The sequence below is a fragment of the Crocuta crocuta genome, unplaced genomic scaffold (assembly GCF_008692635.1).
Source record: "Crocuta crocuta isolate KB4526 unplaced genomic scaffold, BGI_CrCroc_1.0 scaffold586, whole genome shotgun sequence".
Taxonomy (NCBI): Eukaryota; Metazoa; Chordata; class Mammalia; order Carnivora; family Hyaenidae; genus Crocuta; species Crocuta crocuta.
Genome location: NW_027532407.1, coordinates 3392465 through 3453412, shown reverse-complemented (window position 1 = coordinate 3453412; position 60948 = coordinate 3392465). Strand labels below are relative to the sequence as shown.

The 60948-nt window shown below is 40.1% G+C and overlaps 2 protein-coding genes across 2 annotated transcripts in view; one reads left to right on the top strand and one right to left on the bottom strand.

Annotated features, from left to right (window-relative positions):
• Positions 1 to 7463: 7463 nt before the first annotated feature.
• Positions 7464 to 34782, top strand: ESD (esterase D). Its single transcript, XM_077778775.1, has 10 exons — positions 7464 to 7577; positions 11338 to 11384; positions 13822 to 13896; positions 14479 to 14567; positions 18760 to 18858; positions 21061 to 21185; positions 22243 to 22362; positions 24610 to 24708; positions 26606 to 26773; positions 33888 to 34782. Exons 3-10 carry the CDS (start codon positions 13829 to 13831, stop codon positions 33966 to 33968), a joined length of 849 nt encoding a protein of 282 aa, XP_077634901.1. The 5' UTR covers positions 7464 to 7577; positions 11338 to 11384; positions 13822 to 13828; the 3' UTR covers positions 33969 to 34782.
• A 9500-nt stretch (positions 34783 to 44282) lies between these two features.
• Positions 44283 to 60948, bottom strand: part of LRCH1 (leucine rich repeats and calponin homology domain containing 1) — a 199891-nt gene continuing 183225 nt past the window's right edge. Inside the window, exon 19 of the mRNA XM_077778806.1 lies at positions 44283 to 46819. Coding sequence (XP_077634932.1) covers positions 46709 to 46819 — 111 coding nt within the window. The 3' untranslated portion in view covers positions 44283 to 46708. The remainder of the gene's footprint in view (positions 46820 to 60948) is intronic.

Here is a 60948-nt window from a genome sequence, read left to right as displayed (position 1 = left end):
AATAGGTGTGGTGGTTTTATCCATCAAGAGATGGGGTCCTTGTCTCCTCTCCTGAAATCTGGGTAGGCATGTGACTACCATAACCAACTGAGTGCAACAAAAGTGACAGTAGGCCAAAAAAGGCCATGCAGCTTCTGCCTGGTTCACTGGGGGCATTCACCTTTAGGACTCTCAGCCACCATGACAAAAGTCTAACTGCACTCAAGTGGCCATACTGTGAGGAATCTCAGACCACATGGAGAGGTAAGTGCTCTGGACAAGAGCCAGCAACAACCACCAGGCATGTAAGTGAAAATACCTACCAGTGATCCCATTCCCCAGTTATTGAGTCTGGCTGGCTGTTGGGTGACCCCAGCTGAGGCCACAGACATCATGTATCAGAGATAAGTCATCTCCACTGTACTCTGTCTGAACTCTTAATCCACAGAATGAGAACAACAAAATGGTATTTCACATGACTAGGTCGTAGAGTAGTTTTTATGCAGCATTGCTTACCAGAATGATAAGGCATTGGTTAAGTAAAATAGGATACATCCACTGAAGGAAACACTAGATAGCTATTATAAAGTAAAAGATGGCATAGATTTAGAAACAATACATAATATGACCCTAGTTGGTTTTGTGTTCTTTGTGAGGCGACCTGATCAGGGAGAGGCGGACAGCATGGGTGGTAACAGAATCCACCTAAGGCAGAACAAAGGAGACAGTAATTTATTTGAATTTACTGCAAGGGAGTAGCTGGCAGGACCTCAAAGGACAGACTGTCTGCCACAAGGCATTAGTGGGGGGCAAGAGTGAACGAGGAAGGTGTAGAATTTTCCCTCTTTTGGTATCTATGTGCGTAAGTAACATATTAGTCAGCTAGGGCTTATGGGTATTTTGAAGTGGGTCCTAATGGGCCTGTTTGTATTCAGTCAGGGGGGTCACTTTGGTCTCTTCCATCTCACTCAGGTTTCCAGTGCTGAAGTTGGTTGCCTAAGAGTGGCCTCTACATCTTAAAATTTTGTTCTAACTTTACTGAGGTATAATTGACAATTATGACCCCGTTCATGAAACACAGAAATAAAGACAAACACTGCGTATGAATCTTATGAACTATCTAGAAAGCAATTTGGGAGTACATTTATTTCAAGAGCAGTAAAAACGTCCAAAACCATGGACCCAGTAATTTTTCTGTGGGAATGTATCTTTACTTTGCATTTTAAAACCTCAAATATAAATCTAAGAATTGTTCCTTTAAAAAGCCAACTAATAAAAAATTCCCATCTGAATGAAAGAATCAAGCAAAAAAAGAAAGAACACAAACATTCAATACTAACAAGGGAAAAACGTGTGATAAACACATGAATGGAGATTTGAATTTTTAATGCCAAAAAACATAAAATTGGATAAAATAGATTGCCTTTTTTGAAAATACAAATTATCAAAATTATCCTTCTTAAAAAAAAGACATTTAAAATTCTAAGTAATCATGTCAGAAGGTAAAAAAGACTTCACTGCTGCTTCCAAAATATTGTCTGGCACAAAAAATTTTGCATGCAAGTGTTTTCAAAACTTAAATGAATGGAAGACCTATCAGAGAAATGAAATCAAATTCTCTCTTAACCAGTAGGATTATTAGTGAATTAATTTTCTTTTTCCACTATTCTATATTTTCTAAGTGTTCTACTTCTCAAATAAATTTTTATATTATAATTTAATATTATATGTAAATATTACAGCTAAGACGTATTAAACATTTGGATGAATCTGATCCAAATCATGTAAGTGGCAATATGTAATTTTTTATGAAGCTTTGAAATCAATGAAAGGTAAGGTGAAGGTGGTACTAATTTGGTTGCGGATGTTGAGATCTTAGAGATGAGAAGAGAAATGTAGCCTGCTCTTCAGGCCAAAGCTCCAGAAAAAAGCAAATAGGCCTCTTCCTCAGAAAAACAGGGGCGTGTTGCAGTCTGCTATTAGGGCAGTGCTGTAGGGGTGCAAGTCTGGTGCTCTTGCCCCCAGAGCCAGACCATCAAGCAGCTTCCCCTGGACTCTCACTGCAAGCCTGGGGCACCAGACTGTGTAGATCCTGAGGCGGTGGGGCGCCCCAGAGGCGAAGGCGCCCACTAAGGACAGAAATGTCTAGAGGAAATAAAAAGAAAATGGCGCCTGCCAGCAGCGCTATCGCTAGCTCTGAGTATCCCAACAGGTCTCTGCTCCTCCGGGGATGCTTTAAAATGCATTAATGCTTTTTAAAGCTTTACAATCTCTTTCACATATACTCTGGGCATTTTTCAAAGAGCTACTTCCGCTCTGGCCCCTGGGGCGGCGGAGTCTGCGGGAGCCCTTTTAAGGGCCGCTCCTCCTCCTCTGTTCCCTTCTGGTCTCATGGACTTGAGCTCTGTTAGTTTTCAAAGCCAGATGGTTTGTGGGTTCGTTTCTCGGATGCAGGTCTTAAAAGCTGGGGATGGCTGATGTGCGGTACAAACTCATTATTCCTCACACAGAAACTTTAAGTTTGTGGGACTCCTTCTAATTGCGAGTCACCCTGGGAGGGAAGTTAAAGGTGAGAATTTGTCTCAGCCTTTCCTATGTGCTTCACTGTCTCCATTTGTCCAAGTGAAAGAGTTGCTCAGCTTGTTTTCAGATCTTTTTCTGAAGAAATTGTTCCATATGTAATTGCAGATTCCCTGTGTCGGTGGGAGGAGAGAAGTTCAGGGTCTCCCTAGGCGCCATCTTGAACGGCCTCCAGGTACTTAACTATGGAACAGGAAGTTGTAGGGTTTAATCCACTTGACTTTTTGCCCATTTGCCAACCCCCAATTGCCTAATTCTGGCAACTACCAATCTGTTCTCTATATCTATGAGTTTGGAGTTATTATTATTGTTATGCCCTAATCGTGAGTCCCCAGAGGCACCGATGCAAGAACAAAAGGGTCTTTATTACAAGCTCGAGCAGGGGCCCACCTGTCTACCCGCACAGCAGCAGGGAAGTGAAGCCCCGAACGGTGGGGAGCAGGGTTCTTATGGGGGAAGGGTGGGGGTGTTACCGTGCACACATTGTACATTTTGCATCATTACACAAGCACCAATCATAATTGTACAATGCCCATAGTAACAGCATAGTAACAGTTTTGACCATTCAGTATCTGCGAGGCGTCCATTACTTTTGATGGGACCCAATCATGACCTTTGAGAGTCTTTTAAATTGACCAGTTATGAGGTAGGCTCGGAGAATCTACGTGGGGCTTCTGTAAGCGGTGATTGGCAAATTTGTACAAAGTAACTATCTGCAGTTCCCAGCCCTGACTCCTCTCTAAGACTGTGGGAACCCGACAGTGACCACAAGAAAGCGTGGTTAGGGACGCGGCGATGTGCCTGCACACGGGGCTCCCTGCCTGGGCAAAGCATGCCTGCAAACGGGGTGCTCTGCCAGGAGGCTTGCACACAATATCCAAGTTTAATGGTCTGCTCGCAAACGAGGGAACATGCCCTCCTTAGAAGTAAGGAGAAGGCTGGAGTTGTGGGCAGGCCTCTTAGTAAACATGTTGTGGTCGCTTCCTCCCTTTGCTCCCCCCTGTCCTTGAAATGTGTTTGGCTACTTGCCCTTAATTGGTAAAGGAATGCATCTTGTAGATTTCAGTTTGTATCCAGTTACCGGAGTATAAAATAAATCGCAAGAGGGGCTTGCGTGGAATTGTTCCTCCGGCCGGAGTTGTGTCTCTGTCTGTCTTTTGTGTGTGTCTTGTCCTTTGTGTCATTTCGTCCGCAACAAAGACTACAGGAATGTTATGCATTTCTTTTGATTGGCAGATCTGAGGGCGGCTTCAGCTGAGGCTTTTCCTGGAACTGGGACTACGTGCAGCCTGAGGTTGTTTCTAATGGAGGACTTAATTTCAGGCTCCTCAATTATTAATTTTTAAGATTCTACATTTAAGAGAGATCACATTCATGTAGGTGAGACCGTTTTTGCCTTTCTCTGACCTACTTCACTTATAATACCCTCAAGTTCCATCTATTTTGTCACAAATAGCAAGATTTCCTCTTTTTTATGGCTGATTAATATTCCATTGTATATATATACACCACATTTTATTTACCCATTCTTCCATCTGTAGATACTTGGGTTGTTTACATGTCTTAGATATTATAAGTAACATTGTAATGAACATTAGAGGGTGCAGATATCTTTTCAAGTTAGTGTTTTTCCTTTGGAAAATACCCAGAAATGTAATTGCAGGATCATATGGTAGTTTTATTTTTAAAAATGAAAACCCCTATTGTTTTCTGTAGTGACTGCCCCATATACATTCCAACCAACAGTGCACGAGGGTTCCCTTTTCTCCACCTTCTAACACTTTCTTTTGTTTTTGATTCTAGCCATTCTAACAGGTTTGAAGTGGTATCTAATGGATTTGATTTGCATTTCCCTGATGATTAGTGATGTTGAGCACCTTTTCATGTATCTGCTCACCATCTGTATGCCACTCTTGATCTTTTTGAGACAAGTAAGGAGTAACAGACTATGAATGTGTGGTGGGAAAGAAATACAGGCTTTAGGATTTAAGAAATTAAAAAAAAAACGATATTGAAAAATAAAATGGAAAACGGTCTGTGAGATTTGGACATTTGTCAATATGAGTGTGGGAGTTAGATAATCTTTCCCAAGGTACATCTGTACTCATCCTACTGAACTCTTGGGTTAGAATTAAGGTAACAATGTTGAGATGGAACACTGGCATAGGGCTACACTTTGCAGTACTGGATTGAGGTCTCATCGTTCAAAATCTGGTCTTCAGTGGTATGTATTTAGAAACTCAATTTTATAAGGTGAGTAGCACATTCAGAGGTGAACAGTCTCTTAGAGAATGAATCACCCCAACTAGATTCTCCAGAGACTAATGCATTATTAACCCAAATTCTGATTTATTAAATAATAATGAGGGCTATTCTTTTCTAAAATATCACTAGATGAGAACAGACAGAATCAGAATAAAAGGGGTTTTGAAAAATGTTTACCTAGGCCAGGGTTTCTCAAATGGCAAATTTCCCACCCTCCCCCCACCAACTAGTGGACACTTGGCAAAATCTAGGGACATGGTGGGCATCACAGCTTGGAGGTTAGGGGAGGTCAGGGAGTCCTATTGTCATTTAGGGGCCAAAGGGCTGGGTGCTGCTAAGCATCCCACAATGCCCAGGACAGTTTCCTACAGCAAAGAATTATCTGGTCCTAAATGTCAATGGTGCCAAGGTTGAGAAGAACTAATCAAGTCTGTGGAAAAGCCATAAGAACACTTCTCAAGTAGCACAGTGTTGATGTCAAATAGATTATATCATTCTTCATGTGTATATGGTGCCTTTTCCATTTCTTTTCCCAAAGACCTTAAACAGAGTAGAGTTTTTCTCTCATTATATCTCTTTGTTGCTTCCCTAAGATTATATCCTATTTATTTTAGTTTAGACAGAGTCCCGATATCAGGTAATTTTTGGTCTATTTCTTTAAGTAGTGAATATTCAGCCATATTTATTACTAGTTTCATCATTAGAAACATCAACCTCAATGTATTATTTCAGCTTACTTTGCTTCCATGCATATATATATACAAATATATAATATTTTAAAGAAGAAACAGAAATTTACTGGATTGCTTATTATGTGGAGTAAAAGAAATTTTAGTTCTGATAATTATCACATTGTATTAACACAGAACCCTATCATAAAAACTTTATGGTCACAGCTGTTAGGTTAGTTTGCACCCCACAGCAATTAATTTATTAAATAAACACCCTTTAATTTTCTTCACGTTTCCTATCACTTCTAAATAACTTGCAAACCTAGGTGTTTTGATTTGTTGTGAAACTCAGTTTAAAGAAAATTCCCTTTCAGTGACTTATATTTAAAAACAATAGAGGGGCCATTGCATGGCTCAGTCAGTTAAGCATCCAACTTTGGCCCAGGTCATGATCTCACAGTCCATGATGGGCTCTGTGTTGATAGTTTGGAATTTCTCTCTCTCTCTCTCTCTGCCCTTCCCCCATTCATGGTTTCTGTCCCTCTATCTTTCTCAAATAAGTAAATAAACTTAAATAAAAACAATAGAAAGTAAAAATAAATTTCACATCACTTCAGTTTCATTTTCTCAGAATAAAAATCTTTATTTTCATTAGATAAACATTAATTTAGGACTGAGTCCCAGTTGATCCGCAGGTCCAAGTTTCAGTCCACAGGTCATTATTTACAAAATGGGCTTGGGCCACAGGACAGATTCTGGCATCCATGTTTATAATGTCAGCTCCCACAGAGATCTTTTCAGCAGGATTAGCCACCTAATTTGCAGGGCCCCATGCCATATGAAAATATGGGAACCCCTCTTTACAAAAGTTATAACAACGTGGCACAGAAAATAATTACACCAAGCAGAGACTTGTACCAAGTGCAGGAGCCTTCTGAGATAGGGACCCTGTTCTGCTATATGGTTTGCACACCCATGAAATTAGTCCTGCCTTTCAGATTCTATCATTTACACTGTCAGTCTAGCTGTTGGTTTAAAAAAAAAAAAAAGCTTTCTGCGATCAGATTTAATTTTCTCAAAAGGCAACAAACTACACTAATTAGTTCAATTAAATCATATCAAAAAAACCAAAGGAAGATTTGCTGTAAAATATCAACAGCAACTACTAATTTAAGCAAGTTATATTCATAAGGGAGAAAAGAGAACATTGATAGAGGGCCTTCTCTGTGTCCGGCACTGGAGATTTAAAAATGATGCTTGATGTGGGTTAGAGGGATAGGCCAAATACGTGAAGGGATGAGGTATGCTTACCCAGGGGTACCTTGGTGGTTGAGTGAGTTAAGCGTCTGACTTTGGCTCAGATCATGATCTCAGGGTTTTTGGGGTCCCGCTCCATGCGGTGCAGAGCCTGCTTGGGATTCTCTCCGTCTCTCCGTCTCTCTCAAAATAAATAAATTTTAGAAAATTAAAAAAAAAAAGAGTATGCTTATCTTGATGAGCACTGAGTAATATAAGAAACTGTTGAACCATATTATATACCTAAAATTAACATAACATTATGTTAACTACACTGAAAATAAAAATAAATAAATAATAAAAAAGGACACTTGTTTAAAACTCCAGCTATCCGATACCTGAACTGGAAAGATTTGGGGAACTGGGACCTCCCAGACTCCCTAATATAATCTGGTTTTTAAATAACTTCAAAGACTACGTGTAAATCCTTTCCACCAGTACGTGGGGTCAGACCTCAGGTCTCCGGGGACAACCTGGGTCGGCAGGCTAGCGGGTCCGAGGGACTTAGGCCAGGGGCAGCAGGAGGAGGAGCCGGCGACGACAGGGCGGCGGCGAAGCGGGTGGTGACAGAGAGCGGAGACCACGCAGGCAGAGCCTACGGGGCGTGGCTGTGGCTTGACCCGGAGCAGGAGAGGGGACACAGGAGGAACGGCCCGAAAGTGGGCGGGCCCGACGGGGGCGTGGTGAAAGACGGGCTGCGCCAAACGTTGGCCCCGGCGGCCATGATGAGGCCCCGCCCTGGCGCCCCAGCTGCGGCCCCCGTCTTTGCCGCTGTGAATCCCGGAGGTAAGACTGGGTCAGGGCTGAGGTCTGGNGATCCCGCGCGCGGCGGAGCCGAGGTTGCAGGCCGAGCGCTGGGGCACCGAGGCCAGGACCGAGGCTGCAGACGCAAGCCTCGTGCCGAATCCCTTTCTTTTACCAAACTTCCTACAATGGGGTGCTCGGGCCTGCGGCCTCCCCTGCGTTTATTTAGCGCTTTCCATTATGCATAGATTTTCCCCGCCCTTTGACCAGATCTTCACTGCACGAGGTAGATGTGTACCCAGTTTATCGAGAAGCAGACCCCAAAGCGCTAGTAACCCCGGCAAGCGCCCCTTTCAGGGGTCTGTTCGTGTCGTAAATGTTTTCCAAATTCTGGAGGGGTCGGAAGTCACCCCTTGAAGGCACCTCCAGGGAGCTGGCATTTGAGCGGACCTTGAAGGAAGGCAAAGTTGCTGGAAAAATAACTAACATTTGCATGCATATCATAGCCAGCAGTGTTACAACCAACAGTGAATTAACTCATTTATTCTCGGAGCAATCCCGAATATTAATATCGTATTACATATAATACATGTTAGATGTGTTATACGTAGATATACGCATTAAATTTAATACGTGTTTTATATACGTGGTGAAGCCAGAATTTGAACCTGGAGGGTCTGGCCCCAGAGCCTATACTGAAATTGTTAAACCATTGCATTGATAAAGCCACCCAGTAGAAACATCCAGGCTGTAACTTGGATTGTGCTAATTGAGTTTGACTGACTTAAGGTAATAGAAAGTGAGGCCAGAAAAGTAACATGGGATCGTGGAAGACAACTTTGAGAGCGAAGTTAAGGTGTTTGGAATACGTGGATGCTGTATTTTTTTTCCGCCGATGGTGTATTAAAAGTTTGTATATGGGCCAGCTGTGTGAATTTTTATAAAGGAGACTCTGCTTCGTACCACAGTTAAAATGTGACCAAAGCGTATATGGAGTTTTATTTATCTTTATCTACCTTTTGTCATTTCTTCATAGTTTCAATTTTATGAAGTTTTAATGGCATCAAGCCTGAAAAAATATATATATAATTAGTTACGTATATTTTTTCATTTCAATAACTTAGTGGTTTTCAACCCCTAGGTGAGCTGGATTTGCCCTACACCTGTAGCAGCAGGCTGGAGATGGCCAGAATTTCCCTTCTGTTAGTCAATGTGGGCAGGCTGACCATGTTTTTTAAAATTGACAGAACGCAATTAACACTACTGAATTATACACTTAAAAATGGTTAAGATAATCAATTTTTATGGCATGTGTTTTTTATCACAATTTTTAAAAATAAAAAAAATCAAAATGACCAACAATTACAGGCCATGTTAGGCCTGAATACATAATGTATAGGTATCCATTTAGCAGTAAGTTACATGTATTAAAGCCCTACGCTTCCATACAGGATATTGATTTTAGTGGGGCATACAAGAAAGAAACAAAGGAGGAGCCTAAGTTTTCATTTCTTGTGTATAATTAGGATGGTGGCAGTGGGAATTCAAAGGAGTAACTAACTGTAAGACATTTCACACAGACAGGCATGGATGAAAAGAGAGGCAAAGAAAAGGGAAGAAGAAAATGGTTTGAAGGTGGGAGACAGATGCTTCATTTTAGATGTGTTGAGGTTTTGTTTTTTTCCTTAAAATTTTTATGGTTTGTTTATTTATTTATTTATTTTTGAGAGAGAGAGCGCGCTTGCAGGAGGACAGAGATAGAGGGAGAGAAATAGAGAATCCCAAGCAGTCTCCACACTGTCACTGAAGAGCCTGATGGGGGCTCGAACTTAAAAACTGTGAGATCATGACCTGAGCTGAAACCAATAGTCAGAGGTTAACTGACTGAGCTACATAGACCCCCAGATGTGCTGAGTTTTACTAGTTGGTGGCCTATCTTGGAAGAAGGGTCCAGCAAGACATTTAAATTCTGGCACTAATGCATGAGAATGATTGGATCTAGATAAGCAAATTTAGATTATTCCACCTAGAAAATGTGGTAGCAAAATAGGGAATGGGGAATTAGGGAAAGAGTGCGTGTGAAGAGTAAAGGGAGAGGGAAAGAAGTGGGAGAACCTGGATCCCGAGTGCTCTCTGAGGCGAGGATTTGAACAGAGACGTGATGGTCAGCAGTGTCATAATCCGATGATGCCGGGGAGACCTGTGTAGATCGTAAGAGCCAGTGCGCTGGGACACACTGAAAAGGAAGAAATGGATCAAAGTCCAAGGAGTTGGAGAGAAGGAGAACAAAAATACAGGAAGAGGTATAGAGACACCTTCTGAGACTCATCAGAGGAAGAAAAGAATGGGTAAAAATAACAACACAGGTGCCTGGAGAAGGATGGCATGTAGCCTAAGATTTGACAGATTGACCTTCTGGGGGAACGGATGCTTTGTGAATAGACCATTTCTCTTTAATAGTTTTTCCCTGATTGGCTTGGCAGTGCACTTGAAAGAACCTTTATTTTCTGAAAAATATGGGTGTTCATTTCATTGACTTTCTAGGAAAAATTGCTTAACTCCCGCTGGCACTGTGGAATTGTTGTCTGTTTTTGTTGGTGAGTTTTCTGGAGAAGGGTTGTTTTGTTTTGTGTTATCCTAGCCTACTCTTTCACTCCATTTCTCCTAGAAAATATGTTCAAGAACCTATTAAATAAGATGCCCAGCAGATAAATGACGCCCCTATGTGTATACGTACTGTGGACGTTTCTGTTTATTTCTTACTGTATCGCAGTCACTTCATTATTCATGAGCCCAGTCATTTTTTCTCAGCGGTTCGTCCTTTCTAGACAGTCCCATCCAGCAGCCCTGAAGTCCCCTTCCTTCTCTTCCCTGCTTTTTTTCTCCCAGCTCCACAAGTTCCTTCTATACCTTTTAGCCTGCCAGGTCTAGGCTTTATATCTTTCTTCGCTCTTCTGGTTGCCACTCCAGTTTTCTTCACTCTCAGCAGCTGATTATGTCTCATACTTTAAAATTACACTTTAAGACTTTTTTTTTCCTGGGTTCTCTTGCGTGGCTCAGTCGGTTAAGCATCCGACTCTTGATTTTGGCTCTGGTCATGGTCATGATCTCATGGATCATGAGATTGAGCCTCAAGTCAGGCTCTGTGCTGACAGCAAGGAGCCTGCTTGGGCTTCTCTTTCTCTCTTTTCTATTTAATTAAATCGAAAAAAACCTTCATAGGAATCTTAGTCCAGCAAAAGATTCTTTTCCTCATGCCATAAAAGTTTATTGAAACTGCCATTTTAGAAAACAAATAGGAGTGTACCACCACCCACCAAATAAAAACCTACATGACCAGTCCACCAAAAGTTTTCGAAGGAACATCAGACCTTGTGGCAAAATAGAATTATGGTAATTGGATTAAGGGCTGAGGTGGTGTGGTGTTGCTTCCACACTGCCAAATCCAGAGTAGACAGCCACCTGCCTCAAGAGAAGAAAATGTTTCTGTAGAGAATGTCTAGTGCACTGTATATGTCTGTATAACCTTTGTTGTAGAAGCATGTCCCATTTCTGTTTTTTTTTAATGTTTTTCATTTATTTCTAAGAGACAGACAGCATGAACAGGGGAGGGTCAGAGAGAGAGGGAGACACAGAATCCTAAACAGGCTCCAGGCTCTGAGCTTTCAGCACAGAGCCCAATGCGTGGGCCGAACCCACAAACTGTGAGATCATGACCTGAGCTGAAGTCGGACGCTTAACCGACTGACCCACCCAAGTATGTCCCATTTCTAAACCATGTGGTCTTTTTTCCTTTCCCCAGGTTCATCTATCCTTTGGTGCAGACAAAAGCAAGTAGCATTTGGTCAGGTAAATTTATATTTCTTATGTGTTTCTTTGAAAGTTGGTGAAAAATCTAATAATTTAGGTTAAAATATGTTATTTTGCATGTAGAAAAATTTTTAATGAAAATTGTAATCACCTAGTATATTATTTCATATATCAGACTGTATCTAGTTCTTAGCTTATGTCATATTTTTTATTGAGTGTAACGTTTTTCTTGATTTGTAATCAAAAGTAACTTCTAAAATGGGTGGTTAGGGGAAAAAAACTTCAAGGGCTTTGATTTTATTTTTTCAGCTCATTCTGTCAGTTTAAAAAACAGCATTTTAACTTGGTTTTCTCTGGCCAAATGGGAAATACTTGATTTTGAATTTTAATTAAAGAGCATTTAAAAAGCAGAGGAAATAGATTAATTGTGGTTTTTTAGATTTAGTTCAGATTTACTGAAGCAAATAGATTTAGTTCAGAAATAGATTTAGTTCAGATTTACTGAAGCAAATAAATAAGGTATAGAACAATAAAGATGAAGGACAAGCTGATTTTAAAACTTGGTAGTCAGAAGTTAATAAATGATTCATTAATTCAACAAATAATTATTAGTTATCTCTTTATGTACTAGATATCTGCTCAGGGTACCATGGTCTGGGAAATCAGACAGTCCTTATGAAATTTAAGAATATAGGACATCTTTATAAAATAATTCAGCAAAAATATTTTATTCTTTGGTCTTATGTATATATACTAAAATTATACATCTGTCTTTGTTAGTGTATTATTTAAGTTGGGATCATGGATAAGAATAGCTGAAGTTAATAATAACATTTGTAAGGAATTTGTTGAAAATTGATCTTTAAATGCATAACCCTGTGATAGAAGGTAGTGTCTCTGTAATTGTAAACCCTAATCCTATAAAATTAGTCCATCTCAGAGTGTCTAATGAAGAATGTATTTAAAAAGCCTTCAAGGAAATAGGAGAGCATAGCGGCAGAGTAGAGGCCCTGACTTCAGGCTGCCTGGTTCAAATCCCAGCTTTCCAGTGCAAAGCCAAGTGTTTGGATTTATTGAGGAAATTACTAAAAGGTGGGATTTAAGCTAAATTTTTAAAAAATTTTGTAAAGACATTTCCAAGATTGACTTTTTAAGATTATTGGTAAGTATTTTTTTAGAGTGACCCGAACCCCACAACTCATCAGTATACTGTAGAACCGAGAATGGCAGTAGAAATTATGTGGAACATATTCATTGAGAAGACCACTCAAGTGGTAATACCCATTTCTGGTTTCTGAGGATTTTCTGTTCAGTGTGTTTGGCTGGTCTATAATCAGGAGGGGAGGGGAATCCTTTCTTGAGAGGTACACATCAGAAGGTTCTTCTTTGCTTAACGGGCACTTCTGGTAACCACTGTTTTCCAGCTTTTTTTGGTATCATTAAAAATTAATAATGTGGCATTTTACCATTTAAGTTTGAAATTATTTATGAACACTTAAAAGATTTGTTGGAGAGATAAGAGTTACCAAACTTCAAAATCCCCCAATGAAATGCTGCACTTTTAATTAACTTCTGTTTTAAAAGGAGAACTGTTGATCTAAAAGGTGTGCATTACTTTCCCAGGAAAACTTTCCTGGGATGAGGAATTTGATCTGGGTGAGCATATCACAGAGTGGCAATCACGCTCAATAAATGTTTTCAATTACTGTTAGCAAAATTGTTGTTGTTACATCATTTTCCTCCCATTTTAAAATCAGCCATAATCAGTAATACCAGTTCTTTAATTCCTTTGTTAGAGTTGACAGGGAAAGTATTAGCANGATCATGACCTGAGCCGAAGTCGGACACTTAACCGACTGAGGCACCCCAGCAATTTTTAACCTTCTAAGCTAAAGTAGTTAATTAGTAGCTCGTTTACATTCTTCTTCTTTCTGAAAAGAATTTGGGGCAGTCCATGGGGCGCCTGGGTGGCTCAGTCGGTTGAACATCCGACTTCAGCTCGGGTCATGATCTCACCATTAGTGGGTTTGAGCCCCGGGTTGGGCTCTGTGCTGACAGCTAGCTCAGAGCCTGGAGCCTGTTTCAGATTCTGTGTCTCCCTCTCTCTCTGACCCTCCCCTGCTCAACGCTGTCTCTTCTCTTCTCAGAAGTAAATAAAACATTAAAAAATAAAAAAAATAAAAAAAAAAAAAGAATTTGGGGCAGTCCAGAAAGAGAAAAAGAAACTTGTTAATAAATTAGAGAAATTAGAAATGACATACCAGAATACTAAAGTTTCCTAAAGTGCATAACAAGTATAATTGTGTGCATGAAACTGAGTCTGTTTCTTAATGATGTTTATCAGAGAAAATTAGCATGTGAAAAAATGTTCTAGGTGGAAAACAGTTGCATGTTTGATAATTTATCTGAAAACAGTTTTTCAAATTTTTCAAGAATTTATGTTCTAGAAATTAATGAGATTAATATTTACTAATAGGAGAAGAATGGCATTGAAACAGATTTCCAGTAACAAGTGCTTTGGAGGACTGCAGAAAGTTTTTGAACATGACAGGTAATTACTAAGAAGATACAGTTTTAGATATCTCTCATTCTGCTTCCATCCATTTGATTCCTTAATAGGCCCATGACAGATTACGGTTGCACAAAATCACTGCGTACTTGGGAAAATACCTATAGTTTTTATCAAAATTACCTCATTTGTGATATGAGTGATTATCATAAAATATTACAAACAACAAATTAAAGATGTGGCAATTTCAGTGCCCATGAGCAAATAGGTAATTTAAGATCTTTAGAATTCATTTTTTATAAAAGCTGATCTGTTATTTCATACATCTCTTTAGAAACAGAAAAAATTTTTCTTTTAGTAATATTAGCGCTGTATTGAGGATGTTACATTTATTCTTTTAATTTATTCCCCTCACCCCCCAAGTGACTTACATGCCATGCACAGGCAGGACTCAGGCTGGTTAATAGATTAGTATGTTAATTGGCCCCATTCTTTTAAGGGGCAAGATATATTCCTTAAATATTGGTAGAGTTCTTATTTTCTACATTAAAACACTTATTTTTATGTTTCTGTCTTAACCATTCTGAGGCATTGATTTTTTTGTTGTGGCTGTTAAAATTACAGTGTTGAATTGAACTGCAAAATGAAATTTGCTATCTACTTACCACCCAAGGCAGAAACTGGAAAGTGCCCTGCGCTATATTGGTTGTCTGGTAAGTGTTACGCATTTGAGTTTTGGAAGGAGTTTCTTTTCCTTTTTAACTGGTTCATCTTACTCTTTTATCTCGATTTCCTGGTGTGCTTTCTGAGCCATTTATAAAAGACTTTGGGATCCTCATATAGTCAAATCTTACTGTATCCTGAAAATAACTTCAGCCCTATGGAATTACATGTATTTTGCTTCTTTTAAGATTAAACCAAGTAATTTAACAGAGAATGTAAAATTCTGGACTCCATGGCAAGAGCTTGGGAAAGTTACTTATTCGGGCGCCTGGGTGGCTCAGTCGGTTAAGCATCCGATTTCGATTCAGGTCATGATCTCATGGTTCCTGGGTTAGAGCCCTGAATCAGGGCTGACAGTGTGGAGCCTATTTGGGATCTCTCTCTCTCTCTCTCTCTCTCTCTTTCTCTCTTTCTGCCCTGCCTCTATGCTCATGCAATCTCTCTCTCTCTCTCTCTCTGTCTTTCAAAAATAAATAAGTAAACATTAAAAAGAAAGAAAGAAAAATTACTTATTTAACTTGTACCTACCTAAGCATTTCCGAAGTCTGTAGAGACTTTACCACTCAAATAGAACAAAACAATATTAGGTAAAACCAGAGCACCCATAATACACTAATTAGAAACCACCAACAACTAACGTCTTAGAGTCTTCCCTAGAATGTTTTAATTGGACTCTACTAGTCTTCTCTGGCAACAGTCTGGGAAATTACGAAAGAATACTAAAGCTTCTTAATCAGTGGTGAATATTAAAAACTCTGGGATGGATTGTGAGAGAGTAAGGCTTTGCCACCAGTAGTTTGAAGCTCCCTGCTAACTTCTTTCACAAGATGTTGTTGGTATTTTATCTTTAGAAGCAAACATTACAAGGAAAGTGTCCATAGAAGCCAAATTATATCGAGTGCTCTTATTACTTTAACATTGCTTATTCTTTGATTTTAATAAATCCCCACTTATATATGTTTTATCAAGGATAAGCCCCAAATACCGGTGTTTTAAAATGAAAATAAAGATTTCATTTTAAAAGGTAAACATTTTAAAAATAAGTAAAAGGCAAAAATTAAGTGCCTATGTGATTGTGACTCAACCCATTTCTGTGGTTGAAGACAGCAAACTGATTTTGCTAGAAGAGCAATGGGCAATTGCCAAAAGCAAAGGAAAGAATAAAATGGCATGTTTCTTTTAGAAACATAGTATTGTATAGCTGAAGATGACCTTGGAAAATAGGTAACTATTCTGTAGGCCCAGAGAAGTTCTATATTACCCAGGGTCACTTAACAGAGTGAACAAGTTTTCTGACTGATAGCCTCGCACTTTAGTCCTTCTCTGGTTTCTTTTGCATTTTGTTTCTGGCAGCAGCTGTGGAGTCTTGTCTCTTGGCTGAAAGAAAAATAACCTAGATCAGAAGTACCAGGGTATTGTGTAAGAGGTACTATAATAATAAAGCCCTAAATTCCTAAGTAGAATCGAATCTATGAAAACCTATCATCTGAGCTTTATGAGTATAAAAACTAGAATTTTTGTTTACATCACATGACAGGACAGCTTCCTTAGTGAGATGTTGAAGAACAGGTAGACCTTGGAAGTCAATGCTTGGTTTTCTTTTTTAAAAAGTTAAGATTGTCTGATGAATATACATGAAAAATAATGGCAAAACATTTTCAGCATGTTAATTTCCTAGTAGGTTGAAGGAAAGCAATGACAGAAGGATTTATGTCAATTGTTACAGGCCTAAAGTTAATAAATTAACTAAAATTAAAACTGAAATCCAAACTGAAATTGTAAAAGATGGTTCTGATGGTGTGGTTTGCATCTTTCCAAGTCAGGGTGGCCATCAGAACATCTGTATCCTCAAGAGAATTGAAATTATGTGTCCAGGGTACCTGGGTGGCTCAGTCAGTTGAGCATCCAACTTCAGCTCAGGTCATGATCTCACGGCTTGTGGGTTTGAGCCCCACATTGGTCTCTGTGCTGGCAGCTCAGAGCCTGGAGCCTGGTTCTGTGTCTCCCTCTCTTTCTGCCCTTCCCCTGCTCATGCTCTGTCTCTCAAAAAAAAACATTAAAAAAATTTTTTTAAAGAAAATATGTGTCCATACAAAACCTTGCATACAAATGTCTATTCTGTTATGCATTTGGTATTATAAATAGCAAAAAAGTGAAACAAACCAAAAGTCCATCAACTAACAAAATGATAAGTGTGGTATATCCATACAATGGAATATTATTCAACAACAGAAAGTAATGCAGTCCTTATACATGCTACATATAACATGGGTAAACCTTGAACACCTGATAAGTGAAAAAAGCCATTCACAAGAGACTACATATTGTTAAATTCCATTTATATGAAATGTCTAGAATAAGCTAATCCATAAAGACAGAAAGTGATTACCTAGGGCTGTGGAGGGAGGGTTGAGTGAAAATAGGGAGTGACCACAAATGGATATGGGTTTTTTTGGGGTATGATAGAAATGCTCTAAAATTATACAGCGGTTGTGTTCCATAATTGTAACTACACCAACAGGCATTGAGCTGTACACTTGTATGGCATATGAATTCTATCTCAATAAAGCTGTTAACCAAAAAATCCCCCAAAGCTCTTCATAGAAAATATAGTTATCTAGTGGATATTAATTTATAACCATCTTTATACTTGTGAGAATAATTCTGCTGGTAGAATTATATCTAAGAGTCTACAGTTTAGTCCCTACTACGTTAATCAAGGAATTTGTGTTCTGACTCTAATAAAACAAATTTTTCTCTGGTCTCTAAACACTGACATTTCCTAAGTGTAAGACACTGTGCACTGTGTCTGAGGCACAATTCAAGGCTTTTTACATGTTACCACATTTAATCCTCACAGCCACGGTATGAGATAAACATCAGCAGCATTATCACTATTTTCAAATGAAAGAGCTGAGGCTCAGAGAATTCAGGTTACTTGCCTAATTTTGGTTAGGCAGTAAGTGGCGGAGTAACGTCTTTAGAATGAGATCCTGTCTGAAATCCAGAACCTACTCTTTTCACAGTATTACTTTGCTTCTGAACCTATTTATATTAGGGTCAGCACTCTTGCTGACCTTGTATTAGTATTGGGGGCAGGTCTCCACCATGATATGGCTCCAGTATCTCTAGAAGATGCACTGGGAAGGAGCATGGTGGACAAATGAAGACCTTGTTCTCCGCCATGACTAGAGAAAGTAGGTATGTCCTCACACTTTAAACATAAACTCCCATAACACTTTATACAATGATACTTGTAACTTTGTACCTCATAATTATTTATGAATTTAGTCTTCATTAGCAGTTACTTCATAAGTCCTTTCACTGGCTGTTAGGGGATAAATAGAAACTGTAAAAGTGTTTCATAGTTAATTCATACTGTGTCATGCCTACTACTAAGCTTTTATGTTGCTAATCATCAGACGTAGTGGGATATTTAGCATTGGCCACCGGAAAAGGGGTGTTAGGTTGGGTGGTACTTAGCTCAACCATCTGTTGCCAGTTTATTCTTGGCCATTCTCACATCATTATAGTATTAGGCTCCTAGAATAAGAAAATTCAGTCATCTCTTCTATCACATGCCTGAAAAACCTATATATAGCTAGGAAAAATGGAAGAAACAGCTGTAAAAACTGGGGCTAAGATTTAAGGAAGGTATATGGCGACCATTTCTCTTTTAAATCTGTGAGGAATACAAAGATGATCAGGCAGAATTTTGTAGCTGAGGACTACTCATATAAAAGATGACAAGTTATTTATAGTATTAGGATAACTTATTGTGAGTATTTATGCTTTGATGCAGGAATAGTAACACATTTAATTGGCATGTTTGACAGCACCCAGTGGGGTTGATGTAACATTTACTTTATACCATACTGCTATTCTCCAGTTTGAAAAATTCTGATTCCCAAATACATCTAGTCCTAACGATTTCAGTAATTAACTTTAGTGAGGAACTTTGAAAGGACAGCTATAGGAACATTTAACCTAAGACAGTTCTTGATTAATACTGTTGTAAATTTTATGAGAAAGGGAATTTTATTACTTTCATTAGAATTATTTCTTAAAAAAAAAAAGCTTTTTAATAATAGTAAGTGAGTTTGTTTCCCCATATTATACAGGGATTAAATCTTATCAGCTATCCACAGTATAGCACGAGATAACACTATTTCTAATCTTCAGGTTTAACTTGCACGGAACAGAATTTCATATCAAAGTCTGGTTATCATCAAGCTGCCTCAGAACATGGCCTTGTCGTCATTGCCCCAGATACCAGCCCTCGTAAGTGTTCTCGTTCCAGACATTCTTTGTAAAAATATAAATCTTTAAATTCTATACAGTGTGTTTTGCATTTTTGCTCTTATCTCAATCTTTCAGGTGATACCATGATTATAAAATACTGTGCTGTGTATTTTCCTCGTTGCGAATTTTACTCATGACATCACTCTTAGGAGAACAGACAGATATGCTATTCCCATTTTATAGATGAAGACACTTCAAAACAGAGATTGAGCGATGTGGTTAATATATCATATTGGCACTGGTGCCAAAAGAACATACTATGCATAAGAAATTTCTTTATTCCATAGGTAAACTGTCTTTTGTCACATGAAAATTATGTTTTTTCTCATCTGCTCTTCATCAAACAATGATGCAGTGAAACATACTATTAGTTTTAATATAAATAACTAGAATGCTTATGTTAGAGAAATGAAAATATCAAATATTTGAAAATCCAGTCCACCAGAGAGTTAAAACTTACTTTGTGACCCTAGAAGTGTCAGGTAATGAAATTTATTTATTTTTATTTATTTATTTTTTCAATGTTTATTTTTGAGAGAGAGTGTGAGCAGGGAGGGGCAGAGAGAGAAGAGAGGGAGACACCGAATCCGCAGCAGGCTCCAGGCTCTGAGCTGCCAGCACAGNATTTATTTATTTATTTATTTATTTATTAATGTTTTATTTATTTCTGAGAGAGAGAGAGGCAGTGTGAGCAGGGGTCTCTGAGCAGGCGTCAGAGAGAGAGGGAGACAAAGTATCCGAAGCAGGCTCCAGCTCTGAGCTAGCTGTCAGCACAGATCCCGACGTGGGGCTCAAACCCATGACCGTGATATCATAACCTGAGCTGAAGTCTGACGCTTAACCGACTGAGCCACCCAGGCACCCCCCTGGAAATGGAATTTAAATGCCAGCTAAAACTATCAGGAAGATAAATGGCTGACCTTAGGAAGTAGTGCATTTCCTTTCATAGGACATATAATACACCAAAACAAGGCAGATCTCACTAGAAATGTAATAAAAAACTTTATTCAGGGGCACCTGGGTGGCTAAGTATTGGTTAAGTGTCCATCTCTTGATCACAGCTCAGGTATTGATCTCAGGGTCATCAGTTCAATCCCCACATTGGGCACCACGCTGAGTGTGGAGCCTACTTAAAAAATATAATTCAGAGTACTATCAAAAATGTTAAATGCCTAGGAATAAACATTAAAAATATGAAGATACATTTTTTAAAAGAATTGCAAAATCCGCTAAAGATCATAAACGAAGACTTTAATAAATGGAAAAATGTCACATTCCTGGATGAGTAAACTGAATATTACAAAGAGGTCACTTCCCTGAAATTACGTGTTACGGTAATTCTGTTAATAGTCTTGGTTGGCTTTTTACCTACAAGCAAGTATATAAAATAAAACCTAATAAATTTTAAAAGTTTATAAGAAAATCCCATTAGGGGATGAATAAATAGGGAAACATGATGGAGTGATTCCAAAATACATAAGGAATATGTTGCATTTTCAGTGCAAGATAGTGAACTCACTGCAAGCATCTTGTCTCCCTTCCCTTGAAAAGAAGTGTTGGTAATAGGGGAGGGGTCATCAGGGAAGGAATCTCAGCACACTTTGAAAGGATAGAGGGTATAAGCCCTTTGACAGTAAAGGAACAGTAAAGAAGCATATGTTCAGAATACAGAGGGGCCACCTGGGTAGCTCAGTCAATTGAGCGACCAGCTTCAGCTCAGGTCATGGGTCTCACCGTTCATGAGTTTGAGCCCCGTGGAGGGCTCTGTGCTGACAGCTTAGATCCTGGAGCCTGCTTTGGATTGTGTGTCCCTCTCTCTCTGCCCCTCCCCCGCTCACACTCTGTCTCTCTCTCTCAAAAATAAATAAACTTAAAAACAAATAAAAAAAAGAATACATAGAAGGACATTTCATTCACAAAAAATGTCAGTGTGCCTCACCTTGGCAGTGAATTCTTCAGTCTGGAAGGGCATTCCGTCGCTTGCCTCATTGACTAGAACTAGTCACGTGGTCCCACTCAGGGACAACGGAGCCTGGAAATGTGTGCTCCAAAAGGCAGAGATCTGCAACAGTTGGTGAACAGCTCAGATGCAAATGAACTTTCAGATTCATTTAAAAGTGTGCTACTAAATACGGGTCATCACTGTGGAGAAGGTGAAACCGCGGGATTTTCCCTCGCTAGGGGGCTGCAATATTGAAGGAGAAGATGAGAGCTGGGACTTTGGCACCGGTGCTGGGTTTTATGTGGATGCCACTGAGGATCCTTGGAAAACTAACTACAGAATGTATTCTTACGTGACTGAGGAGGTAATTTCATTTATGTTGTACTTACTAACTGATGATTGCCAGTAGTTTTGTTTGGGACTCAAGAGTCCTTCTCGTCGTGAGAATTTTAAGTTAGGGTGTGGTAGTGTTGATTCTCTTTGGTAAATATTTATTATCTTAGTGAACATTCCAAAGTTTACTTGTACAATAGTCTTACTACAGTTTAAGTTAACATTGAGTACAATTTTAAAGAGGATAGTAATTATATTGATACTTTTATACACCACCCAGATGATACAAAGAAAACAGTATATAAAAAACTTTTCATTTCTCTGGCAGCTGACTCATTTTCAGACATATTTTATGATGATTTATAAAGGCTTAGTTAGAAAGGATAAGTAACTAAATCACTGCTTATATTAATAATATTTATGTGTAGTTTATGCATTTTTCTAAATTTTCCATGATTTTAATTACTAATATGTACATCATAAAAACTCAGTGGTATAAGACTTTAATCACCCATTTTTCTGTACCCCTAATAACAACTGTTTGGTATATTCCAGACTTTTTTCTATGACTAGTTTTCATAGAATTGTAAAAACTTTTTATCATGTTCTTTTTTTAATTGTACAAAACAAACATTTTCTAGTACTCTATTTGTAGCGTAACCTTAATAATTGCATAATATTATATCATATGTCATAATTTATTTTTTCCTAATGTAAGATATTTATGTATTTTTTACTATATTAAGTTTTACTGTATTGATTGTCTTTATGTATCATTTTTTCCCCCTAAGGACTTTTCCCTTAGAATAGATGCCAAGAAGTGAAATTACTAGACCAAAAGTTTAGACATTTTAAAGGTTCTTTCTGTATCATCTTCATATGTTGCTCCCTGAGAAGGATGTACCATGTTTTCTCCAGTGATACGTTAAGAATCCTTGTCTACTTGAAATTTTTATTTTCCATCTTTATTAGTTCATACTATTGTAAGGCTGACTTGGAAATATTGATTGTGTAATTATCTTATATAACTTTGGAAACGTCTAAACTTATTTCTCATACCTTTTGTCGTACTATTAAATTCCCTCTAGCTTCCCAAACTCATAAATGCCAATTTTCCAGTGGACTCCCAAAGGATGTCTATTTTTGGCCATTCCATGGGAGGCCATGGAGCTCTGATTTGTGCTTTGAAGAATCCTGGAAAGTACAAAGTAAGATCACCTGAGGTTCCAGTGACACGTATTTCTCTTGGATAATATCAGTTAGGAACTTTTCAAAGAGTGATATTAGGATATTGTTATTAGTACTGGGACTAAACTTACCTAGTGTTGGGAATGGGCTGTAGGGGAAGAGCATTAAATTGAACACACAGTTATATGCTCCAGAATCAGAAGTATAGGAATTCTATCACCTTTGGCCTACCAAAAACTATTATAAAGCAGTTTCTATTGAATTCTATTTAAACTGTAGTTTTCTCGACTTTTTTCCTCCCTAAAGCTTATTCTTGTTACTGTGGCAGTATATGTCATATTTTTCCCAGAAAATATATTTGTTAAGTTAACTTCGATGTTCTGAGGGAAGAAGATATTCATGATTTGTAAAAGTTAAGAATTCTCTCTTCTCAGTGCCTTGGATGGAAACTGGATTGTAGCGTAACTGATAACATCTTCAGTCTTTCCATTCATTTATTTGAAACTCTATAGCTTTACTTTTTTGTTGTTTAAATGAGCCAAGTTGGAATAACCACCGTGTATAGAATGTCTGACTGGCAGAGCAGTATACCATCCTGTTTAGAAAGGGAATGCTGAAGCAATGATCATCTCAGGATTGCTTCTGTCTTTAAAATCACAGCGCTGTCAGATACCTCACGATTTGTTTAATCTGTTTCCTTCCCTTAGAAAGAACTTTTTAAAAAATTTTTTAATGTTTTATTTATTTTGAGAGAGAAGAGAGACAGCGTGAGCAGGGGAGGGTCTGAGAGAGAGGGAGTCACAGACTGAAACAGGCTCCGGGCTCTGAGCTAGGTGTCAGCACAGAGTCCGACGCGGGGCTCAAACCTACGAACTGTGAGATCATGATCTGAGCTGAAGCCGGACTCTTAAACGACTGAGCCACACAGGCGCCCCAGAAAGAACTTCTTAGTCATGTCAGGTGTGCCACTGAGAAATGAAAATACTTCTTACGGCCATTTCTTATTGCGACATCAAGTATTTTTCTTTCAATAGGCTTTGCTATAAAGTTGATTTAATTCAAGTCCTGGCAGTGGGTTTTTTAAATAAATAATTGAATGAATGAATGAGTGAATGCAATAGTCTTACATTTTTGTACATAAGGCAGTCAGTTTATTATGTTTGAGGGAGAAAATCAAATTCAGTTGTTTTTTTGTCCTTTAAAAAAGGCAGTAGACAGGGGTGCCTGGGTGGCTTAGTCGGTTAAGCGTCCGACTTTCCGACTTTCGCTTAGGTCATGATCTCGCGGTTCGTGGGTTCGAGCCCCGCGTCGGGCTCTGTGCTGACTGCCAGCTCAGAGCCTGGAGCCTGTTTCAGTCTGTGACTCCCTCTCTCTCTGACCCTCCCCTGTTCACGCTGTCTCTCTCTCCTAGAAATAAATAAAACATTAAAAAAAAAAAGGCAGTAGACATTGATAAATCTACAGTGATAAGTGCTTTGAAACAGTGCGATTCCATCTGTGACGCTTACCCAGGGAAAAACAACATTGCATAGGGTGCTCGGTCGGTTAAGTGTCTCACAGTTTGTGAGATCAAGCCCAATATGTCAAGCTCTGCACTGAGAGGAGAATGCTTGAGATCTCTCTCCCCTCGCAGGCTTGCATACTCATGCTCTTTCTCTCCCGCTCTCTCCCTCTCCCAAAATAAATAATAAACTTGAAAGAAAGAAAGGAAGGAAGAAAGGCAGACAGAAAGAAAGAAGGAAAGAAGGAAGGAAGGAAGGAAAGAAGGAAAGAGAAAACATTGCTTAGAATACAAAATTGCATTATACTAAAATTCTGCCATATTTAAGGGCATTGTTCAGTGCTTTCTTGGCCCTGTTTAAAGAGAATGTGTCTCAGATTTAATAACCTGTTCACAAAAGTAGGCACAAACTCTTTTATATTACTATGCGTTACTTTTAAGTGAAAAAATGAGTAGGAAGTCTGAACGTAAACTTGGTTTTATGCCTTATTTAATGAAAATGTAATGTATTGCTTTTCATTGTATTGGCAACTACGGTTAATTAGCTGTCTTACTAGAACATACGGGAGATGTTATCATGGACAGGACTGCAGGCTCACTGCCTGAGAGAGCCCACAGGAAATTGTTTATGAGTAGTTTTCGTGGCATACAGAGTTTATAAGCAAATTGCAAGTAAACTTTTGAGTTTTTAAGCAAGTTGCAAAGATTTGTTCCTGTTGGATTTTGCAAAATATAACTTGTTTTTAAATTTCCTTTGTTTCTGAAGTCTGTGTCAGCATTTGCTCCCATTTGCAACCCAATGCTCTGTCCTTGGGGCAAAAAAGCCTTCGGTGGATATTTGGGAACTGATCAAAATAAATGGAAGGTAGGTACTGGGAAGGCTGTCTTCATGTTCATTTTTATGTTTTCAAATTTGTGAAAAAGCGACACACCACAGGCATTATCTTCCTAGCTCACTCAAAGATCCAGAGCTAAAAAACAGTTAACCCAAGGATATACATATAATAATAACCACAACAAAAAAGCCCTTTCTCAAATTGTATTGAGTTGTGGCAGACATTCTGAGACTACTTTTTTTTTCTGCTGACAATATATGTTTATTTCTTAAGTAACATTACCAAAAATACTACATTTTATCACTAAATTTAGATATGCGTCTTAACCATGTGCTCAGTTGTACATCAGAAACCGTGAGTCCCGCCCTTTTAATTGTTTCATGCATCTGTTTCAATTCCAGCATCTCTCAGACTGAGAGTTTCAATTCCAGACTTAAAAAAGTTTAAAAATAGATATTGTGTAATGTACATCTACGTGAACATTCCCAAAAGCAAGATTGCTTTTTCAAGCATGGGAGCAGATGCTTCAAAATGAAAATTAAAAATGGCACTTTCTCTGGAGACTCATTTGACTTTTGTGCAGAAATAGACTATTGCGAACTTCACCAAGAGTCTGAATATTTTGCAAATGCACTCATCATCACATGCATGTTAACAAGTAGGAAATACTTGCTGGGGGGCGGATAAGAAAAACTTTTTTGTCTTACTGTTGTGTGTTCCAGGTCATTCACTCAATTTTCTTTAAGACTGGTCATTGAAATTCTAACAAATTGGGGGTTTAATCCTGTAGTCCGTAGATTAGAATTGTGTTTTGCTTGGGCTTAGATTTTTATTACAGTGGAAGAATGCAGAACATGATTACCGTTAGGTACTTTGAGAGCCAACAGTGCACATACTTCAGTGTTTGCAATCCTGCCACTGTGCAGAGCCTGTGTGGAGTTCTGAAATCTTAGTTCACAAAGGTGATCACCTTTCCCATCCACACGGGGCTTAGGGTCTGATAGAAGCATTGAGTAAAAGACCCATTAGTTGGGAGAAAGGAAGGGAGAGGTAGAGACACAGGTAACCTATAAATGAGTCTGTAATTTTCTCCAAGTGGCAGTAGATTTTACTACATTAATTATGTTGTGTTTAGGCTATTATTTAATTTACCACTGGAATAAGGAGCCCATGGAGAATCATGAAATCACCAAACTTAGAACTAGTTGGAGTTTATAGATGCCCTTCCTCTCTCTCATTATTAAGATTAAAGAAGCATGATACTTTAGAAGGGGAAATCTTTGGGTTTTTGTTTGTCTTGATTGGTGTATAGAAGTTGTGGCTAGTGAATATATATGAATAATCAAAAATACTTAAAGGTGGATAATAAAATATGAAATTCTACCTAGTGGCAGCTCCTGAAAGCATTAATTTGTGGAGGTGTTTATATGCTTCAGATTATTTAAATTAAATCTTCCTGAAAGCTTATGGGGATAGCAGATATTTGGTGCTATTCAACAGACCATAAAAGAGAAAGCTGAATGTACTTATTTCTGAAATTAGAGACAAAAAGAAAAGACAACAAAATAGACTATTTGAAATAGAGAGTATTTGGAAATAGAAAAAGATAAGGGAGTTAGAAGAAAGAGTCATTTTGTGACTCTTGTGTGATTAAGAATTTCAAAGATTTAAAACAAAAAAGGCTATCTATGAAGAATGTTGAGATTCAGAATTCTTGCTGCTGACTCAGGGCTGCCTGGAAGTAGAAAAGAGGCTATAACCGGGACATAGAATTCTGAAGACCTTGTAAATAAAAACCAGGCAAGCGTTTTCTAAGCCTTAGAGCTCAAATGACTAAATTTCTATTTGGTTCTACTGTGGTCTATTCTGAAGAATATCTTTCTGGGTACTTTCAAATTTATTTTTCAGTATTTTTTCTTCTTCTAGGCTTATGATGCTACCCATCTTGTGAAGTCCTACCCAGGTTCTCAGCTGGACATACTAATCGATCAAGGGAAAGATGACCAGTTCCTTTCAGATGGACAGTTACTACCTGATAACTTTATAGCTGCCTGTACGGAAAAGAAAGTCCCTGTTGTTTTTAGATTACAAGAGGTGGGTCCCAAGAAACCTCCGCTTGTTCCAAGTAACTATAAGAAAGCAAGAATCCTGGGGCACCTGGGGGGCTCAGCCAGTTCCACACCCAACTCTTGATTTTGGCTCAGGTCATGATCTAATGGCTGGTCATGAGATTGGGCTCCACGCTGGGCGTTGGAGCCTGCATAAGGTTCTCTCTCTTCCTCTGCCTCTGCCTTTCCCCCAATCACATGCTATTGCTCTCTCTCTTTCTCTCTCTCTCTCTCTCTCTCTCTCAAAAAAATGCTTTAAAAAAAAGGCAAGATTCTATAATACTTTGTATTTTGGAATTTGGAAAACTACCCCTAGTAAGATATTTTTTTTAATTATAAGACACTTAAAATGAAAGCCTTTTGCTTAAGTTGATGTCTAAGACCAAATTCCATAGAAAAAGGAAAGCCTTTGGCAGTGAAAAGCATTTACAAGTTTTTGTCTGGCCTGTCATACAACCAGTCGTAACAACCGTTGAATAACAAGAAGGTTCATGTTTGAATAGTACTAAATTTGCAACATTACTGGATACATCTTTCTTTACACATGCCGCTGTTGTCACAGTAAATAATAAGAATAAGCTTCCATTTTAATTACTTCATGTTCACCTTAGCCTCAGAGGCTGTGAACTGTTTGTCTCACACATATATGCACCTTATATGTTTTGAGTTAGGTGCTAATCTAGCCATTGTGCTGCTTGGTATTTCTTGTTATTTAATAAGAATTACTGAATTTCTGGGCCAATGCAGCCTTTGCGTTTATATCAAAAAAAGGGTGGGGGGGATGCCTGGGTGGCTCAGTCTGTTGAACATCCAACTTCGGCTCAGGTCATGATCTCGCGGTTTTGGGTTCGGGCCCCATGTCAGGCTCTGTGTCTCCTTCTCTCTCTGCCCCATCCCCATTCATGCTCTGTCTCTCTCACAAATAAACAATAAAAAAAAAAGAAAAAGAAGAATTACTGAATTTCACTTGGTTGGCAAGTTTTCCTTGACCAAAAGACTTGGTTATCCACTACTCACCTGAGTCTATTCTTATAGTTATAATTAAAGGAATTCTGCTTTTGTTTTTAAAAAAATTACTTATTTATAAGCTTCAGAATATAATATAAACAAAATATTTCATGATGAAAAGTGAACACTGCAAATTATAAGTGATTGTGATTCTTTTTTGAGTTTTATTTAATTTTCTTGAGAGAGAGAATCTTAAGCAGTCTCCACACAGCACAGAGCCTGACACGGGGCTCAATCTCACTACCTGAGATCATTACCTGAGCCAAAATCAAGTGTCAGATGCTCAACTGACTGGGCCACCCAGGTGCCCCACAATGATTATGATTTTTAAAATATTTTTATTCATGTTCAAGGGTAATGTGTCAAACACTTTGATCTGAAATGTGTAATTACGATGATAAATGTCCAAATACATCTAGATCAATGTATAATGTGGTACGTTACAGCTTACAAAATGTTTTCACAGCATTAGGTCATTTTATTTCTGTGTGACCCCATGAGAGACCCTTCCTTTTTTTTTCTTTTTTTTTTTTTTAAATGTTTTTATTTATTTCTAGGAGAGAGAGAGAGACAGCGTGAGCAGGGGAGGGTCAGAGAGAGAGGGAGACACAGAATCAGAAACAGGCTCCAGGCTCTGAGCTGGCAGTCAGCACAGAGCCCGACGCGGGGCTCGAACCCACGAACCGCGAGATCATGACCTAAGCGAAAGTCGGACGCTTAACCGACTAAGCCACCCAGGCGCCCCTTTGAGAGACCCTTCCTATCCTCTCCATCTGTTCTTTTTTATTTGTCCTTTCATTTTTTTTCCAGCTTTTTTGTTGCGACACAGTACCATACATGAAATTTACCATCTTAGCTACTTTTGAATGTGCACATCTTTGCTAATACAAATATTCATAATGTTGCTCAGCCGTCACCACGGCCCATCTTCATAACTCGTTTATCTTGTAAAATTGAAACTTTATACCCAGTGAACACTACGTCTTCGTTCCTCCCTGCCCCCAAACCTTGGCAACCAGAATTCCCTTTCTCTGTATATCTGACTACTCTGAGTACCTCCTATAAGTGGAATCACTTTCATAATTTCCTTTTTACATTGTTCATTGTTAGTGTATAGAAATGCAGCTGATTTTTGTGTGTTGCTTTAGTATCCCGCTGCTTTGGAGGCTTTAGGGTTTTCTACATAGAAGATAAGATCATCTGTGAACAGAGATAATTTTACCTCTTTCTTTCCAATTTGTATGCCTTTTATCTTTTTCTTGCCTAATTGCTCTAGCTAGGACTTCAGTACTGTGTGGGATAGAAGTGGCAGAAGTAGGCACCTTGTCTTGTTCCTGATCTTTGAGGAAAAGCTTTCCCCCCATTTAGTGTGATGTTTGCTGGGGGTTTTCATATAGAGCTCCTGTCCCTCTACTTTACAGGCTCAGAAAAGCAACCTACATATCCTCAGGTTGCACACCTAGTTCAGAGTAGAACCAGATTTGGAAGCAAGATCACGTGAGTGAAAATACTTGTCCTCTCTTCCATCTAACCAATCCCAAGCATGAGAAGCAGTGCTCCTGAGCAGCAGAGGGGTGGAATTAGTCAGCACAAAGAGAACCTGTGCACAGCCTCCTCTCTGTTTAACTCATGCAACAGATCTGAACAATCTTCCTGTGTTTCTAATTTCCCTAATATTTTGAACATGTGAACAATTTTTATATAAATATATTGTTATGTCATGTGGAAAACTATGTCAAAAACCAATATATTGGTTTTTTTCTGAGTGTCCATCTTTAAGTAATAGGGCTTACTTAGATTAAACACTTGAACATTTAATCACTTGAATTGCCTGTTTTAGATCAATAACCAAATTTGAGAAATCCAAATACTAATTTGATTAGAAAGTAGTGCATTTAACTGTATAAACAAACCATAGCTATAACCAGCCGTTTCGTTCCAAACGATTTCTTGGCGCTAGCCATGTTGGATGCCTCTTCTTGCCCCTGCGAGGCTGTGCTGGGAAAGTGTGTTGTTATCACCACCACCAAAGTTTCAGCCTGCCAACAGAGACTGACAAATCTCTGTAGAGTTTGTTATAAAAACAGCATAGATGTAAAACACTGATGAAATTCTTAGAGGGGAAAAAATAAAGAAGCTTTTTATTTCTGAAATGCTTCTATCCCAAGCAACTAAAAAACATAGTTGGGTGTATTTAATGAAGAGTCAAGACAAAACGTTCAATTCTAAAAACAAAAAAAAGTGGGGGGGGAGAAAGTTTTGAAATAACCAGCCACGATCTTTAGCTCAGGTACGCTTTTTCATTCACTGTCCTTCCAGCAAGGACTACAGTCTGAAGGTTTTGTGTAGGCTTGTTAGAATTCAGTGAGCAGCTGAGTAGACATGACTGGCGCCAGCTTTGGCAAAGTTGCTTTCAGGTTTTCAGGCCAACTTCTGCTGACTTCAGTTATTACCTCAGGTCTGAGACTTTTACCTGCCCTATCATTTGCTTATAAACTGAAATGGGAGTGGTTAAGAATTAAGTAAGCTGAAAAAACTGGGGTCTATATCGAAGTATGTGAACTGAGGAGAAAGAAAATTATTACAATTATGTACATGATGTACCCAACTTTGTTTATTTACTTCTTTTTGGTGTTTGCTCAGAGTCTTTTTTTATACACTATCTACTGTCAGAAAAAAAGGTTGAGAGCTAAGTGGTGCATAGGGATATTTGTATGATTATCACCTCATAGAATTTTTCCTTTTCTGTTTTTGGCTTCAGCAGATCTAAATTGAAAAAGCACTAGATAGCAGAGTCCTGATAGTAAACAACGATCAGCTCTTACCCCAAAGCCTCATATGTCTAATTTTCTGTTATTAAAGTTACATTGTGAGGAAAAATTTTCAGTGACCTAATGGAAACTTCCAGAAACAACATTGAAGCAAGGCTATATACTATCTCTTCAAGTCTCAGACCCTTTTTGAAGATTCATAGGTGGTTTTGGCCTCTGTGCTGTCTGTAAGAGAACAGTAAGGACACAACCCAGAATTCCAGAAGTGCAAGGATCTCTCACGTGTCCCTGTATCCTCATACTCAACACCATTATCCAACACACAGACTCCCAGGAAGTGCTTATTGAATAAACAAGTGACTACTTTTCCACAGTCTTCTTTGCTTTCTGAAGAGACTCAATGACCCAGGGATTCATATATGTGCCTTTCTAGTCAAGACTGGAAAATATATAGGAAAACACTGCCCTTTAGGACAAATGTTCATCATAGCTGTTGGAGCATTGCTGCTTTTTTGAGAGCCCAGTGAAGAATGAAAGAAATGTGCTCATTTATTTTTATACTCAGAGAGTTTTCCTACTGATGATTTTTCCATGTGAAGTGAGAGGTACAAGAGGAAACTAAGGCTCTTTCAAGTGTCGCTGGGTATATGTAATTGTGCGTGCTGCCTAACAAACCAAGCCAGTTCAAAAAATGTGATGAAAGGACCCACCCCCATGTAATAATATCAATAAGTAGAATGCAGAACTAGTCAAGAATGACACAATTTGCTCAAATTATATAAGGATCTTCTGTGCACCAGAATGCCAGTAGTTCAAATATGTTGTCCTGCCTTTAAATCTTTCTTGGTGTGTCACGGTAGGCATTTTGTATTTTCTCGTAAAGGTGGATCTTCTGTGAAACACCATTATGGAAGTTAAGGACATTGGTTTTGTATTTTAGATAAAATATACTGTATTTTTGCAGTACACCCCTGAGAGGTTACAAAATTGTAACTGTTTTACCCTAGGACTTCTCTAATATAATAATAATAATAAATAATAATAATGGCCACCCACTATGGTGCCTGAAACTGTGCAAGGCATTAAACATCCGTGAAGCTGCATAAAAATACAGCATCTTCAGTCACTGTAGGGACTTAGCTGCACAAGTGTTTGGGGCATCCATTCCCTTGCATCCGTGCCTGTTTTCAATCAGATAACCTCATTTCCTCTGTTAAAAACCAGCAGGTACTACTTGGTACTATATTTCCTACAGTTTGTCGATTGAAAATCATGGGCCTGTTTAACCTGTTAACAATTTAAGAATTCCATGAGTGGAAAATGCTTTTCTTCAAGTTTTTTTCTCTACGTAAGATATTGTTGTTTAGCTCTAAATTGAACTAATTAACTGGGCCTCGTCTAATCATTGAGAAATGTGAAGCCACATTCCAAAGGTCAGCCTTAATTTTGACAGCATTCCTGTCACATTCATTTCTATGGTTCGGCCACCATAGAAGACAGTGCTTTTATGTTGCTTTGATACTTTAAACTAGAACTCTTTATTAACTGCCGTTTCCGAGATACATGCACTGCATTCCTCTGGGAGTAAGAGGCGGGGAATATTGATTCAACAAAACCTTAGGGATTTAGCTTGTTCCTTGAAACCCAGGTAATATTTTTATTAGGGCTCTTTTTGGTTCTTAAGCGCTTAGGAAAATTCCCACTTTCTCCCATCAGAGACGATTCACAAGATTCAGCTAAAATCTTAAAAATCTTTCTTAGACTTTTATGTCCTTTCAGTTTATTCCATTCTGTGTCTTCATTGTGATTTGGAAGGAAGACTGCCCCCAAATTATCTGCTATTTAACCCCCTTAGGTTCTTCCCACCTTGATTTTTTTTTCTTTTTCATTTCAAAAGCCTCTTGTATTCAAGGTGCCCCTTAGGGCATTGCCTCTCCATTGACCTATATTGGTGGGGGTGTTTTTAAATTTTTTAATTTATTTTTGTGAGAGAGAGAGCAGGACAGGGGAAGAGAGAGGGAGTGGGACAGAGGATCTGAAGCAGGCTCTGCACTGACAACCAGAGAGCCCTCCTCAGGCTTGACCTTGGGAACCATGAGATCATGACCTGAGCCAAAGTCAGACACTTAACTGACTAAGCCACCCAGGCGCTCCTATGTCAGTGGTTTGAATCAACCAGGTAGTTTGAGATCTGTTCCAACTCAGCTGCTTGACATATTACATTTTCTCTATGTCTCATAATTGTTTTCACAACAGTTTATTGGCTTTTTCCCCAGTGTGGTTTATTGCTAAGAGATGTCTGGGTTTAATGAATTTTTCCTTTTTCCTCAAATAATGATGTGATAGACTTTTATTGTGTAGTAAGAGGAATTCTTAACAAAACTTTATGATGGCTGTGTTTAACTTCCCAAATGTTTGACCATTTGGGTGTTTTTGTGTTCTTTATATTGGTTATGTGTGCTTATTTTGTATTTTAATATTTTCTGTCATATCGACATTAATGTGTTTCTTCTGTGAGTTGAAACTTCTTGCCTATGTTTCTGACTTCTTTAAATTCTGATTCTTCTGGCGCATGGGTGGCTCATTCAGTTAAGCATCCGACTTCAGCTCAGTCATGATCTCACAGTTTTCTGGGTTTGAGCCCCACGTTGGGCTCTGTGCTGGTATCTAGCTCAGAGCCTAGAGCCTGTCTTCGGATTCTGTGTCTCCCTCTCTCTCTGACCCTCCCCTGCTCATGCTGTCTCTATCTCTCTCTCAAAAATAAATAAAACATTAAAAAAATAATAAAAAATAAGTTCTCATTCTTTTAGGCCTTGTTGATGTGACCACCTGTATATCCTGTACGTTTAATTAATGTATTATTTCATCTCTTTGCATGTTAATGGCAGCATCTAGAAACTAAGCTATGCAGAATGTTTATTTTTCTACATATTTTTGCTGTTCTTATAATGTTCAGAGGAAATGTTGAAGTACAAGTATAAGCTTGACTTTATTTATTTATTTTTGAGTGAGTAAGAGAGAGAATGAGCTGGGGAGAGGGGCCAAAGCAAAGAGAACGTAAGCAGGCTCCACACCAGTTGGGAGCCCAACACAGGGCTCACTCTCACAACCATGAGGTCATGACCTGAGCCAAAGTCAAGAGTCGGACACTTAACTGACTGAGCCATGTAGGTGCCCCTAAGCTTGATTTCGATTATAAGCCTTCCTTATACTGTGATATTTTCACTATTTACAGAAAATTAAATGAGATGAGAGAGATGTTTAATGTCCATGATGTTTCTGAGTGGAAAATAGCTTACATTTCTCTCTTTTGTCTTCTAGGGTTATGATCATAGCTACTACTTCATTGCAACATTTATTACTGATCACATCAGACATCATGCAAAATACCTGAATGCATGAAAAACTTCAGATAAGAGAATCTGTTCAGGATTATAAAATTGTAATAAACAGAATTGCTGAGAAAAATGATTTCAATACATTGGATTTCATTGTGCTAAAAATGGCATGTGTCATTCCATAGTTGAATCACTTTCTGAATGAATATATAAAACCTGCTTTTGATTTAAAAGTTAGTTTACCAGTGTTGGGAAATAATTTTAATACAGCTTTCTCAAGGTCATTGTTGTACTAACCTCAGGCCACAGAATATGAATATAATCCCATTTAAATCATAGAGTGTTAACTCAGGAACTGGTTTTAGCAGTAATTTGGCCTAAACCCCTCACTTTTCCAGACTTGAAGTCTGTGAAGACATGGACTATCTTCATTATGTTTATTGTTCTATCGCTAGTGTCTGCCAACTACTTGGCTTCTAGGAGGCATTTAGTAACTATCTGTTGTTGAATAAGGAAGTAGGCTCAGAAAGATTAAATTCCCCATCATTACACAGTTATTTGTGGGACAACTAAGATTAGAAGCAAGATTTCCTAAATCCAATCCAATGAGACTTCTCTTCTTATCTGTTAAGCCAAATATTTTGGACATTGGTTTCTGGGATTTCTCAAGAGATAAGAATTAAATAAGATTCAATCTGAAAATAGCTCTGTGTAAAGAAAGTTGCTTCATTTCTCACTGTAAACAGATATTTTCCTGTATTTACATGCAGAAATTTAGCTTGGTGAGCTCACCAAGGAAAAGTAATCAGTCTCTTTGTAAATACCAAATTGTGTTCCTTTTCAGAACTTAATATGAATAAACTCATTTTGAAACATGACAGATGAAGTCTGATTATTTTATTTCTTTTAATGTTTATTTGGGAGGGGAGAAAGAGCAGGGGAGGATGCAGAGAGAGAGACGAGAGAGAGAGAGAGAGAGAGAGAGGATTGGAAGTGGGCTCCCTGCTGGCAGCACAGAGCCCAACGCAGGGCTGAAACTCACAAACTGAGATCATGACCTGAGCTGAAGCTGGATGCTTAATCTACTGAGCCACACAGGCGCCCCAGATCCCCAGATTACTTTAGAAACATTTTCCTATTGGAGAAGTATGAATATTATACATTTAATTTTTTTTTCATTCCAGTGTAGTTAACTTGGGAGTATTGTATTAGTTTCAGGTGTGCAATATAGTGATTCAACACTTCTGTATATTACTCAGTGCTCATCAAGATAAGTGTACTCTTCGTCCCTTTCACCTGTTTCACAAAGATTCTACGCTTTAAAAATTTGATATGAATGCATGTTATATGGTCATTGAAGAAGCCATCAGGTTCTGAAAGTTATAAAATCAGTACTATTTAAATGTGTATTCGATTGTAATAAAATTTCTTAAGTTAGTGTTATCGAAATATCAGTAGCCAAGATTGAGCCCCAGAGTGAGCTACACAAAATGGTTTCAGTCTAAACAGTCTCGTGTCCTCTAATAAGATCATTTATTGCACAAAGTTAGTGCATGTTGTTGGTAACTCCTTTGTAAAGAAAAGCAGTCATGTACTTACAAGATCGCTGTATTAGTTGCAGATTTAATCAGAGAAGCAAAACTAGTAGGAGATTGAGTTGTTTTTTTATATAAGGAATTGGTCTCTGTGATTGTGGGGGCTGGCTCAGCAGGTTTACAGTCTGTAAGGCAGGCCAGCAGGAAGGGAGGCTCATGAGCAGGATGGGACCCCCACAGTTGTGGGCAGAAACCGTTGCCCACAGGTGGGATTTCCTGTCTGGAGCAAGCCTCAGCCTTGTTTTTAAAGCCTGATAAGGTTAGGCCCACCGTTTACTCCAGGACAGTCTTCCTTATTTAAAGTCAGTTGATTAGGGACTTGAATTATATCTGCAAAACCCTTTAATAGCAATACTTAGATTAGTATTTGATTGAATGACTGGGAGCTATACTCTGCCAAGTTGGCTCAACATTATAGGAAAATCATTGCTTTGCCCTTTTGCAAGGTAAGTGCAAAACATTCAAATGTTCAGTAAATAATTGCTGACATCTAGCCAATGATAACTGTAATAAAACAAAGTCTTTCACAACACAGAATTGACTGGCAGGGATATATATGAAACCAGTAAATTTAAGCTCGCTATTCTGTGCTGCAAAGACTGGCCTGGGGAAGGATGAGTTCTTATATATGCCTAAATGTAAGATGTTTCCCCCACCAGAAATAATTCTCTCTCAGTGTCGCTCACATTACCTCGATGACTTCACAGTAAAACAGTAACCTAACAATGATCTCCTAATGCTAGTTTTGTGTGCTTCTAAAAGGCACCTGACAGAATCAGGTATAAAAGAAGGCAAATGAATCGACACATTTCCTGGGTTATAGATGTTGTAAAACTCTCTATGATCCCTTTAAGAAGAATGCAATACTATGAAGCCACCATTGAGACTGAAAAGGCAAGCCATAAAGTGGATGGAGTTGCTTGCAAAACACGTATCTGATAACGAGTTTGTATCTAGAATATCTAAAGAGGTCCCTGAGTTCATTTTTTTTTAAAGATGTAAAATGGCCAAGAGATTCGAATGGGTAGTTCCCGAAATAGAATGTAAGTATGCCTAATAAACCCATGAAAATGTGCTTAACTCCCTAAGACCAAGAAAATGCACATAAAAACTATAATACTACTGCACACCCACCAGAAGGGCTAAAGTTAGGAGAGCAGAAATTCCAAGTGTTGGCGAGGCTATATGGTGGCCTGCGAGCGGGAGTGTAGGAGGCAGGGTCTGCTGTGATGGAACATGCATGTCCCTCCCCGGCGATTCTCCCCGGAGGGGTGGGGCCCTTGGGAGAGGTGATCCGGAAGGTGGCATGAAAGGGCATTTAGGGAGCTGGTGAGGCTCTCTTACTTTATCAGGGAGCTTGCTCCATGAGTGTGTTCACTCTGAAAATGCACCAGTCCATCCACTTAAGATTTATGCTTTTTTTCATATGGGTTATTCTGTGAAGTTTACATTAGAAATGCATTAAGTACTTATTCTGTCGAGATCATAAATATACTGCTACAAGAAGAAGAAAAACTCTGATGTTACACAAAGGACACTTATTTGGGGGGATAAAATTTCCAGTGGCCACATCACTTACAGATTTAAGCAGTGTTATATCTCACTTAGAAACCATTTAGAAGTGAAGGTAATATGCGATGCCTCAAAAAATCGGCTCATGAGGTCTCTGATTTTGAACCTGCAAGTGGAGTTTGAATAAGACTATTTCATGAAAACTTACAGTGGAAAAATTCTAAGCTGACATCATGAAAATATTTTTAATATATATGTATAGTAAGCTGTGACAAGTAGATATGAATTTTATGTGGAAGAGCTCATAAACACCTTCCAAGTTAGCCAAGCAACCTTTTTGCATATTCTCATCAGAAAATTGCAGATCTCCATTTGGGCACACTGGACGAACACAGTTACAACATAGATTACATTGGTTTATCAAACTCTTGAAACCAAAGCACCTAGGTGGCTTAGTCAGTTACAGCTGAAGTCGATCTCATGGTTTGTGGGTCATGCTCTGTGCTGACAGCACACATCCTGCTTGAGATTCTGTCTCCCTCTTTCTCTGCCCCTGCCCTACTCTCTCTCTCTGTCTCTCTCAAAAATAAATAAATAAACGTTAAAAAAAAAAAAAGAAACTTCTGGAACCAAAATCACTTTTTAAAAACAAAACTGTCAGGTGTTATGTTTTGGTTTTTTTTTTAAAGCTTCATTATATCGGGTTTGGCTGAAGAAAGGACATGCGATCGGGGGTGCTTCCTGGTGAGGATGGCAGAAGTGATGGAACAAATTGAGTAGCAGCAGTGGCCACAGGAGCACCGGTGACCAGAGGCAGTGGCTGGGTTCAAGATGGGGACAAAGTATTAGAACCAAGTTCAACATCTCAAAATTAGTAATTTTCCTATCAGCTTATAAATATCTAACAAACAAGTATAAAAGGAAAATGATCCCATTCAGAACAGCAAGGGAAAACAAAAGTACCTAGAAATACTCCGAACAAGAGTTGTGCAAGGTCTTTAGTAAAGTAAACCTTGAACAAATGGAGAGCAATATATTTATGGAACAGAAGACTCAATACTGTAAAGGTGTTAACACACCCCAGATTTATCTAGAGATGCGATGCAGCAGCCTTAACCCGAATCTCAATACTTTCGATAGAAATTGACAAGCTAATTATACAATTTATACAGAAGAATACGCTTTTTTTCTTGAAAAGGAACAAATTGCTCTACCAGGTGTCAAGACACATTGGAGAGCTATGATAATGAAAACAGGTTTGGACTCCGAAGAGTTGAGTGGATCAAAGAAATCCCACTGCAGACCTATTCTTCGGGGATTGGTAGTGTCTCAAGTCGGTGAGGAAAACATGCACTTTCACATACGGTGCTGCAAAATGACTTCTCAGCAGCTTCGTGGAGAAAGACACACAAGAGTAGACCTGGGCAGGCCCTGCATCATGACATTGCCTGTAGTGGAGAAAATATGGAAACAGCCCCAAATGTTTATGAATAAAGATAAGCTGTTGAACGATGCATATAATTTAATACTGTTAATTTTTTAAACCACTAACCCAATGTGCTATATTTTCTATAGGTACAAATATGTCATAGGAAAAGGTCTGAATGAAATAATGGCCATTACGTGGGAAGGAGAAGAGCTTCAGAACTGAAGATGATGGGGGCACCTGGGTGGCTCAGTTGGTTAAGTATCCAACTTTGGCTCAGGTCATGATCTCACAGTTTGTAGGTTCAAGCCCCGTGTCAGGCTCTTGGCTGACAGCTCAGAGCCTGGAGCCCGCTCCAGATTCTGTGTCCTTCTCTCTTTGCCCCTCCCCTGCTCATGCTCTGTCTCTCTCTCTCTCTCTCAAAAATGAATAAAACATTAAAAAATTTTTAAATAAAAAAATAATTGAAGATGATAGTCAAAGGGCTTTATTTTTGATGATGGACATCATTTTTACAAACAGAAGTTATGCGTGTATATTTTGAATTGTAAAACGTTAATTTTAAACTTTAATGTTTAATAAATGTTGAAAGCCAGAAAGAATAAACAGTGTTTACAACCAGCTGTGTCAAGGCCCAGAAACACACCTTCATGTCTTTTACCTTCTTTATACTCCTGGGAATTTAAGTTCTGATTTAAAAACACAGAAAAACAGAATTAATCTTAACTTACTTGGTGAAACAGTGAGACTTTCAGAAGAAGAAAACTGGATAGGACTCCCGCATCCATAACATACCTTGGGACTGATGGCTCATCTGCAAATGGGGCAGACAAGAGCCCCTACGCCGTCTAACTCACAGGGCTGTGCAGTGTAGCAGAACGAGATGGCCTTTGAAACCACTATTGTCCTACCCAGATGATAGTGACCAGGTGCCACTGGACTCCGAAATGAATCATGCTGTCTTGGGAGGGTGCACAAGAACTTCTGTCCATGTTTATTTTTAGTTCATCCCCCTCCTGCTAAAATGTATATTTTTGTGCATGCTTTATAATTTCTTTAACCTACTGGTATGGTAGTAAATGCAATGACATGGAAATGGTACATATATTGTGGATGCATGTGGCATGTGAGACCTCTCCCCCTAAAATTCTCCTACCATAACATTTTGAGTAAAAGAAAAGAACTGTGAAGACCAACACACTGAATATCAGCTGTGCAATCAGTGTGAACTCTGTATCTCCAATGGTTGGCGGTAGATATAAAATCGTTTCCTCCAAGAGAACATAGTTTTGTACAATTCTTCAGGTCTTTTTGTAGCCCCAGCCAGTCCAGGAGAAATTGTCATTTTGGTCTTCAGAGATAAATTAAAGGGAATCTACACCCTTGTTGTATTTGGCCAGAGACCAGGAATCTAGTCCAAGAGCACTGAATGTCCAAATTCATTCATTTCTCTTTGGCACCAGGTGTCAGGCTTCTGGCACTGGCGATGTTTAATGAGCACTTTGCTTCCTGGTGATAGTGTGTAAAGAAGAGAACCCCAGTGCCACCTTTTTTTTTTTGTTTTTTTGGATGATAATGGTATATATTCAACCAGTCAAATGTATTAGCATTTTCATCTTATCAGGTTTATTAGACAAATTCAAGTACTATTAAAAGTAGGGCATGGAGGTGAGAACTAGATGAGGCAACTGACTTTTAACATATCAAGATAGTATTTCAGGCACATTCTGGCTTGTGTGTGTGTGTGTGTGACTGCCTATGCTATGGGTGTGTGTGTCTGTGTGTGTCTCAGTGCCTGCTTGTGCTGTGTGTGTCTGTGTGTGCATGTGTGTGTCTGTGTGTATGTGTCTGTGTGAGTGTGTGAGTGTGTGCTGTGTGTGTATATATGTGGTTAAACACTGCGTTTGGAGTTAGAAGCTTCGCACAGGCTATGCAGGTGGTGGACTGACGGCGTACTGCCTTGTGTTCACTGCGGGCTAAGTAGACTTCTCATTCGTCTCAGAAGACTGAAACCTACTCCTCGGGACGCACTTGTGAAATCATTTCAGTAAAAATACTGCCACCCAGTGTTTTGATTAGGACAATTACAGTAGACCACACACTAAAAAATAAAGTTTTCCAGAATAAATGGCAAGTGACTCATTTTCTTAGTCATACACAAATAAAGCCTGATGGACTATAGAACATTCTGGCCTTCAACGTAGGCTAATCCAGCCCAAATTTGCTGCATCCTGCAGAGAGCATATCCCAGCTGCGGGAATGAACATTTTGATTTTTAAAATATGAATCAGAGAGAATCCTGCTAATATCGCGGCCTTACTCGGTTGCTCCATGCTGTGGGATTTTACAATGTGGTTCCCCCTGCTGCCTTTCTGCCGCAGCTGTATCCCAGTCACCCCCCAAGAACTTACCTCCAGAGCAGTTCCCTCGTGCAGGGGTAGGAGGGCCGCATCTGGAGAAACTCGTGACCTATGCTGCACCCCGAGGCGAGCACCGTTCCTTCCCAGGGCAGCCCTTTCTCTCCGTCCTGCCCCCTTACAGGCCGGAACTCAGACACTGGGCCCCTGCGTCAGAGACTCCAGGGAGCATCCATCAGGCTCCGAATAGTTCCTGCGTGACCATGTGACGAGGCATGAGGTGGACCACCTCCCCGCTCCCATGGCAGGGCTGGGGAAGTGCACCGCACCTGCATCTTCCTCCAAAAACCCTTGGTCTCCTCAATTCTTCTCATCCCCTTCACAGAGACTGTTGGACAGAGCTGGGGTTGGCATCCCCTTTGCAGATAGCCTAACACCTCCCTTCGGAAGGTGGCCGTACAGGGTGCCCACTATTTGGGGACCTCTGTCAGAACTGGGACAGAGAGAGCCCCCCCCAACTTCCTGTCACATTCAGGAGAGTAAAAGACAGAGGACCATAATAAGGCCTACTTCTAGGGTCATTGTGAGGATCAATGAAATAACCCAAGTAAAGGCTTTAGCTATTTATCGTATTTTTATTATTGTAGATATTTGGTCAGGGGCATGGGGCAGCAGAGGAAAGGTTCATAGTAGTGTGAGTTCTGAGATAGACTGTAGGAGTTCTGAATCTCAACTATACTGTGGCTTCGTACTGGGTGATCATGAAGTCACCTCCATGTAAGTGACGGTTACTGTACATGCTACCTTGAGGGTTGTGTGGAGACTTGGAACACCACCCTTACCAGTGCTGGTCAGGTAGGAACTACTCAGTAGGTGTCAGCTACTGTATTCCATTTTATTTGTCACACTTGGATCTATGATCACTTTTATTATTAATATTTCGATTAAAAGGGAAAAAAAACCCATCAGAAATGGCAAAGAAATTGGAAGCTTCTTCCTAGACTTCATTCCAGTGTGAGAAATGCTTCCTAGCTCTACTCTACTTGTTTTATAAACCCTTTTCCTGACCTTGATCTGTCTTAGCTGGTCCCAACTGGCCCCCAAAAGGCATAGCTTATCAAGTTTTATCCCACAAACATGCTTTCTTTTGTATCTCCGAAATCCTAAGTATAGCCAAAAAACGTGCTGCCAGCACTGCCACGGGGTGGTGGGTTTTTTTTTTTTAATGATGAAAAAATTTGTATTTAGATTTAGCCAGCTGGGCTCAGTTTAGATGATCCCAATTTTTTGGCAACATCTAAAGCATCAGAGTCATTTGTTTTTTGTTTTTTAATTCTAGAAACTTCAGTTGGTCAGCTCTGCTGAGACGCCCTCTCTACAGTGAAAAGGACACATGCCTTACAATTGAACTTGACCCTGCTTCGCTCTTTCTCACCTGATGTGAGCTTGAACGAGCTGCTTGAATACTCTGAGTCTTGTCTTCTCCTTATTAGTTTACAGTCTTAATTAAAAGTGATGGAAGCCCAACTTAAATTGATTTTACACACTTAACCTCTTGAAAGAACTCATGGAGGGGTTGACTACCAGGTTTCAGAAATTCTGGGCTCTTATTACTGGACCCAGGAATGCAAATCTCAGGGGTTTCTTCGCTGTTTCTTGTCCCCACTTCTCTCCAAATGCCAGTGTTACCCTCAGGGTCTCTTCCAGGTTTTATATCTTTTGTCTCCAGTCATCAGGAAAAGAATTAAAATCTTGTGGAAGAGACTTATTGGTCAATTGTGAGTCAGGTGGCTGCTCTTGAACCAAAGGCCACGCGGACAATGTCAGGTAAGAACTATAAAACCTCACAGTATAGGAGGCAGGGTTAGTTACTGGACGCATGTAGTATAGGAGTATAGGAGTCCTTTAGCATTTTGGCAAGAGTTTTTGAAATAATGTATACAAAGTTCATTAATTCTAGGTGGCATCTTTGTGTGCCTACCACAGGACAAGTACTGTTCCAGGCAATGGGGGAATCAGCAGAGAACAGAACAGACAAGTAGCCTTGTTTTAAGGGGGCTTATAGTTCAGAAAAACACTTGACCCACAGTAGCCATGCAATAAATGCTGGCCGTGAAGGTGGCCCATGCGTGTGTGAGTGTGAGGAGTAAAGTGGCTGAGAGTGGGCCCTGCTTCCCAAGCATGCCCCATACTCAAGGAGTACCAGTTGCTAAGAGAACTCCCCAGATCATACATCGCTAGAGATCAGACTCGCCTGGATCTGGTCTCTGCTCGTTGCCCTCCTGTGAAAGCTGGGAGAATAGTTAAGCAGCCCCACCAGGGTCATTGATGCCTGGATCTCTCAGACTCACCCAGGAAGAACTGGGACACCCCGATGTAGCCATTGGCCAGGATTCGGTCTCTGGGCCAGTCCCCAGCTGCGGCCAATGCCACACGGCTGCACTGCACGGATGCCCCTGACAGTTCCCCCAGTGCCTGTGGCCTCCCCTTCACTTGCCCCTCACACACCCCCCAGTTGCTCCAGCCGACGTACAACGCACAGGATCTGTGAGTGCTGGACCTGCATCACGTGCAGAAGACTAAGATACCTACGATTCGCAGTAGCCACATTCCCAATCAGGACACCGGGGGCCACGTGTAGGTTTTCTCACCTTGGCAGAAACAGATCTTAAACGTAGAGACCCTGACACTGGACCCTGCTTAGGCTGTTGTTCTTGTGTGTCGTGTGTAGTTGGGATGAGAAGACAGACACACCGGCCACTGTTTTCACTTGAAGTCCTCAGAGCCCCTGCACGCCTACCAGAGAGGCTGCACGTGTGGGCCCGGATTCGCGGGCGGCGCACTCAAGGCAGCCACGTAGTGCTCTGTGGGTCACATTCCACAGGGGGCAGCTGAGGAGAAAGGACCCGATGTTGTGGTTCGACAACACCCACCAGAACCTTCAGGCTTCCTCAGGGACACCTTCTGGAGCAGCCACCCAAGAGACAGGTGGAAAGTCCTGAGTCTACACTTCCGCTCCCACTCACTTATAGCAACTCTGCTTTAACTGCTGTGTGTTCTGTGCTTCCAGGGGGGATTTTGAGAAAAAAAAATTGTCAGGGGCGCCTGGGTGGCTCAGTCAGTTAAGTGGCCAAGTTCAGCTCATGTCAACGATCTTGTGGTTTGTGAATTCAAGCCCTGCATCAGGCTCTGTCCTGACAGCTCAGAGCCTGGAGGCGGTTTTGGATTCTGTGTCTTCCTCTCTCTCTCTGCCCTCCCCTCACTCACACTCTATCTCTCAAAAGTAAGTAAACATTGAAAAAATTTTTAAAAATAAAAATTAAAAAAATTTTAAGGAAAAAACTGTCAACATATATATATATATTACACACACACACACTCATACATATAACTAATAATTGCTACAATCTATTTCAGCAATGACACCCTCTGATTTCTTTTGTGACTACAGTCAACCTTTGCATCAGATGGGTCAGTCAGTCAGAAGATGGTTTGTACAAATTCAAAGTTTTAATGGCTGTTAAATAATAAAAGAGAGGATATTTGCACTATGTACATTCTGTCCACTTAGGGACTCTCAGCTGGCCACGCACATTTTATTGCACATATAAACAGTATACAAGGATCTTGAAGACGTCTTCACCACACAAGGCTGCATGTAAAAGAAAAAAAAGCCATTGCACAAAATATTGAAGCCATTTGTATTATACAGCCAACTTTAAGAAAAATACTGAAGATTAATATCAAAAGAAATATTTTAATTTTGGAAAAAAAAACCTCTCAGAACAAGGATTACAGAGCTTCATGTTGCCAATATATACATGTAAAAAAATATCTCAGGACCCTGCATTCTGAATGCCCATCAAGGTGTAGCAATCTAAGTTCCTATTTCTGTATCAACCTTCTCCTGCTGTTTACATTGAATACGCTCTTTGTCCAAAATGTCTTTCTTTTTTACATCATCATGTTGTTTGACAAAACAGGTATTTGTGCAGTACAGGAAAATATTAAAATATATTTTAAGTTAGCTTAAAGTGCACAGTACATTTATTTGACAGGAAATAACTGCTAGCTGCCAATCCAAATGTCCATTTTCAGTAACCCCTCCATCTTACCCAGAGCAGAGGGAAGCCTCGCCATTGGCTGATGTTAGTTAGTCTGTGTTCAACGCACATCGTCCTGGTATCTTTTGGTTTGTGTTCACCCTTGTATTTGTCTAATGAATTGTGGCTGCTGCTGCTCTAAAAACTTACAATGGCTTTTCACAGAGGTGAAGCTGCAGTCAGGCGCCACAAGGTTTTGGAAGATGCATGACTGGGCTGGGTGAGTGCACGTGTGTGTAACTTTCTCAAATAGGTTGTTGTGTCTGTTAAGCCTTATGTGACTCTCTCAAACCAACACAGCTCCCTCGCCTTCACTGGCTCTTCTCTACTCATGTTTTGATCGAACTTACTTTTTACTCCTTCCTAAGCTACTCGAGTCTCCAACACCACTTACCTAACCTTCTCCGAAGCCTGCCTGGGTGTTCATGCAGCTGCCCCACCAACTCACTAACTCACTTCTGTGGTTTCACATCAGAGAGCGCGAATCTTGCAGCGTTTTCTGGAGGCCATTGACTAACTTAACAATAAGATGAGCACGTCTGCATCTCAGAATTGTTTCCTCTTTAAAGACTGGCAGTGGTAAGAAGTGCTGGTTTCCTGATCCAGGTCCTAGGTGCTGTGTGTAATTCTTGCTTGCTCAGTCAGAGCTGTCCTTAAAGAAACTTTTTGGCTAAACCATAATTTTTTTACTACCTCCACTTTCCAATGCCATTTCCTGATTATCTACCTTTGGCTTTAGACTTTCTTTCATTACCCAAGTTACAGTGCAAAATTATACTTCAAGACACATGACGCTAACACTTACTACTTCTCTGTGTTAAAACGTGAATGTTTTGTGCATAGCAAAATAAGTCTGAATCCAAAAAAATAATTGTTCACATTTCATCTTCAAGTTTAATGTGCCTTTTTTTTCATCACAGCTATTTACAAATAACTTTGGGGTGCTCTCTTGATTTCAGTCAGTTCATTATATGAGAGGACAACAGGGCTGCTGGAATGTAGGAAACTGGATGGAATGCAGAAATATAAATAAAACCAATGTTCCATAAACCAAAGTGTAAATAATGCCTCCCCAGGAAACAGTTTTAGTCACAGAAGCACCTGTTTTTTGGCTTAAAATTTTTTTTTTTGTTTCTGAGTCACATACACCAGAAAACATGATTACTGAGACCTACAACTACTGCACACCAAAGAGCATAGAAAATAATTCAATATTTATAATATTAAAATAAAGTGTTTAACCACAAAAAAGCAGTAATAAAATAGTTTCCTAATTTACAATTTGCATCCAAAGGATGAAATAACAACTCACTAATAAATAATATTTATATAAATATTTTGCATGTCGAAAATAGTTTTTTAAAAGGCAATGGTCTCAAGAAACATCTTGAAAAATTTGGTGGTGAAAAACCTGATTGAGTCCCCCCCTCCCCCCACCAAATACACAAGAAGTTTGGTTTGAATAAAACAAATGCGTCTTGTTGCAAAACAGTTGTGCTTGGTGTTTTGGTAATGGCAGTAGGTGAGCATGGGAGGGATGGAAGGAGGTTGTAAAAGGCATCGATGTGCTGCTCAGTTCTTCACAGACAGCTCCCTCACTGGCTTTAAGGTAAATCTCTCTCATATCTTAACAGTGGAGGTCAGTTCTGAAAGGCAGAAAAATCTTCCCTTATGTCCTCCCTTCAATGCAACTAGAGCCAGGGAACTGACAGGTAGTGAGCGGGAGGGTAGGAGGAACAGGTGCTGAGAGCAGAGTTCAGGATCTCTGGCGAGAGAAGAGTCTGAACCGACCCAAAGGAGAGGAGCTGGTTTCATGTGAATAGAGACTTCGTGACCGTTACATCTAGTAATGCTTGAACAGTAATGCCCACTTTGACCAGGCCTTTCTCTTCAAGGATGTGATGGGGCAGACACAGTTTTTCCTAAAAGGGAGAAGAACACAATGTCAAGTTTTAGATGACCAAAACATAATCATAAAATCTTAGGACACCACTGATAGGAGCTGAACTGAGCTCTGACCTATGCCTGTCTGATTGTCTCAGACTGTGCTCCCTCCCTTGCTTTCAACCCATTGGCAAAGATCTTTTCTGTGTTTGCAGAGAAAATAATGATCTTTCACAAGTGAAGGTTTTTCCAAAAACTTTCCCAATCATCCTGAACTATGCAATAAATCTAAACATTTTTGAAAACTTTATGCTAAATGACTGAGCTACATAGAGTCAGGTGGAAACCAAACACCAAGAATATATTAGCTTACGTTCTTATAAAGCAAAATTGCAAATAGTTTCTCACACATTTTAAAGGAACTAATATACTCATTTATATACTGACCACACACCGTTCTACTAACCATAAACCTTGATTTTATTTGCTTTGATCTCTGAAAGGGAGGCATGTGGTGGACTGGTCTCCTTTCTTGGTTTGTAAATAAGCTACTTTAACCACAGTCTTCATTAGTGTCTCTTTTAAAATTCTTTCATAAAACTGTCAAAGACACAAATGTCCTGTTACTTCCTCATGTTGTAGTTTTGCTCTTGGGAAATGGCCAGTACATGTGAGTCAAGGAAAATAATCAACACAAACCACTCCTTATGGGGAGTACCTTGCATGCTCAACCAAACAGTTTACAAAAGAACACAATAAAATAATTTCACACCTTTGTCATTTGGCTCTGGGAATGAGGGGGATCTCCTTGCTGAGTTTGTCTCCTTGGCTAGGGAAAGACTCCACAGCAAACACTCCCTCTTGTCTACAATATCATGATATGTTCTCCACAGCCCAGTGACCACTGTTTTTAAAAGCAGTTTAAATGGGATGTGTGTCACACCCCAGGCAATGGACGCAGTGTTTAACGTGAAGCCAATCAGGATCTTGGACAATTCTGCTGTGTTTCATGTGATTTGTGCTTGAGGAACCAGATTCTTCTCCTTCCTCAATGCAGAACCCCCCATAAATTACCACAGATACAGGCATTCTGTCCTTAGAACGATCTTTAAAGGATACACCATGACATCTCAAGTAATTTGTTCCACAATCTTCAAAGTCATTTTCCTACACTCTCTCAACCACCTTTTTTACCTCTACCCCCATCTTCTGTAACCTGTGGTAAATTAAGAGTACCTCCGACTCTCTGTCTGGCACCAGGTCTTAAGAAATGGCCATATGTCAACACAGGACAAGTGATTCTTTAAAGTGCAATTTTGACCATTATTTTGTTGTGTCTGCTGTGTATCACAATAAGATTATCTTGTCAATGGCATATTAGGTGAGTGTGAAGGTTTATGCTGCTGGCCAACTTAGTAGCCACATGTCAATTTGAGAAAGGATGGGAGGTTCTGTCTGGAGGTCATGAGCCATCACTAGGCCAGGATGGGCATGCCACTGCCATCAATGTATATCCTTTCCTGACACCATTTGCCATGGGTTTGTGAAATCACCCCAATCTGGCATTTCATTGCTAAGATTGGTTCCACAGGGACAGAGGTGGGTTTGCTTCAGTCTTATGATCCTCACAGCACCCAACTTAACATCTGGTTTTGTAGGAAATTACAAATGGCCACTATTATAGTTAAGCTCCTGACATAAGGTATTACTTGGGGGAAAATTAAGTCTTCTATTTACACCATAAGCTAAAATCAATTTGAACTGAATTAGAGTTAACTTTTTAAGCATTAATTTTTTTCCAATGTTTATTTTTGAGAGAGAGAGAGAAACAGAGCATAAGCAGGGGAGGAGCAGAGATAGAGAGAGAGAGAGAGAGGGAGACACAGAATCTGAAGCAGGTTCCAGTGTTTAAGCTGTCAGCACAGAGCTCGAGGCAGGGCTCAAACTCACCAACCGTGAGATCGTGACCTAAGCTGAAGTCAGACGTTTAACTGACTGAGCCACCCAGGTGCCACTAAAGAGTTAACTTTTTTAAAAAAAAGCAAACCAAACATCTCTTCTAATAAAACAGACATGAATATTTAGCATTTTCTCTTGTAAATAAGTGGAAAATATCTAAGCTAAAAAAACGGTATAAAAATCACAAAAGACAGAAACAACTGATTGCCTTCAAGTTTAAAGCTTTTATGTGTCAAAAAAAAAACCCCAAGCTAATTAAAAGATAAACAACAAACTCTAAGAAAGTATTTGCATCAAATTACAAAGAGTTTTATATGACACATAAACTTAATATACCACTGAGAAAAACAGTAAGAGATCAATCTCCCCTAGGGGAGATCTAGGGGAGAAACATGAAGGAAGCATATGCCCAAGTCATTCTGAAAGACACTTTGCTTCTTGACCACAGTGTTTATTTATGTTTAGTCCTAAATGTTCCCGAATTTAAGTACTAATATTTCTACATGTACAACATGGCTTTTCTGGGGCTATGTGCCCTATCCTAAGAGAGATTCAAATGTCTCCATTCATGACTTCCCCTGTCCCATTAAAGAGTGGTTCCAGGCTAGAGGTCATGGTTGGGACAGGCTGGGGGCTCCAGAGACACAAGGGTGGGAAAGTACTGAGGCCTCAGCCTCCTGCTGACAGGACATCTGCCAATGTCACAGGCTGAGTTTGCTTAAGGTCATCTTCCCAGGGAGGATGGTTTTTCCAGCCATCATTTCTCACCTTCCTGGTCTCCTCACTACTAAACCTGGTGCAGAGTCCAAGGGTCTCCCTTCCACCCTTACAGCTGGGAATGAGGAGTGAACAGGAGATAGAAAAAGGTGCTTCTCACATCTTTTCTCCTTTCATTCATACCCCGAAGAAACCCAGAAGTGCCCTCAGATTCCCTGCATGGAGCTGGTGGTAACCTCGGAAGACTGGCATGAGCCAGTAGAAACAGACACACGGCAGTTCAGGCTGTATCATCACAGGACTGCGGTGAAGACTGATGGAACTATGAGCTGAGGCGCTGCTTGACAGGCTGAGAAGGGCAGCAAGGAAGGCCAGAGGCCATCTTCCACAGTCTGGTCCCGTCATTGCATATCCCACGGGGGCATGGTGACAGGCTCCCTGAAGTGATACGGAAGTTGGGATGGGGAAGGAACTGCTGTAGATTTATGGCTGCATCAGAAGTGACAGAGAAGGGCCACCTAAACCTGTCTACAATGGATTTAAAGCAGGGGTCACTGTACATTTACATTGACTTGAAGTGTGTTTAAATTTCATTGTTAGAAAAGCTTAGTGGTTCTTCTTGAGAATGGGGCACCATTGCTGTGTTTCCTTTGAAAGCACAGAGCAGAGTCATGAAATAGTATCTTACATAAATATGCCTCTGATCCCCTCTGAAGAACTTGTGCTTGATGCTGTGTCTCCCATGGTGGAAATCAGTAAGGTTCCCTCACACCCCCTCATCCAACTCTTTTTGGAGCCACAGCAAAGAGGGCTGTAAAAGGCAGGCAAGCCGTAAAGCCTAACTGTTAACGTACAAAGGCTTCCGGGGCCCCTTCCTACATGCTTGGCACCGATGCTACAGATTTATATCGCTTATTTCTTCATGAGGACTGTGTAAGGTGGATATAATTCCTCTATTTTACAGATGAGAAAACGGAAATTTAGAGAGTTTAAGTAACTTTGTTAAAGTCACATAGCTCTTAAGTACCGGAACCAGGATCTGAAGATATGTCTCATCTCAGAGGGGGGCTCTTTCTACAACATCAAGCTGCTTCCCAGAAATTCCTTCAACGGGGGACTGTTGCATCTGTGGCCCGTGGGAACGGAAGAGGCCTCTGGACCCTCGGAGGCCTATCTCCGGAAGTCCCAACAAATTCAACATCGCGTGGGGATCAGCGCATCCTCAGATCAGTGATGGGCGTCAGTTCTGCGCCTTGCCTTGTCTGGCTTCTCTTCAAAGACAGAAAACATCTTGTGGGGGCACCCCTGCCTGGCTCTCCTCTCTCTATGGTTCCTCATGCTCCCAAATGGCTGCACCCCTACTTCCAGGCCAGCTGCTCAGCTAAAATGAAGTCATTTATGTTGGCATATTTCATATTGTTCAGTCTGTTTCTCACACGCAAGTTCCTGGCACTAAAGTGAATGGACTTCCATCAAAACCGTCTGCATTATTTTAACCCTGAGAGAGCTTCAGTTCCTGCTCAGGAGGCTCAGTTTCTTCTAACGTAAAGGGAGACCATGTTAAACCCTTACGGACTGAGAGAGCGTCTTGTCACTCCTCATCTGATTCTTTGCTTTCTAGTCACGCCTCTTTCAGTGCTTCCTCCCTCTAGAAAACCTCCTTCTCCACACACATGTGCCCCTTTTCTCACCTCCCCAGCACATACCCCCCGCCCCCCTTCTCTGGCTATTCCTACACATCTTTCAGGTCTCGGTGTCCATGACACAGTGGCAGGAAGGTTTCGCAGACCGTTCCCCCATCAGGGTCCCATCCCCTGCCTCCTGCTTTACAGAATCCCGTGTCACAATGAATTCCATTTTATTTGTGCACTAGATCAGGGGTCCAAAAACCACACTGCCTGCAGGCCGATTCAGTCCTCAGCCTGTTTTTGTAAATAAAGTTTTATGGGGACAAAGCCACATTCCTTTGTTTACGAGTCATCTATGGCTGCTTCCAGTCTATAACAGCAGAACTGGGTAGTTGTAACACAGATGGTAGACTACACAAAGCATAAAATATTTACAATCTGGCACTTTACAGGAAAATTTTGCTGGCTCCTGGTCTAGACTGCAAGATTTTTGAAGACAGGGTCATGTAACATGGTCACCTTTTTATCCCCCAGGTCTACCACAGAGCCTTACTCAAAGAGTGCACATTCAATATTTGAAGAATGAACGCAAGGACAGATAAAATTGCAGTGAAAAGCCAAGGAACTGGACCCTGACAGTCTCAAAGGAAAAAAAAAAAAAAGCACACATTCTATATATCTGATTTTTTATTGAGAACGAATTTCAAAATCCAAAGCCTAATTTTAAAAACTAAAATCTCCAGGGCGCCTGGATGGCCAAGTTGGTTAAGTGTCCAACTTTGGTTCAGGTCATGATCTCATCGTGAGCTCGAGCCCTGTGTTAGGCTCTGTGCTGGCAGCAAGGAGCTGCCTGGAGCCTGCTTCAAATTCTGTGTCCCCCTCTCTCTGCCCCTCCCTTGCTCACACACTCTCTCAAAAATAAATAAACATTCAAAAAAAAATTTTAAAAACCCGACTCTCCTAAAATAGTATTAAAATATTTTTCACTCAATCTAAAACCATTGGATTGAAATTTTAATCCATTGTCCATTACTTTTACCCTGTAAGGTAAAACATCCTTTGCTCTTATGACAGGGACTAGCATGGATTTTATACAACCCTAGCACTAAATTTAATTTCTTATAAATAAATGGTATCAGGATATCACGTGTCTTTTTTTTTTTTTAACCTATTCTCATCTATGAAACTCCTACTTAGTTGTTTTACATTTGAGTTCTGCAGCACTCCTCCACGGGCCCCATTCCATAGGTGTCTCCCCAGAACTGTGAGCCACATACAAATCATGAATCCATAAATAGAAGGGACAAAGAGACACATCAGCTGGGACACACTGTGGGAATCCTAACACCGAGTGGCAAGCTGACATCAATTGGAGGGGCTGGAGAAAGAGAACCTTCTATTTCAAACAGATCTTTCTATTTCAAATAAAGAACACAAATAATTGGTTCTTTTTAGCAGGCATTGGAAGGAAGTACTGGGAAAAGGGTCTTTCTTGTGTGAGGAAGGAGACTGAGGATTGCACATACAAATCAGACAACGAAATCCCTGACCAGCTCTTGACGACAAGCACGTCAGTTTGTACCCCAAGTCATGCTGGAATGGCAGGCATCACGAGAGCATAGGAGTTGGTGTGTGGGTACCCTGGGGAACAACCATGGGGAGGCTTAATATTCTGTATAGAAATGAACCGCTTGACAATGGGCAAGACAGTTCATTCAAAGTTTTGCCTAAAGGGCTAAATTAATTGTGTTCTGCTAGCTACCATGCCAGCTGATAAAAAAAATACCATCCAACAGACCCCAAGAGGAGCAGCACGTTAGGGGACAGAAACATTAATGACATTAATGACAGGAGAAATGAAAGCGCATCCAAAGAACCCTTTGATGCCAGAACTGAAATATGGACAGAGCCAGAGAATGAGGTCAGCTCAGCACCGAAAATTAAATCTGATCTCACATGATTGTTCTACTCAGGTTTTGATGGGATTTTCTTTCAAGTGCCACCCTGTAAGTCATCTCTCTTCTTGCCTTTTGCCCCCCCTCCCCACCCGGCCTCCCAAAGAAGAAAAAAAACAAACAGTGGTGATCAATCACTACACAGCAGAGCCAGATGGAGAAGCAAAGGCTGCTCTAGGCGGGCAAATCAATGTATCGATGGGCCGATAAAAACCTGGAAGAATCACTTGAAATGTGTTTATTAAGCAACTTAGGGCGCAGGGTGCTCATGAGACATTGTGCAAAGGGGTTTTATTGTGTTACAGATTGAAAGGTACAAGACAGCACCAGAAGCATTTCAGTACATCTGTGGGTTGTTTATACATAACCAAGCTTAATTAGGTAACTTCCACATATGCTGTACTTCATCAATCCACACAAAGTCAGGAGGGAAAAGCTATCTTCAAGGAAAGAGTGTTTCCTGGTAGAAAAATCTGACTTGATTTAGCAAAGAAGAATATTTATAAATATACTCTTCTAACTATGTGGGTTTTCCATGTTCTCAAGTAGCCTGGATTCATGGACATGTTCAGAAAAATAAAATTATCTTCTTAGTAGCCATTGATGTAGACTCTTGCATCTCAGTAAACTAGAAATTTATCTTGAGGAAGTTAACATCATCATCTCCCAAATTTAAGAAATAGTACATGGCACCCAGATGTATAATGAAGCAGAGGGGAAACTGTCCAAACCTCGAGCAGGGCATTCTCATATTAGAAACAGAAATCCTAGAACAAGGAATATCTTGGCCTAGACAAGATTCTAATGTTTTTTTTTCTTTTAGTTACAAACTGATCACATTGCTCCAAAAGTGAGTTTAGTTAATATATAATCCTATAAGCTTACTCAGGAATAGAAGCAGCTTGCTAGTGTCACAGGAAACCAAAGGTTAACTGGAAATGTCCAGGCATTAGGGAAACTACATTCTGCTAAAATAAGAGCAGTCTGGTTGTTGGCTTCTGCCATAGTAACCCAAGTCCTTAGACCCAGAATGTTCCATGACTCATGGCTTTATTTGAAAACAAATATAGTTAAATCCATCACATTCTTGACCTGCAGCTATGATGTGATGTAGCAAAAAAGCAAAACGACCCATTACATTATTTAAAAATAGAAATGCCTTCTGAGAAATGCTTTTCTAAGAGCCTCAGAGTAGACCTCGCAAGGAGCAAAAGGCAAAAATATGAGGGAAGTGATGTGCAAGTGAATCCTCCAGATGGTGCTCTAACAGCAATGGTCCCTCCTTCCCCAGACCCCGGTGCACAGCTCCTTCCCTTGCCGCAGGGCAGAGGGGCTTGCTCAGGGTAGAAGTGGGCGGCAGGCCTCCCACTGCAGGAAACAGGGAGGAATCCAACCTAATGGCCAGCAAAGGAGTCATTCACTGATGGTATTTTTCAACTTGGGTCAATAATAGTATTATTAAAGACTTTTATAGGCCAATTTGGGCCCCAAAATGCCAATTTTCTGTCTTCTCTGCAAGGTTGGCTCCACTACACCTCAACTGTCCAGTCCTGAATTAGGATCTGACACTGACCCAAAGAAAAGACTACCATATGCTAAATCCCCTCTGCTCCTGTTCTGGCATCTTCTTCCACTCTACCCAGGGCAGCAAAGCTCATCGGGAAAGAGAGAAGGACTGCATAGCACTGACGCGGGCACTATGTGAATGAGAAAGCACGAGGTCTGGATACACTCTGCTGTCACTGGTTTTCAGGAAGCAAGAGAGATTATTTAATGGGAACTGCATTCTATAAAGTTTGTGCTTTGGGAAAACCTTGTAGCGTTCAGCTTCAAAACTCGAGAGATTACGAAAGAGATCACAGGGATGGAAGCTGGCAATGCAGAGGCTCAGAGGGAGGAAGGCCCCCTCGATGGCTCAGGGTGACATAGCAGAGTGTTTGTGTGGATGCACATGCAGATGTTATGCGGACAGAGCATTCCAGCGATAAGTGATATAGATCAGCACTATAAAGAGAATATGGACAAGACAGAAGCTTATAAGGTCCCTGGAGCGGAGGGCAGAAGTTGGTTGTGGGGGTTTCTCCCCAAGGGCCAGCAGAGTGTCAACAGTCTTTCGAATGTGATGAAAGTCCAAGTGCAGGATGTCATACGGAGAGCAGAGGTCGGCCTATTCCATGGGCAGCCATTAGAACAGAAAGAGACAGTGCATACAATTAAAAATACACAGAAGAACAGCTAGAAAGAAGCACACATTTTTGGTTACTAGCAACTGGCAAGAGTAACCCCTTATTTCAAGCAGGTAAAACCCGTTCCACCATCAAAGATTTTTTAATGTTACAAAAGAAAAGTAGCATACCCAAAGTGTTTTATGCAAATAACACAAGGAAATCCTTCACCCACAAAGCCACCACTAAGGAACAGCACGCTCTGGAATTGGAAGCTACTGGCGTCCAAACAGTCTTAACACCCAAGTGGTATCATGTTCTCACCGATGGCATAAAAATGAGAGCTTTTCACTAGGGACACTCAGGACATACCCTTACCTAAGGGAAAAATAGAAACTTCCCAGTTGAATCCCTACCTGCCCTCACCATTCTCAATGTATTTTTTTTCACCCTAGCTTACGAAGACTCAATGCATATGAAGTATTCCTCTTTGAAAGGGAACACATACACCTGATTTATTTTTGTTTCAGGATTACCGAGGGATTCTGGTTTTACTTATGTTCCTACATGTGTCAGAAAGCACGTTAAGTTTCATGATTTTGCAGGCACACATAAACCAAAAGTCTAAAGGAGGCTTCTTAGATGTGTAGTTAGAATAAAAAGTACTTCCTCACATGGGATTATGATGTAAAGTTATTTATCACTAAACACGTATGGTAGGGCACGGGTCTTGAGTCAGCCTCTGAATATCTGTTCTTGTCAGGAAGCAAACAGTTTCCTGATACATTGACTTCCTGAACTGGAAAGGACTACGGATTAACATTAACTGTGATTATAATGAATTATGATTGATATGTCAATATGAAAGTAATTTTGTGTCCAAATTAACCAAGAAATGAAAATATTTAAGACATAGTGCATAAATGCAGCTTTACTTCAAATGTGGCAAAGCATTTAAAAATATATATACAATATATATTTTGTATCCTACTTTGCTACAGTTTTCCCCTTTATTTTAGCCTCATTGCTAAGCAGATGCAAATCACAGAGCCACTGAAAGCTTCCAAGATCAAGATGCTGTCTTGTTTGTATCCTCTGAAGCTAGCTTGATGCCCTCATAAAGAGAAATGCTATAATATCACACGGAATAAGGTGAAAAACATTCTAATTTTAATTTATGAAGGTAGAGACGATGCTCTTAAGAAAAGACTTTTTAAAGACAGTAAGTCATGTTAGACCTATTCAGGTCATGCAGCTTTTCTCAGGGGACTTGGAGGAATCAAGCTACCACTGTTATTTTCCCAAGAAATTAAACCGGCTACACATAGATTTGATTTCACTGGGAGAGAGACACTGGTCAAGGATTAGCAGATGGGGAAACATCTAAGGAAAGAAGTGTTATTGCAATAAGAATTTTCTATTGCAATGTTGTGCTTAACCAGTGAAATCTATACAAAGCGGACGTAAGACATAAGGCATCCACAAACTGAAACGTGAATTTACACAAAAGTGGGTATTTCCACCACAAAAGCAAATCATTCTACCTCCAGTCTATTCTTTAAACCACTCCCCAGAACCCTAGGGAAAATGTCTGGTCTTCTCCCCAGCAATGCCACCCAGCGACTTGAATTGGAGAGTCCTTACAGGGTTATTCGAGCACACTTCTCCCGGGGGGAGCCTATACACACCATTCCTCTCATCTTGGAATGAATTTGGTGATGCCATAGATTCTGGGCTTAATTCGGATTAAAGCGGGTAGGGCCCAGACTCACAGTCCATGGTGGTTGGTTTAAACTAAGCTGTGTTCTCTAAAGGAAAAGGCATGGGTCTAAGATTGTCTGGTAGGCAAAAACTGGGATCACCGTAGCGTGCGGAGTGTGGGCTGCTCAGGTCCTCTGAGACCAGCGCTCCGATTCTGTCCCATGTCCTGCAGCCCAAACTGTCAGAGCAGCCACTTCAAGGGATGCTGTGCTTGGAAACAGGGCTGAAACCTCTGGGGAAATGAATTTTCTGACCCTGTGCCTACGAATTACAGTCGTAACGAGAGGGACCTAACAATTATGCATTTTTTATCTTAAAATTAAAATAGGAAAATGCTAAAAAGAAAATGTAAAGAGGCAAAATTTCACCCTGTATGACAGCTTTAGTAATTACTACAAGGGATTTGAAAGACACAGTTAATACACTCAGAGTCCTCAGAGGCAAGTGCGGATGCTATTTCCCACTACAAAGAACAGAAATCACAACTGCCAAGGTTAATGCAAGAATGTATGACTAAGCTCACTATTAAAGATTGGTCGAGCCTCCCCAAATACCATGGACGCAAACAGACATGTAGACAGATCTGGCAAAAGGTCTAGATTATAAATGTTCTGAGTGTCAAGCAGTCTAAATTCTAGGGATTTTAGAATATATTTAATTTATTCAATTTATTTAAGTATTCAATTTATTTAAATATAATTTTAGGGACACCTAGGTGGCTCAGCTGGTTAAGTTTCCCACTTCGGCTTAGGTCATGATCTCACAGCTTGTGAGTTCAAGCCCTGCATTGGGGCTACAGCTACAGCTCAGAGCCTGCGGCCTGCTTCGGATTCTGTCTCCCTCGCTCCCTGCCCCTCCCCCACTTGCGCTCTGTCTCTCAAAAATAAACGAACATTAAAAATTTTTTAATAAATAGAACTTTAATTTTTAAGGTCAACAGGCTTACAAAGTATTTTTTCTTTAAACCTAAGATAACATAGCTCAGGAATGTTGACGGTTATTCTGAGCATATAAAGTCCTGACTGACCAGGTGTAATCTGGTAGGGAGTTGAGTCAGGTGAGTTGAGTGAAGGGTTTTCAGAGTTTTCTCCAAATACACAGAACTAATCATCAGTTTTACAGACTTGGAGGGTGACTGTTATATCAGTAAGCTGCTTTATCTAGACTTGCAATTTAAAACCTTTTGAAGATGCTGCTTTTGAAATGTTTCTCCTCAGCTACGCATATATGAAAGGCTGTCAGACTGCTGCCCAGAGACACCCAGTGGGAAAGGATTCTTACATTTTCTACACATACCATCTGTAAGAAATGTGCCTGGTTTTACAAGCTAGAGACTGGCCCTTTGTAATATATTACGAATTTTAAATTGCTGTTAATAAAATAATAAATGTATCAGCACCTCTGGTTATTCAAACTCAGAAGTAACCAACATAAATGTAAAAGTCAAATGAATTTTGTAATCAGAATCTCATCCTGGGGGCCCCTGGGTGGCTCAGTTGGTTAAGTGTCTGACTCTTGATTTTGGCTCAGGTTATGAGCTCTGCTGACAGCATGGAGGCTGCTTGGGATTCTCTCTCCCTCTCTTTCTGCCTGTTCCCTGCTTGCGCACAAAGGCATACTCTCTCTCTAAGCAAACAAACATTAAAAAAAAGAATCTCATCCTATCCCAGAAAAGTACTTTTTAGTTATGATTTGAATTGATTCTAAAGAGGAAAAAAGAGGCATAAATGTCAAAGAGAAAGAGCTCATTTCTCAAGATTTCAATTTATAGAATGCCCAAAATAAAATTCAGACGAGTTACAAATTTTCTAAACCCTCATAGACAGTAGGAAAGTTACTACAGACACTTTCAATTACTATCTATCTCATTTTAAAAAACAACGAAAGGCAAATGCGAGGTACTAAAGACTCAGCCATAACATCAACACGATCCTCTTATAGCAACAGGATCATTGTTAGAAGCCAAATGCACTCTAAGATTTCATTTAAAAAATGCTTTTAATACTTATTTTTGAGAGAAAGAGAGACAGAGTGTGAGCAGAGAGAGGAAGTCACAGAATCCGAAGCAGGCTCCAGGCTCTGAGCTGTCAGCACAGAGCCCAACACAGGGCTGGAACTTATGAACTGTGAGATGATCACCCTGAGCCAACGTCAGCCCCTTAACTGACTGAACCACCCAGGCGCCCCTCTAAGATTTTATTTTTAACTCTGTTTGGCCGATGTAGAAGCTAAGGGACACGCTACGGTCCCGCGGCTCCGGGCATCTGTGCTGCCCAGGCAGGCAGGTGGGGACCCTGTTCTGCCAAGTGTCTACCACTCAGTAGAGCTGCTGCCCTTAATCCTCTTCTGTTTTCCCTCTGCAGACAGGAATGACGACGAAGCTCTAGGCAACCTGAAAACAAAGTGCATTCATCTAAGTTCCCTTCTCCTCTAAAGAGAGCAGGTCTGTTAAATTAAGCTCCTTACAGAGGGCTGAGGCCAAGGCTACTTATTTAAAACCGAGTAGAAAAATTTTCTTGGTGAACCAAAAACTAATTCTCTATTTTCTAATACTTTTAATGCTTTGTTAATCAGAGATTTCTCCTGAACTGAGACAATACTAAAAAGAGGCCCACATAGCCCTAAATTTGGATCAAATTGGAAACCCCCATAATCAACGATGAATCTTCTACATGAAGCATAGAGGCCAAAGTGGCCAAGCTGACTCAGAAAAGAAGCCTCAGTCTGTCCCTTAATAGTTTCATGACTTGAAGTTAGATTTTGGGGGGGATATAAAGAACATATCCTCAAGAAGTTGGAAGCCCACCAAGGAGAGGCCTGTCTTCAAGATCACGTTGATGCCAGCACCAGAAGTCACAGACAACTGCTGTCTGATTCCACAAGGGGCATCAATTCTACAAGGGGCCCTGGGATGGCACCAACACCATCACCCAATCCCCGGATTTTCTAGGGCACCCTGATGCACCCACGGTGAATTCGCCCACTGCCAAGCAGCTGAGGAGACAAAAGTAAGTACGGAGCTGAACTTTCATGGAGTATGACAGTTCAGGGAAAGCAGAGACGTCTGTGATTTTCAAACTGTGTTTAGCAATAGGACGCTTGACCCCCACCCCCCACCCCGGAAAATCTTAGCTAGAAATCCAATATATGCTACTGGCAAAACAGAAACTACTCTGGCTGATGCGAGAATGATCTGTACTCTTCCCACTAGGCTCTCCCTCCCCTCCTGTGCTGGCCATCTGAAAGACCCGAGGGCTCTGAAGAATGTGGTTTATATTTACTCCCCAAGTCCCAACACCTGCAGTTTGTAGAGCAGGGAACTCAGAGAGAACCGGTTCAAACCACCAGGTCTGCGGCTACCAGCTCTGAGTGTGAGCTTAGGAAATTATTTAACCTCTCTGGACTTCATTCCCTCAGGGTATGGCAAGAAAATATTTACCTCCAACCCTCAACAGTGAGCATTTAAGATGATGCATGTATAAGAAGTCCTCAATAAATGGTTAACCACTGCTAATTTTAAGAAGTTTGCTTCAGGGCACATAACTAGTTAACAGCATACTTGGGGATAATTGACCCCAGACCTTATGCATTCCCTCCCTCTGCTCACAGATCCCTTTCACCCACTCACTCTTCCCCTTCCACATTATGTTCACTCAATTTGTGTCCCTTCGTTGGGGAACTGGTCCCAAAACCAAAAACCCAAGGCACTTGAAATGGGCAGCAGGAAGGAAGAATGACCTACATTGAAATAAATATCGGAAAGAGGGGCGCCTGAGGGGCTCACTCAGTTGAGTGTCTGACTTCAGCTCAGGTTGTGAGTTTGAGCCCCATGTCAGGCTCTGCAGTGATAGCTCAGAACCTGGAGCCTGCTTTGGATTCTATGTCTTCTCTTTCTTTCTCTCTCTCTCACTCTCCCCCAGTCATGTTCTTTCTCTCTGTCTCTCAAAAATAAACATTAAAAACATTTAAAAAAAAAAAAGTA

What these genes read in the sequence shown, in the direction of transcription:
- ESD (XM_077778775.1), top strand. Translation starts at nt 13,829, where the DNA reads ATGGCATTGAAACAGATTTCCAGTAACAAGTGCTTTGGAGGACTGCAG. An exon ending in TGCGCTATATTGGTTGTCTG is followed by an intron (nt 14,568 to 18,759) that starts GTAAGTGTTACG and finishes TCTAATCTTCAG; the next exon opens with GTTTAACTTGCACGGAACAG. An exon ending in ATTCTTACGTGACTGAGGAG is followed by an intron (nt 21,186 to 22,242) that starts GTAATTTCATTT and finishes AATTCCCTCTAG; the next exon opens with CTTCCCAAACTCATAAATGC.